At 39.9% G+C, this 72,089-nt stretch overlaps 1 protein-coding gene across 1 annotated transcript; it reads right to left on the reverse strand.

Annotated features, from left to right (window-relative positions):
- Positions 1 to 8,268: 8,268 nt before the first annotated feature.
- Positions 8,269 to 58,073, reverse strand: LOC133633975 (AMP deaminase 3-like). The gene is made up of 17 exons (XM_062026836.1): positions 57,973 to 58,073; positions 53,602 to 53,669; positions 49,390 to 49,453; positions 29,434 to 29,656; positions 28,922 to 29,096; positions 25,058 to 25,223; positions 24,741 to 24,960; positions 24,537 to 24,666; positions 24,211 to 24,405; positions 24,009 to 24,140; positions 20,102 to 20,265; positions 16,878 to 17,004; positions 16,583 to 16,746; positions 15,409 to 15,529; positions 13,626 to 13,799; positions 13,432 to 13,542; positions 8,269 to 8,663 (listed from the first exon to the last, which is right to left on the reverse strand). The coding sequence occupies exons 3-17, from the start codon at positions 49,445 to 49,447 to the stop codon at positions 8,490 to 8,492; spliced, it is 2,334 nt and encodes a 777-aa protein (XP_061882820.1). The 5' UTR covers positions 49,448 to 49,453; positions 53,602 to 53,669; positions 57,973 to 58,073; the 3' UTR covers positions 8,269 to 8,489.
- Positions 58,074 to 72,089: the final 14,016 nt, after the last annotated feature.

Below are 72,089 nucleotides of genomic sequence, written 5' to 3' on the forward strand. Positions count from 1 at the left end.
TGATAGCATCGGGCTTAAATGCAGATAGAAACAAAAAAAATAAGCCCTTGACTGGAAAGATAGACAGAAGATCAACAATACTATTAAACCCTGGACATGTAACCACTCGGTTAATAATGTCCAACCTGGCGAAGCCTAGCAATGCTGTTGCTAACAACGCCATTGAAGCTAACTTAGCTACGGGACCTCGACAGAGCTATGCTAAAAACATTAGCTATCCACCTACGCCAGCCCTCATCTGCTCATCAACACCCGTGCTCACCTGCGTTCCAGCGATAGACGGCGCGACGAAGGACTTCACCCGATCATCGATGCGGTCGGCGGCTAGCGTCGGATAGCACGTCTGCTATCCAACTCAAAGTCCTTCTGGTTGTGTTGCTGCAGCCAGCCGCTAATACACCGATCCCACCTACAGCTTTCTTATTTGCAGTCTTCATTGTTCATTAAACAAATTGCAAAAGATTCACCAACACAGATGTCCAGAATACTGTGGAATTTTGCGATGAAAACAGAGCTGTTTGTATTGGGATACAATGTGTCCGAATACTTCCGTTTCAACGATTGACATCACGCGCAAACGTCATCATACATAGACGTTTTCAACCGGAAGTTTCCCGGGAAATTTAAAACTGCACTTTATAAGTTAACCCGGCCGTATTGGCATGTGTTGCAATGTTAAGATTTCATCATTGATATATAAACTATCAGACTGCGTGGTCGGTAGTAGTGGGTTTCAGTAGTCCTTTAAAGTACCAATGATTGTCACACACACACTAGGTGTGGTGAAATTTGTCCTCTGCATTTGACCCATCCCCTTGTTCACCCCCTGGGAGGTGAGGGGAGCAGTGGGCAGCAGCGGTGGCCACGCCCGGGAATCATTTTTGGTGATTTAACCCCCAATTCCAACCCTTGATGCTGAGTGCCAAGCAGGGAGGTAATGGGTCCCATTTTTATAGTCTTTGGTATGACTCGGCCGGGGTTGGAACTCACGACCCACCGACACTCTAACTCAGGGGTCGGGAACCTTTTTGGCTGAGAGAGCCATGAAAGCCAAATATTTTAAAATGTATTTTCATGAGAGCCATATAATATTTTTTAACACTGAATACAACTAAATGCGTGCATTTTTTAAGTAAGACCAACATTTTATGATATGATATGAGTACGATAAGTCTCTTATTCTTTTTTAATAACATTGATATTCTGAAGCTTACCAATAATAATTAAAATACTTCATACCATTAATGCAACTTCTTGAACAGGTGTGGTAGAAAACAGATGGATGGATTAAAATGCATGAGAATATTTTATATTTTGAACTTTATTTTTAAGACTGTGATTACCAGCGGAATTATTCATTACTTATCGTGTTAAGCAATGTCAGCTAAGATTTATCTGAGAGCCAGATGCAGTCATCAAAAGAGCCACATCTGGCTCCAGAGCCATAGGTTCCCTACCCCTGCTCTAACCACTAGGCCACTAGCACAAAAACTAAGACATTTTCTTTATAACTTTTCTAAATGAAAAAAAAGACCCCAAAAGGGACAAGCGGTAGAAAATGGATGGATGGATTAATGTTTTTATAAAAAAAATACAAAAAATATTTTTTTATTTAGACATTTTGGAGCTTAATGCAGCTGAGATAGGCTCCAGCACTCCCCGCGACCCCAAAAGGGACAAGCGGTAGAAAATGGATAAATTGATGAATTTATTTATTTATTTATTTTTTATTTATTTATTTTTTAATCAGACATTTTGGAGCTCCGCGGATAAGCGGTTGAAGATGGATGGATGGATTTTGGAGCTCCTGGAAATCTCTGGACCCCCAGACCTGTGTTTGCCTAATGGCAAGTCTGCCCCTGGCTGTAATTCACATTTTCTTTCAATGAACCACAGCTGCCCAGTGCCGACAGCACTCATGCACCCTCAAAGCATGACGCTACTGTACCACCACCGTGCTTGACTGTATGCAAGACACCAAAATATGTGGCTATTGACTTGTCTTGCCAGCTATTTAGACAATAATAATATGCTTGCAAAAATGTTCTTACTTATGAGAGACACTGTAGCTGATAGATATTCTACATGTCACGAGTCGACACTTTCATCCCATCCCTCCTCCTCCATCTTCAACCACACACACACATTTTGACAAAGGCGTCTGCTGTGACCAAGTGACTAACACTCTAAGAATGTGTGTGTGTGTGTGTGTGTGTGTGTGTGTGTGTGTGTGTGTGTGTGTGTGTGTGTGTGTGTGTGTGTGTCTCCGGGTACTGTCACAGGCTGCCGGGCTGCAGCGATGACAGCGCCACTGTATTTCACTTGCCCCTTTGTGGCCACACAGAAGTCGCGACCCTTGGCGTGACTGTCAAGAAAAGAAAAAAATGGAGATGAGAGGAAAAGATGCAAAGACGGCATATTTGTCAGAGGAAATACATCAAACACTAGTTTGCGACTTGGATTTGTGCGGTACTGTAGCTTCCAGCGACTTTCTCTACCTCTACATATACTGATATCATCTATTTATATATTGTGTATATACATTATAGCGTTTTCTTGTTTATTTGTATTTTACAATGTCCCTCAGGCCAAAATGCACCTGAAAGACTCTCAGACCATGAGAAATAAAATTCTCTGGTATGATGAGACAAATATTGAACTCTTTGGAGTGAATACCATCCCGTAAAGCGTGGTGGTGGTGGCAGCATCATGATGTGGGGATGTTTTTCAGTGGGAGGAACCTAAAGGGAAAGATGAAGGCAGTAATTTGCAGAGATATCCTGGATGAAAACCAACGCTTCCCATCCAACCTGATGGCGCTTATGAGTTTCTGCAAAGAGGAATGGGCAAAACTGCCCAAATATACAGTAGGTGTGCCAAGCTTGTGGCATCATATTCAAAAACTATAAAAATGGGACCCATTACCTCCCTGCTTGGCACTCAGCATCAAGGGTTGGAATTGGGGGTTAAATCACCAAAAATGATTCCCGGGCGCGCCTACGCTGCTGCCCACTGCTCCCCTCACCTCCCAGGGGGTGATCAAGGGAATGGGTCAAATGCAGAGGACAAATTTCACCACACCTAGTGTGTGTGTGACAATCATTGGTACTTTAACTTTAACTTAACTTTAAAAAGACTTGAGGCTGTAATTTCTGTCAAAGGTGCATCAACAAAGTATTGAGCAAAAGGCTGTGTACATGTGATTTTTTTATTTTTTTATTTAAAAAATAAAAATAAAAATTCTACCTTTTTACATTGTAATTAAGACAGCACGGTGGGACAGGGGTTAGTGCATGTGCCTCACAATACGAAGGTCCTGGGTTTCAATCCTGGCCTCGGGGTCTTTCTGTATGGAGTTTGCATGTTCTCCCCGTGACTGCGTGGGTTTCCTCCGGGTACTCCGGCTTCCTCCCACCTCCAAAAACATGCACCTGGGGATAGGTTGATTGGCAACACTAAATTGGCCCTAGTGTGTGAATGTGAGTGTGAATGTTGTCTGTCTATCTGTGTTGACCCTGTGATGAGGTGGCGACTTGTCCAGGGTGTACCCCGCCTTCCGCCCGAATGCAGCTGAGATAGGCTCCAGCACCCCCCGCATCCCTAAAAGGTTAGGTAGAAAATGGATGGATGGACATTGTAATTATGGGGTATTATTATCTCTAGAATTTTGAGGACAAAAATGAACTTATTCCTTTTCGGAATAAGGCTGTAACATAACAAAATGTGTAAAAAGTGAAGCGCTGTGATTTTTTTTCCAAATGCACTGTATAATCCACAGTCTATTTGTACTATTTGGCGACAAACGTGGCATCTATTAGAGCGGAGGCAGTGTCATGTCTGTGTTCATGTTTTTGTTTGGCCATGTGCTGTTTTGTTTTTTGGACACTTCCTTAGTTCCTGGTTTCACTTCCTGGTTTTGTTTGTCACCATAGCAACCATTAGTTTCACCTGGTTCACATTATCATGTCACGCACCTGTTCACGGTTAGTCACGTACCTGTTTTCACTTATCATGTCACTATATAAGCTTTTCTGTTTCTGTTGTTCGGCCTGGCGACATCACATTCTTCTCCACACATTTATGCTCGGCACCTGTTTACCATAGTTCTTGTTTCATCTCATGCCAAGTAAGTTTTGTTTATTGTTCATAGTTTTGTGCCCACGTGCATGTCTTTTGTTTCATAGTCTAGTTTTCTACTTCCGCATTTGTGCGCGCCTTTTGTTTGTACCTTTTTGTTTGAGTTAAAAGATTAAACATGTCCTCACCTGCACGCCACGTATGGTCCAATTCATTTGCACCACGGGAGAGCAAACCACGCCACAGACCCAGTCATGACAGAGTCCGACCGGCAAACTGGTGCCGATCAGCTCCGTTTGGCCCGGGGACGTTGGCACGTCATCCCTGTCCCGGAAGCGGCGCTCCAGACCGAGGACGTCAGGGAAGGTGAGCGGACAGCACGCTGCGCTCCTGCAAGCTCCTCCCCCTCCGGGCGGAAATGGGCAACAGCCTGCCCGGCTTAGCCAGGATGACATCATTGACCAAGATTTTTTTTTCCTGAATTCTTTTTCTTTTGATCACCCGCCCCCCAGGACTCAAGTCACGCCCATGTCACAAAAAAAAAAATGTCTCACTCACAAAGTCCCAGGTAGAAAAAGAGAGACTTTTTGGACAGTTTGGAGGGGAGGATTCTACCCTCCTCCCGACCTCCCTCCACCCACCCCAAAAGACGGTTCCAGACCGCGGGGAGCGCGTCTGGGATCCGCTCCTTGAGGGGGGGGCTAGGGCTGGGAATTGTTCAGGTGGGGCGGGTCAGCTTCGTCACGCCAAGCCACAGCCACCAGCACGACCCCCACCACCTGTCTTTCGACCTGCCAAGCCACAGCCACCAGCACGACCCCCACCACCAGTCTTTCGTCACGCCAAGCCACAGCCTCCAGCACGACCCCCACCACCTGTCTTTCGACCTGCCAAGCCACAGCCACCAGCACGGCCGCCACCACCAGTTTTTCGACCATACCAAGATCCACCTGCTCCACGCCCAGCTCCACGCCAAGCGCCACCAGTACATGCTCCACGCCAAGCGCCACCAGTACCTGCTCCACGCCAAGCGCCACCAGTACCTGCTCCACGCCAAGCGCCACCAGTACCTGCTCCACGCCAAGCGCCACCAGTACCTGCTCCACGCCAAGCGCCGCCAGTACCTGCTCCACGCCAAGCGCCGCCAGTCGCAGCTTCACGACGCCAAGCGCCGCCAGTCGCAGCTTCACGACGCCAAGCGCCGCCAGTCGCAGCTTCACGACGCCAAGCGCCGCCAGTCGCAGCTTCACGACGCCAAGCGCCGCCAGTCGCAGCTTCACGACGCCAAGCGCCGCCAGTCGCAGCTTCACGACGCCAAGTGCCGCCAGTCGCAGCTTCACGACGCCAAGTGCCGCCAGTCGCAGCTCCACGACGCCAAGTGCCGCCAGTCGCAGCTCCACGACGCCAAGTGCCGCCAGTCGCAGCTCCACGACGCCCAGTGCCGCCAGTCGCAGCTCCACGACGCCCAGTGCCGCCAGTCGCAGCTCCACGACGCCCAGTGCCGCCAGTCGCAGCTCCACGATGCCCAGTGCCGCCAGTCGCAGCTCCACGACAAAACCAAGCACCGCCACACCAAGACCAAGTCCAAGCACCGCCACGCCAAGACCAACCACGCCAAGACCAACCACGCCAAGACCAAGACCAACCACGCCAAGACCAAGACCAACCACGCCAAGTCCAAGACCAACCACGCCAAGTCCAAGACCAAGACCCCCGCCAAGACCAAGACCAAGACCCCCGCCAAGACCAAGACCAAGACCCCCGCCAAGACCAAGACCAAGACCCCCGCCAAGACCAAGACCCACGCCAAGACCAAGATCCACGCCAAGACCAAGATCCACGCCAAAACCAAGCACCCCCAAACCAAGACCAAGTCCAAGCACCGCCACACCAAGACCAAGTCCAAGACCAACCACGCCAAGTCCAAGTCCAAGACCAACCATGCCAAGACCAAGACCAAGACCCACGCTGCCAAGACCATGACCCACGCTGCCAAGACCAAGACCGCCAAGGCCAAGACCACCCATGCCAAGACAAAGACTCCCCACGCCAAGCTTCGCCGCCTGACGCACCACGCCAAGCTTCGCCGCCTGCCACGACAACGCGCCCACCTCCTCGTCGGCCAAGGATGTGGCCATTCCATGGGCGTCTGCCACGCCAGGTGCGCCGACCTCCTCGTCTGCCACGAATGTGGCCATTCCCAGGTCGCCCACCTCGTCAGGTTCAGCGGCGGTCTACGCGTCGCCGCCACCTGATCCTGCCCCGGTGGATTCGGGGACACCTGGTCTGGCGACCCACCGCCATGTCCCCCCCCCCCCCTCCCATGACTCTTGATCCTGTTTTTTGTTTTTGGACATCTGGGATCTGTCCGTAAGGGGGGGGTTTCTGTCATGTCTGTGTTCATGTTTTTGTTTGGCCATGTGCTGTTTTGTTTTTTGGACACTTCCTTAGTTCCTGGTTTCACTTCCTGGTTTTGTTTGTCACCATAGCAACCATTAGTTTCACCTGGTTCACATTATCATGTCACGCACCTGTTCACGGTTAGTCACGCACCTGTTTTCACTTATCATGTCACTATATAAGCTTTTCTGTTTCTGTTGTTCGGCCTGGCGACATCACATTCTTCTCCACACATTTATGCTCGGCACCTGTTTACCATAGTTCTTGTTTCATCTCATGCCAAGTAAGTTTTGTTTATTGTTCATAGTTTTGTGCCCACGTGCATGTCTTTTGTTTCATAGTCTAGTTTTCTACTTCCGCATTTGTGCGCGCCTTTTGTTTGTACCTTTTTGTTTGAGTTAAAAGATTAAACATGTCCTCACCTGCACGCCACGTATGGTCCAATTCATTTGCACCACGGGAGAGCAAACCACGCCACAGACCCAGTCATGACAGGCAGTAGTTATAGGAGTAAATACAGGAATGATTAAAGTGGTTACAGTGTCTTATTATCACACATCTTTAAAACAAATAATTTCTTGTAAAATATTTTCACCAATTTTTCATTTACAAAACCAGTCAAAAGTTTAGACACCAGTGTTAGGAAAATCACTTTAATAGAGTAATTAATTACAGTTGCTCGTTACTTTCCCCAAAAAGTCATTGATTTACTCACGGAATTATTCCTTAATAGCTATGATTATTTACTAAGGACAGTAATTAATGTGCTATTTTTTTTGTTACTTTCATGTATCTGGTGTATGCGGTTGAGAGATGTTTCATGAAAGAAGAGTGCATGAGTGTGTGCCTTTAAAAGGCAGTGTCTGTTGCCAAGTGAAATGTGACTTCACCAAGGGTGCCCTCATTGGCTGTTTTAGCTTAGTATTGGTAGTGTGCAGACTGGAAGGAGATTTTTGATAGCAGCACCTGTGGAATATGTTATTAATATCGTTATTAAAGGGATTGAACATTTGTCTTTGGCTGTGTCTTTCCTTGTCCACAAACAGGGTATCGTAGGATTTTTATTGTTGATGATTGTCACTTTCATGAAGGTTCATTAATCCCCCGTAGTAGTCGTAGTAGCGTGTGTGTGTGTGTGTTCTTGTATTTCTACCCTTCTTGAGACACCAACAAGGAAAAGTACCTTCCATATGAGGACCGGTGAACAAGGTAGGACATAAATCAGGGTCCCAATACGGAAAACCATTGCATCTAATAGAGAATGTCTCATTTGCACCCCCGGTGGTGAAATCTATCAAAATTAGGGTGGTCCCAGAGGGATTGTTCAAATTGACTGTGTGTCTGCTATCGGGTGCCAGAACGTAATCTTCTATTGGCACCCAAATCCCCGTTCCTTCGTGGCGAACTGTGCGTCTCGTCTTCCTCGTTGGTCCTCTCTGGTTCTCTGGCTGCCCCCTTGGGTCTCGACCTCTCGCATGGACACGGACCTTGACGCTTCTCTCTCTAGCCCCCGGACCACTCGCACGTATCACGGATCTCCGAGCTCTGCCTTGTCCCTCCTCTCGTTCAACATTACGGTAACACACTACAGCTAATCACACACATAGCCTCACACACACACTTTTGGATCTAGTACACACGCACTTTTGGATCTAGTTCACACACGCAATTCCCTTGTTTGATATTATTGTTTGATTATTATATATATTGGTTATATATATAATAAATCTAGAAAAATATCTTACATCTGAAATTGTAAAAATAAACATCAATTTTGTGTAAAAAGTGTGTGAAAGCTTCGTGTTTATTTGAACACTCGTAAATACAATCCAGATGGACACATTGTGCTGACATTCGTGCTCAAGTATAAAATAGAAAATCCATGTCCACTTCATTGAAAGGTAGTGCCAACAATTCCATTCACGGGATATGCAACCCACCCCAGACGAGAAGGAACAAGATCCGTAAGAAAATATGAAAAGAACTAGAAAACAATGTGTTGCTGAATCCTGTCACTCTGCTGGACTGATGGCGTCCGCTTTAACGGCGTCCACTAAAAAACTGAGCTCGTTGCACAGCGTCTCGTGCCGATAGGCCAAGCGGATTTGTGCCACGTTTGTGCGTCGAATGTCGTTGCCCTCGGGGCCGTCCTGCAGGTAGTTGGAGCCCAGGAAGTGTTGCTTCTCCTAAAAGTGGGACAGGAACACATATGAACAGAACTGATATATAATATTATCATATTCCTCCCATGTTAAGCGTTCATTCGTTGTGTACGGTCCAGTGGCAGTTAGTAACGGAATCGTACGAAACCGAGGCAATTATTAAAAAATAATATAAATTCAATTAATCTGTTCTAGACACCCAAAAATATGAACACAAATCACATTTTATAAAGAATAATTATAGTTTGCATTGGGATTGTACGGTATACCGGTATTTGTATAGTACCGCTATACTAATGAATCATATTCTGTACTATACCCCCTCTAAAAAGTACCGGTCCACACCACCCCCCCGCTCCCCAGTCGTGTCATTGCTAGTTTACGAGCAGACGAGCATGTTCGGCAGCGCACAATCACGGAGTACTTACAAGCAGACACAGTGGTAGACAGAAAAGGGAGAATGGACGCATTCTGGCTTAAAAACTAACAATAAAGTCCGTCCGCAGTCTGCAGTGTTTTAACTACTTCTAAATCACTAATCCTCGCCTCCATGGCGACAAATAAAGTAAGTTTCTTACAAGTATCATCCCTGCAGGACGAGGAATAGCTAAATATGCTTCACTACACACCGTAGCTCACCGGCGTCAAAATGTAAACAAACGCCATTGGTGGATCTACACCTGACATCCACTGTAATGATACCAATTACAGAAGTGTATCTGGTCGATACTACTATGATTACATTGATATTTTCTAGCATTACAAAATCTTTTTTTGTTTATTTAAAATGTATATTTTGTTTATAAACTCAGGAAATGCATCCTTGTACACATGAGGACTTTGAATATGACCAATGTATGATCCTGTAACTACTTGGTATCTGATCGATACCTAAATGTGTGGTATCATCCAAAACTAATGTTACGCATCCAAACAACAGAAGAATAAGTGATTATTACATTTTAGCAGAACTGTAGATGGAACATGTTAGAAGAGAAAGTAAGCAGATATTAACAGTAAATGAACAAGTAGATTAATAGTTAATTTTTACCACTAATTTTGACAAGATAATAGAAAGGAAAATGACACAATATGTTACTGCATATGTCAGCAGCTAAATTAGGAGCCTTTGTTTGTTTACTTACTAATAAAAGACAAGTTGTCTCGTATGTTCACTATTTTATTTAAGGACTAAATTGCAATAAGAAATATATGTTTAATGTACCCTAAGATCTTTTGTTAAAATAAAGCCAATAATGCCATTTTGTGTGGTCCCCTTTATTTAGAAAAGTACTGAAAAGTATCAAAATACATTTTGGTACCGGTACCAAAACATTAATATAGAGACAACACTAGTTTGCAAGAATGAAACAGTGTAAAATACATATACTGTACATGATGAATAAAAGTCACTTTAAGTGTATTTGATGACTTTCTCCAATTAAATAGTGCTTTTCACCCTCTGTATCAAAGTGATGGGATTATTTCTTTGGTGCCATGATGTCTTTTTTGTAGTCATACTTAATACAAAGTAGATCTACGGTATTTTTCGGACTATAAGTCGCAGTTTTTTTCATAGTTTGGCCGGTGGTGCGACTTATACTCGGGAGCGACTTATGTGTGAAATTATTAACACATTACCGTAAAATATCAAATAATATTATTTAGCTCATTCACATAAGAGACTAGACGTATAAGATTTCCTCGGATTTAGCAATTAGGAGTGACAGATTGTTTGGTAAACGTATAGCATGTTCTATATGTTATAGTTATTTGAATGACTCTTACCATAATATGTTACGTTAACATACCAGGCACGTTCTCAGTTGGTTATTTATGCGTCATATAACGTACACTTATTCAGCCTGTTGTTCACTATTCTTTATTTATTTTAAATTGCCTTTCAAATGTCTATTCTTGGTGTTGGGTTTTAACAAATAAATTTACCCCAAAAATGCGACTTATACTCCAGTGCGACCTACAGTATATATGTTTTTTCCCTTCTTTATTATGCATTTTCGGCCGGTGCGACTTATACTCCAGAGCGACTTATACTCTGAAAAATACGGTACTTGTGGTGTAACTGTGTTCGTTAGCAAAGAACTACAGTGACCACTAATGATGACATCATAGAGGGGAGAGAATGACTCCTGAGTGGAGAGTTTACTGTAGAGCAGACTAACACAGGCACGTTTTGTGATAAAGACACATTATGCATAGGGATGGGTACCAATTCCATGTATGTGCAAATCGATACTCAACGATACCAATTTTTGGTACTTTTGTGTGTTCATTTTTATGTGGTAATAAATGTCAATTTGTTTAATATTCTTTTTTTTTGTTTTTGTTTTTACCAGTCAGCAATATGATAATTGTGTTGTCTAGTTTCTATATTTAGTTTCCTTACAATTCTGAGTTACATTTGCAATTCATTTCAGTTTGTCCTAAGTGTGTTGCCATAGTCAGAAAATGGTCTTTGCCATTAAGTTAACTGTTTACACTTGACCTGTGCAATTCATTGACAAGAAATGTCATTATGTATCCTATCAGATTTACTTGACAACACCACCCTCTACTGGACATGTATAATGCATTACCAAGAATGTGTATTGTATTGGCCATATATATTTTTAATTGTCTATAGATTTGTGTTTTTAGCATGTTTAGCTTTCTTGACGGTCTTGCTGCTATCTATTTGCCCATGATATTCGCTTGCGTTTTTGCACCGTTTGTATCTATGGCACACCAAGTTTTCTTTACCAAATTTGGAAGTTTTGAAATCGCCATGTAAAATCGCTAATGCTAATCCGTAACATGTATATGGCATGTCCAATGTAAATTAGTATAGAGCCAGCACTTTTTGAAAAGTGGAGCCATACTATTGGTTGTTTTCTCCCCTGTTTGTTTACATGGAAAATTGCCCATTCCCTAGTGGCAGTCTGCTAGGAATACACCGTTTAGCTTAGCAAATGTTTTAGCCGTTGCCGAGTCTGCAACCGGATGTAAAGTCACGTGCAGCAAAGGTATCCAAAAATATTGTTTGATTTCACGTAACTTGGACTTTGATCAGTACCTATAAAAGTACCAAATTCAGTACCAGGACCAGATTGTAAGGGGCACTGCCAATGAATGGTCTATTTTCTATATTTTTTCATATAAAAGGCGCACGGTAATATAGGATTCATATTATTTTTATTTTTTTTTCTAAATGTGAAACACTTCCTTGTGGTCTACATAACATGTAATGGTGGTTCTTTGATCAAAATGTTGCATAGATTATGTTTTACAGATCATCTTCAAGCCGCTTTCTGACAGTCGCTTCCGGGCGCGCCGTTTTGTGGGCGGTCTTATTTACGTGGCTCACCTTCAGCAGCGTCTTCTCCCCGTCATCTTTGTTGTAGCGGTGTAGCGTGCAAGGACGGGAGTCCAAAAATGGAGCTAACTGTTTTAATGACATGCAGACTTTACTTAAATCAATAACGGAGCAGCATCTCCTCACAACAGCACAGGAAATGTGTCCCGCGAAAAACCGTCCGACTGGAACTCTCTAATAACTAAAGTTCCTTGGGTGAATAATGTAGACTCACTATACCGGTATGTTTTAGCACTTTCATGGGGAGTTTACTGACAGATTTAAGTAAGAACTTTACACTACTTTATATTAGAAATGGCAACAGCGGAGGATGAATGTCACATAACAAGAAGATAGAGAAAAAAAATAAGCTTATCGACTACGGCGTCGTCACGGACTACGAAGGTGGACACATGTTTTTTTTCAGGATTTATGAGATCCCAAATACAGATCAGCAGGTATCAGAAGGTAAGTAAAGTTGCTGCTGCATAATATTGCGAAACAAAATGCCAGATTATATGTTTTACCTTATACACACACCATCATAATTCTCGTACGTTTAATGCACCGACAATCCTTCAAGCGGTGCGGCTTCATAGCTTACCAATGTCATACTAAAACATTTTGATAGATTTTGTGTAATGTTCTATATTTTCAATGGAACACATAACATGTTGAGTGTTGTTTACTTGAGTCATATTGCAGTCTACACGTATCTGTTATGTGTGACTGCCATCTACTGGTCACATTTATCATTACATCATGTACCAAATAAAATTACTTTGAGGTCGGTTAGAAAAAACAGAATTATTCCGTACATTAGGCGCACCGGGTTATAAGGCGCACTTGTCGAGTTTTGAGCGCCTTATAGTCCGGAAAATGCGGTACAAACAGAGTTACACTCACACAATGTATAATTATTAACACATTTCGTTTGGGCACTCCATTCTGTGGAATTATACGCCGACAAACGTATTAGTTTGTTTCGCGCAATAGTAGGCTGAATGATACTTGAGATGTTGCGCGAGCGAAGTATATTTATATAGCGCTTTTCTCTAGTGACTCAAAGCGCTTTTACATAGTGAAACCCAATATCTAAGTTACATTTAAACCAATGTGGGTGGCACTGGGAGGAGGTGGGTAAAGTGTCTTGCCCAAGGACACAACGGCAGTGACTAGGATGGCGAAAGCGAGGATCGAATCTGGAACCCTCAAGTTGCTGGCATGGCCACTCTTCCAACCGAGCTATAACGTCACACGTTGCACGAAGCTCTTGGCAAAAATTTGGATCAAATGATGAATTCTGCAAAAATTACGGCATACAATACCTGAAGTAATGTTTTGTTACGTTGTGCACTATGTTTGCTGTGCTTTTTATTTGAATCCATTCTTGCCCGAAATGTTAAGCGTGAATAATAGTCTACGACGGCCGTGGCTCACCTGGTGGGACAGGCCGCTCTGCAGCACGCTGTTTCTGGCGATCTCACACAAATCACAGGTGCTGAGTTTCCACAGCTGAGCTGCGATGGCGTACTCCTCCATCAAGGCTTCCTGTTGAGGTTTGATAACAACTTCAATTTGTCTTTGAAGTTTTTATTTCAGGCTGCGGTGTTTTGTTGGTCCGGGGGTCTGACCTTGGTGTAGTGGAACTGCATGGGGTCGTCAGTGGACAGCGACACACACAGACCTTTCTGAAGGAACTCCCTCAGTGGGTTTTTGGAATACTGCAGGAACAGGCTGTTGTTGCTCAGTGGCGACATGGCGATAGGGACCTGGGCCAGGTAGTAGAGGTACTGCAGCACTGGACTCTGATGGATTTAGTAGCAAAGTAATAAGGGGCAACAACAGAGAACAAATTGATGCCAAAGTGGATCCCATGTGTCAAGGCAGGTTTCTATGAGGTGTGTAACATCACAGTTATTTTTTTTTTTGGGTATGGTGGGAATGGTAATTGTTTGTGTCGGACATGATTTAACATGTTAAATTAAGGAATTTCACATGTTTACATTTGATTTCTGCAGAGTTTATTTAGTCCTCCCTTTTGTCAAGACAGTATGGGTGGAAAAGGGTTCTCAAGCCCTGACTTTTCACTGGCACTTTTGTTGAGTTGAGTTGAGTTGAGTTTGAGTTTATTTCGAACATGCAAGCATACAACATGATACATCATAATTTCCAGTTTCTCTTCTCAAGATGTTCGAAAGGAGTAGGAAGAAGCAGAGCTTATTTAATCCTACCCCTTTTATTTACATAACAGTTGCTAAAACTTTTTGTTCACTTCCTGTTCACAATTTATTCACAATAAACTCCGTAAGTAATCACAATAAAAATAAATAAATAAATAATAGTAATAATTTAATAATAATAATTGGGGAAGTAAGTCATATTTCATATGATGAGATAAGTAAGATTACTTTAAGAATGAATGGATGAAATAAATTGAGAATGTTTGTCATGGTTCTTCTTCTTTGTACTTTGTAAACACTTTAAGTTTGAAGAGTTTCTTGATGTGGATCATTTTAGTACATTGTTTGATTGCTTTGCTTAATCCAGTCCATAATTTAATTCCACATACTGATATACTGAAGGTCTTAAGTGTTGTACGTGCATACAAATGTTTAAAATTACGTTTTTCTCTAAGATTATATTTCTCCTCTTTTTTTGAGAAAAATTGTTGTATATTCTTGGGTAGCAGGTTATAGTTTGCTTTGTGCATAATTTTAGCTGTTTGCAAATTCACTATGTCGTGGAATTTCAGTATTTTTGATTCAATAAATAAAGGGTTTGTATGTTCTCTATATCCGACATTATGTATTATTCTAACTGATCTTTTTTTGTAACACCGTTAGTGAATGAAGTGTACTTTTGTAGTTATTTCCCCATATTTCTACACAGTCTGCGATGAGGTGGCGACTTGTCCAGGGTGTACCCTGCCTACCGCCCGAATGCAGCTGAGATAGGCTCCAGCGACCCCCCGCAACCCCAAAAGGGACAAGCGGTAGAAAATGGATGGATGGATTTCTACACAGTAACTCAGATATGGTAACACTAGCGAGCAGTAGAGAATATGATATTGTTAGCTATGACTCCTGCGCTGTACGATAGGAAGGGAATTCATATGGCCCCATTCATCGTGGTTTACCTGACACATGAAATGTGACAAATTTAGCCGCCAGATGCTAGTAGAGGGTCGAATATCTTAAAATGTGTTTTGTGGCAATTCCAGCTTTGACCACAGCTTCATTTGCTAGGTAAAGTGGCACTTTCCATAATTTCCAGCAGACTGCATTTCAAAATGATTAACCGCCCCTCTTGTTCTCATGCAGCATCCACCCATGTAGGAATCTTAACACCAATGTATGAGACTCAATCTTCGGGACAAGAAAATGTTATTGCGTTGCATTTTAGATGCAGCTTCACCTTTTTGAGGTTGAGGCCGTGGGAGATGTTGTCTGCTGTTAGGAAGGCAGAGACCAGGTGAGTGATGGAGCCGGCCTCGCCACAGTGAGGGCGGAACTGGAAGGTGTTCAGTCCACGCTCTCTGGGATGGGAAAGAGACCCGCGGAAAATATTCTAAAGCAGGGGTGTCAAATCGGCGGCCACATGGAGAAAAATCTATTCCCAAGTGGGCCGGACTGGTAAAATCACGGCACGATAACTTAAAAATAAAGACAACTTCATGATTGTTTTTTTAGTTTAAAAATAGAACAAGCACATTCTGAAAAAGTACAAATCATAATGTTGTTGTTTTACACTTACAAGGGTTAACAGTATTCTATCTTTATTGGTCGTTATTTATACTGTCTGAACCAAACGCAGACCAAGCAACTTTTTGTGTCTTTCTCGGCATTTCTGGGTCTAAACTGGATGCCAACTTTGACCAACTCGTCGAATTATGTCCTCAGCCTTCTGATATCCAGGTGAGAGGCGTGACTTATGATATGGAACAGGGGTGTCAAACTCATTTTAGATCAGGGGCCACATGGAGAAAAATCTACTTCCAAGTGGGCCGGACTGGTAAAATCACGGCACGATAACTTAAAAATACAGACAACTTCATGATTGTTTTCTTTGTTTAAAAATAGAACAATCACATTCTGAAAATGTAAAAAAAAAGAATGTTGTTGGGGTTTTTTTACACTTACATGTTGCGGTTAATAGTATTCTATCTATATTTGTCGTTATTGATATTTTCTGAATAAATTCTGTAATAATGTTCATCAATCAACTCATTGATGTTAATTTTCAATCTATTAAGATAAAAAAAAGTATATCAAAATCAAATTACAGGATGTTATTTATGTAGTTTGTGTTTTCCTTGACTTGTGCACTAACATCATGTGGTCTATGTTTTTTTTTTACATATGTAGCATCATCTACAAAGATACAAAGAATTGCTATTGCGACATCTAGTGGACACATTCAGAACAGCAGTTTCTGTCATTTAAAAATGTTGTCTCATTTTTATACTTAGAAAACTCTGATCCGGCCCGCAGGCCGTACGTTTGACACCCCTGTTCTAAAGGATTCTCATGCTTGGACACCTTTCCTGGTGGTTCTTGTTCATGCAGATAGATTTCACAAAAGGACTTACTTGCGCAGGTTGTTGAGCACCATGATGTTGGCGTACATGTAGAACAAGTAGTAGGTGTACGGAGGGTTGTCGTCTGCGGTCCATGACTCAGGCTTTGGACTCTTGTAAGAGAATAAGTGGTCGCTGTGTTTGGACTCGTCATCCACGCTGTCAAATCCTGTCACCTGGGGAGCCAGATAAAGACAAACTTAATTCCTACTAATTAGGGTGTGAGACGCTGCCACATCTTTCCCGCAAAGAACTGAATACCACTGATTGGTTGGACGGGCCACCCAGCTTGTTGCAGCGAACTTACGTATTTTAAAAAAACATGAAGTGCGGGGTGTTTCTGTGGGTTGACTGTGGCCTCAAAAATTGGTAGGAAAATGTTCTGCAGCATCTTGGCAAAGTGTGGTATCAACTTCTTTGACTTGAAAATGTCACTGCAAGACAAAAGAATAGCTCATCTTGGTGCTCAACCACAAATGTGTAATGTTAATATCCTGCAATTGAAGACTGTAAAATATACCGTATTTTTCGGATTATAAATCGCTCCGGAGTATAAATCGCTCCGGAGTATAAATCGCACCGACCGAAAATGCATAATAAAGAAGGAAAAAAACATGTATGAGCAGTGGTTCTTAACCTTGTTGGAGGTACCGAACCCCACCCGTTTCATATGCGCATTCACCGAACCCTTCTTTAGTGAAAAATCTAATGTTTTTTATTTCAAATTCAAGACAAAGTTATATGTTTTTTTTACTGGTGCACAAAATGAACCGTGCATGAACATCCCCTTTTTCAAAGAACAAAACCAACACAGAGCATGAACTCACAACAAATGACACACCTGCAAATCAGTGTGACTTCTGTGGTTGCCGTATACATAATACGCCGATAGGGAGAAGTTTTTATTTACACGATGAGTCGGGTGTGTTTTGACCTCCGCCGAACCCCTGAGGCCAACTCACCGAACCCCTAGGGTTCGATCGAACCCAGGTTAAGAACCACTGCACTAGAGTATAAGTTGCATTTTTGGGGGAAATTTTTCGCCAGTCCCTTACAAGTTTCTCGCTTACTCCAAACTTTCTTTCTGCTTCATATTTCACTACTTCTAGCTTGTAACCTGCAGTATATGATTTCCTTTTCGGTGCCATTTTTGTTCAGCTCTTCTCAGTTTTTATAAGTTACCGCCAATGTTGAAATGATCAATTTTCATAGGTACGGAAGTAGTAGCAGGTAGCATCTTTTTTTTCACAATGCACTTCTGCCATGGCCCGCCCCTGCCAAATTTTTATTGGTTGACGTGTGTGTGTGTGATGATCGCTGATATACGCCTAGTCTCTTACGTGAATGAGATAAATAATATTATTTGATATTTTACGGTAATGTGTTAATAATTTCACACATAAATCGCTCTAGAGTATAAGTCGCACCCCCGGCCAAACTATGAAAAAAAACTGCGATTTCTAATCCGAAAAATATGGTACTGCTGCATGGGGCTGCACAAAAATATCAAATTTTGATCTCGATTCACACTAACGATCAATTTCATTTCTAAAGAAAGCAATTATTTGATTTTGCTTAACGAGCTGCATCACGTTGCCATTTTAACCGACGCTGCACTGTAGCGAGCGTGATGGCTGACACTTCCTCCTTGCTCTCCCCAACCCCCATCGAGCCTCGTCAGCCAGGGCAAGTTGGCTCTGCTGCCCTGGTTCTAAAGTACCTACTGACCAGCTCACAGGAGGAGTGAATATCAGGTTCAGCCCACGCCATTATCAAACCTAAGGATGGGTACCTTTCACATTTAAACCAGTATGGGACCAATTCCTGGGTAATCAACAGTACAAATGTTGTATTTATTTTATTTGTGTGTTTTCATGTGGTAACCAATGTTAATTTGTTTAATAGTATAAGAAAGTTATATATATGTATTATATAACATTTAACAGTGAGCCGATGATGATAACTGTGCTGTTGAGTTGTTATATTTTGTTTTCTTACACTTCTGAGTATCACTTGCAAGAATGCATTAATTTCAGTTTGTCCTAGATGTGTAGTCAGAAAGTAGTCTTTGCCATTAAGTTGAATGTGCCAGTCTTGTCTTTTGTTGAGCCCTACAAAGTGTTTTTTTTAAATTGTAAGTATTGTACTTATCACACGCCAGCTGTTTGATTGTAACGTGTATCCTAGTTGTAGTTTTGATGGCCAGATATGGAGGCTTTGAAATCACAATCAGTAGCATGTACAAAACCCAAAACCAGTGAAGTTGGGACGTTGTGTAAATCGGAAATAAAAACAGAATACAATGATTTGCAAATCATTTTTTAACCTAAATTCAATTAAATACACTGCAAAGACAAGATTTCCTAATGTTCAAACTGGTAAACTTTGTTATTTTTTGCAAATATTAGTTTATTTGCAATCTGATGCCTGCAACATGTTTCAAAAAAGTGGGCACAAGTGGCAAAAAATACTGATAAAGTTGAAGAATGCTCATCAAACACTTATTTGGAACATCCCAAAGGTGAACAGGCTAATTGGGAACAGGTGGGTGCCATGATTGGGTATAAAAGTAGCCTCAATGAAATGCTCAGTCATTCACAAACAAGGATGGGGCGAGGGTCACCACTTTGTGAACAAATGCGTGAGCAAATTGTCAAACAGTTTGAGAACAACATTTCTCAATAAGCTATTGCAAGAAATTTAGGGATTTCACCATCTACGGTCCAATCTAAATTAGAATAAGCGAGCACATTTTGAAAAGTGGAGCCTTACTTTAGATGGCTTTGTATCAGGTATGCTTGCGTTGTGGACATGAATAACTGCAATATTACCTATAGGCAGTCTGCTACGAATACGTCTGTTTGCCCGCCAAGTGTTTGACTCGGTGCCAAATCTGAAACAGAACGTGACGACACGGGGAACAAAGATATCGAAAGACATCGGTACAGAATTCAGTAACCATCCTTACTCAGAGCTGAATAGAAAACACGCCCCCTTTAACAGGTTAAGCGCTAATGGTTATCAGCAAACAGTAAAAAAAGATTTGGATATTGGATATTAGTGTGAGTCTAGCTGTCTGTGAAGTGGCGAGAGAGAAAGCAAAAAAAAACTTCCTGATGCTTCCAATTCTTACAATCTGAAGATTTGGCTGCCATTTTTGATAAAAAGCTGCCAGTGATACTGAGCAGGAGCGGCTGATTCCTACCGGACAATCGGCAAGTTGCCACACGTTGACTTTCTAAGGTGTGACAAAATATCTCCAAGAAATCTTGTAAAGTTTTTTTTACCCAAAATTTAGGGGGTTCAATATAAATGATGGCAGGGGTAAGTTCAAAACACACCAACCTCATAATGCGGCACGACCACATCAGGTAGAACGTTTCAAACATAAACATGAGTTGGATAAGTTGACTTATAGGACCACTTTTAAGGAAATCGTAAAACTAATTTTCCTGTCCAGAATCGAACAGCCCTCCTACTGTGCTAGAATTTTGTCACAAAGCGATTGATCTTTCTTCCCCGAGCGCTCACTAGATTCGTGGGATCTGGATCATCCATCTCATGTTGGGGGAGTGAACTTTGTGCTGGATGAACCAGCTGGCGAGTCTTTCCCACTCGCTGGTGGAGCGTCCGTAAATTGACAGCCGAGGCTCAGCGTGTTGGTACTTGCTCTCCTCCAGGTCTTTGGCTACTTCCTAAAGAACATAAATGACATAAATTCACATGAACTTTTCAAATGACCATCTAAGTACTGGTGTCCCGATACAACTTCCGATACAATACTAATATTGTAGCCGTGAGTATTGGCCGATACACTATCAGCACAATCCATACATACAGTCACGATCAAAAGTTTACATACACTTGTAAAGAAAATAATGTCATGGCTGTATTTAGGTTCCAATACTTTCTACAACTCTTATTGTTAATTAAACAAAACTTGAGCTGTTTGGCCACAATACCCAGCAATATGTTTGGAGGAGAAAAGGTGAGGCCTTTAATCCCAGGAACACCATTCCCACCGTCAAGCATGGTGGTGGTAGTATTATGCTCTGGGCCTGTTTTGCTGCCATTGGAACTGGTGCTTTAAATGGGACAATAAAAAAGGAGGATTACCTCCAAATTCTTCAGGACAACCTAAAATCATCACCCCGGAGGTTGGGTCTTGGGCGCAGTTGGATGTTCCAACAGGACAATGACCCCAAACACACGTCAAAAGTGGTAAAGGAATGGCTAAATCAGGCTATAATGAATGTTCTAGAATGGCCTTCCCAAAGTCCTGACTTAAACATGTGGACAATGCTGAAGAAACAAGTCCATGTCAGAAAACCAACACATTTAGCTTAACTGCACCAATTTTGTCAAAAGGAGTGGTCAAAAATTCAAGCAGAAGCTTGCCAGAAGCTTGTGGATGGCTACTAAAAGCATCTTATTGCAGTGAAACTTGCCAAGGGACATGTAACCAAATATTAACATTGCTGTATGTATACTTTTGACTCAGCAGATTTGGTCACATTTTCAGTAGACCCATAATAAATTCATAAAAGAACCAAACTTCATGAATGTTTTTTGTGACCAAGTATGTGCTCCAATCACTCTATCACAAAAAAATAAGAGTTGTTTTGTACATTCAAAAACAAACAGTAAAGACAATAAAACAAACAATAAACACCAAAGCTATCCATCTAACTTCCTCTAAAAGAAACATTTTGTTATGATGTGCACACAGGTGTATTATTGATTAACTCCTGGCATTTTTAGCAGTCTAATAGACTCGATTTATTTTGAACATTTTAGCTATCTAACAGATTGTGTATTTATTCTTGTATGATATCGGCACCATGGTGCCTAATGTTCGCCTATGTATGTGATTGAGGTGTCTATGTCTCCACACAAACACATACTGTCATGCACATTTTGTCCAATCAGAAGCCTGAAAAAAGCACCAATAGCTGACTTGGCGGCATTACACCTCCTATTATGTTTATTTTGATCGACTTTAGACGTACAATGACATGTACATTATCTTTAAAACCTGCCTGCACGTACACAAATCCCTGGGAACATTATTAAAGAGTGAATGCCAACACTTATAGAATTATAACGTGTTCAGTAATATGGTGATGTATTACATCATGTGCAGTAAAGTGTACATTATTTGTAAAATCAGCACGCACTAACGAGCGAAGGAAACCATTTTGCATGTTTAAGGGAATTATAAAGCATTTAATCATGGATATAGTGATATAGTACATGTGTAATGAAGTGTATATTGCCTTTAACATCAGTACACACTACAAGGAGGACGCTACTGTGGAGGGAGATGTGGCCAGCGCTGCCTGTCCATGGTGCTGAGGACAGAGGACCATCAGACGGGGGCGTGGCAGTGCTGACGGCGAGACACAGCTGGCAGGTGATTAGATTTCACAGGTGGTAAATCTAATCATCTGTTGTCTTTAACAGTAAGCGGCTGGGAGCAGGAGGAGAGAGAGGATACAGACGTGACTGAAATGTCATGTTCTGCTGGAGAGAGAACTTTGTGAAAACATGATTATTAAAACTTTGTTAAAACCTGCACTCTGGGCTCCTGTGTCTGACAGTGGGACCGCTAGGAAGCGACTTCAACAGCTACATTATATTTTTTTTAGTTTCTTGGTCTCTTTTTACGCGTGAGCAAGGTGGCGCCCGGCTCCATCTACAAAAATGCAAAGCAAGTTAACTTCATCATTTGTCGTTAAACAAGGACTAAAAACATAAGATAATCTTGCATCTTTCTCATGACACAGAGCACAAAGTCTTCCTTGTCAAAGTTGTTCCATCAGGTGGAGGTTCCACAGCGATCGTATCCAAAACAGCTGACTGTCATTAGTGCCGACGGGAGTGTCGCAAAGTCCATTTTGATGTGTCTTTTTTTATTACGACGGCGTGGCGAAGTTGGTAGAGTGGCCGTGCCAGCAATCGGAGGGTTGCTGGTTACTGGGGTTCAATCCCCACCTTCTACCATCCTAGTCACGTCCGTTGTGTCCTTGGGCAAGACACTTCACCCTTGCCCCTGATGGGTGCTGGTAGCGCCTTGCATGGCAGCTCCCTCCATCAGTGTGTGAATGTGTGTGTGAATGGGTGAATGTGGAAATACTGTCAAAGCGCTTTGAGTACCTTGAAGGTAGAAAAGCGCTATACAAGTATAACCCATTTACCATTATTTATCATTTATTAATGTTGAGTGAAAATAGCAGCATGTTCACGTTCAAACATACATTAAGTCCTCTTATAGTGTGTTTTAAGGCGGCAAGGCAGTGTTGTTGAGCTTGGAAATGACAGCGCACTACCGTGACGTTATCACAAGTCTCCGTTTGTGCCATGAACACGCATACGGAGCGGAGAATTTTGGATCTCTACACTTTGGCCAGCGTTTGTAAAAGTCTGCATTTTGAAACACAAAAGTATGCGTCTACATGTGGACAAGAGGCCTAAACGCAGAGATAAGTATGCGTTTAGTAAGTATCTGTGTTCGTGTGGACATGACCTTAGACAAAGTTTAGTTGGCGGACGTTTGGCTAAAATGATAATTACATTTACTCTTCACACAACTTCGTCTCGCACTAGCTAGCTATCAAGTTAAAGTTAAAAAGTTAAAGTACCAATGATTGTCACACACACACTAGGTGTGGTGAAATTTGTCCTCTGCATTCTCCCCTTGTTCACCCCCTGGGAGGTGAGCGGAGCAGTGAGCAGCAGCGGTGGCCGCGCCCGGGAATCATTTTTGGTGATTTAACCCCCAATTCCAACCCTTGATGCTGAGTGCCAAGCAGGGAGGTAATGGGTCCCATTTTTATAGTCTTTGGTATGACTCGGCCGGGGTTGGAACTCACAACCTACCGATCTCAGGGCGGACACTCTAACCACTAGGCCACTGATAACAAGGTAACAGTTTTACCCAGTTGAGATCGCATCCTCCCGACTTCATGCCTTCGCTTTGAATGCCCCCATATCACAGATGTACTGCCATTAAAAACAAAGTCCGCTTTGCAAAATGGGCAAGGTATTCATGTCCTTAACAAGATTAGTGTGAAATGGTCCCAATCCGTTCATGTTTTCACCTAACATGTCGTTGCGAGTGGCCGTGCTGACTCGTTTTCCATTTGGAAAAAACATGAGTGATGACGTCTCCGATTATTGTCGACAAATTAATTTGTTGGTCACAAATTTTATCCGATTCCGATACTGATATTGGAACCGTGAGTATTGACTGTCACAAATTGTATTGTTGGTCGACAAATTGTTGCACTCTTACATGAAAGCCCATATAATCCCATAACTTGTTCTTTGCTGATATCGGACCGATATCAGTATCAATTTAGGACACCCGTACATGTAAGGTCATAAATGTAATTGTCGTGTTTCGGGCTGAGGTCGAGCCTGCTAAAAGTGGACACACCTTGATGAGCCGAGCAAAGTAGTCTCCTCCGATGTAGTTGTCGGATTTCAGGTAAATCTCCCGCAGTTCGCTTGCTCCTACAGGGTTGTACTTGGAGTTGAACTTGTCAAAGCGGTGAAACGTTTGCCTGCCCTGCAAGGGTCAAAGGTAAGTGAGTGTCACCCTGATTATACAGTTGCTTTGAAAATGTTTACACTCTCACAGCGTGCACGTCCAGCGAGTCCACTGTGAGGTCATAGGGGTCCATGTGGAGGTGGTTGAAGACTTGCTTCAGTGTCATCTTCTGGCCGCCCTTCTCCAGGACCACTCGGTCCTTCTCAGTCTGGGAAGTGGTCTTGATGAACTTCAACAAGTGCTTCTGGTTCATGCAGGCGGCAGCGTGTATGTGTGTGTCCACCTTTTGTTTGATAGAAACTGGTTTTGAATTGGTTTTAGCAACACTAAGGGCTCAAATATTGCAAATAACCTATGATTTGGTGACAAGACCTTTTAGCTCCACAGCTCAGCTTCAGTGAAACACCAACCAACCTTTCTGACATTGTAGAAGTCTCTGTGTGGAACACGCTTCAGCTCCTTCAGCTCGGCCATTTCATTTAACATTTCATGAAGGTAGAACTTGGAGGCCAAGAAGTTCAAACGTCTATGACAGTAGGTCTTCCTGCAAAGGATTAATGCACAGACCTTTACAGACGTTTTAACTGGTGTGCTTCATGGCTCAGTTGGTGTATTTACGTTGGGCCATCAGCAATCATGGCCAAGACATGGCTCAGGTCGATGGCAAAGGTCTCCAAGTCCGGGTAAGGGAGTCTGTGAGGCTGCTGTTGTTTAAGGTCCTCTGCATTGTCGTAAACATGAACAATGCCATCCTTCATCTGCAGCTCATAGTTGAGGTTCTCGGGAAGGCCTTCCATTGAATATGGGTCTTCGCCCTCATGAGGGAAAGGCCAGATGTCTACAGAACAAGAAATGGAAGGAGATGAAAACAATCAGTCATAGGACAGAAACCTTGTCCAGTAATACTTAACCCTGTTGGTTAACAATGCTCCCACCTGGAAGGACCTCATCCTCTTCTCGCCACTTGGCCCCCTCAGTGTTGCGGAGGAAGCAGGCAATGGTCCTGGGAAAGCGGTGGTAGGCCAGCCGCGAGTACTTCTCTCTGATGAAAAGAGCTTTTAGGAGGCTCTTGGCTGCTTGTTCATAATCCTCAACTGTGATCTGCAACCATCAAAAAAAAAGTCACGCCATATCTGGGAGAGAAGGGTTCCAAATATTGACAGCATCAATGCCATGGTTAGTGTCAGTATCAGAAATATACAAGCGTTTTAGACCTTATTACGCTGAAACGATTGTATTCAATTTAGGTAACTATTTAAATATTATGTTGATATTGTTACATCGCTTGTTCGTTTATTGTGTATTAACTTTAATTGCAGTGTTCTCTTGCCAGTTTGCTCTTCACTTACTACGGTCTAAGGGGTGTCCAAATTTTTTGACTGGGGGGCCTTTAAAAATACACTCTATACATTGCTAATGTGGTAAATGACTATTCTAGCTGCAAATGTCTGGTTTTTGGTGCAATATCTACATAGGTGTATAGAGGCCCATTTCCAGCAACTATCACTCCAGTGTTCTAATGGTACAATGTGTTTGCTCATTGCCTCAGAAGGCTAATTGATGATTAGAAAACCCTTGTGCAATCATGTTCACACATCGGAAAACAGTTTAGCTCGTTACAGAAGCTACAAAACTGACCTTCCTTTGAGCATATTGAGTTTCTGGAGCATCACATTTGTGGGGTCAGTTTAACGCTCAAAATGACCAGAAAAAGAGAACTTCCATCTGAAACTCGACAGTCTATTCTTGTTCTTAGAAATGAAGGCTATTCCACAAAATTGTTTGGGTGGCCCCAAACTTTTGAACGGTAGTGTATATATATATATATATATATATATATATATATATATATATATATATATATATATATATATACATATATATATATACATATATATATATATATATATATATATATATATATATATATATATATATATATATATATATATATATATACATATATATATATACACAGTCGCGATCAAAAGTTTACATACACTTGTAAAGAGCATAATGTTATAGCTGTCTTGAGTTTCCAATAATTTCTACAACTCTTATTTTTTTGTGAGAGTGATTGGAGCACATACTTGTCGGTCACAAAAAACATTCATGAAGTTTGGTTCTTTTATGAATTTATTATGGGTCTACTGAAAATGTGACCAAATCTGCTGGGTCAAAAGTATACATACAGCAATGTTAATATTTGGTTACATGTCCCTTGGCAAGTTTCACTGCAATAAGGCACTTTTGGTAGCCATCCACAAGCTTCTGGCAAGCTTCTGGTCGAATTTTTGACCTCTCCTCTTGACAAAATTGGTGCAGTTCAGCTAAATTTGTTGGTTTTCTAACATGGACTTGTTTCTTTAGCATTGTCCACACGTTTAAGTCAGGACTTTGGGAAGGCCATTCTAAAACCTTAATTTTAGCGGGATTTAGCCATTCCTTAACCACTTTTGACGTGTGTTTGGGGTCATTGTCCTGTTGGAACACCCAAGTAAATGCTGTACTTCAAAATTTTGATAGAACAATATAATGGCAGATCCAGATGACGACAAAATAGCACCCATCAAACCACAGGATATATATATTTGATATGGATACACGGCTCCCTGTCAAATTATTTACTGAAATTGTGCTATATCGCGGTCCAAATTGATGACACTGGCAGGCCGCATTTGGCTAGACATCCCTGCATTGCGGATTTTAAAATTGTCAATAGGGATTCTTGTATACATATATTATAACATCTATATGATATTACTTGCCGTCCTACCGCATGCATCAATGAAGTCTTTGCCCACATGACATTGTACACAGCACCCCATTGGCTGTTGGCAAACTAATCACAGAACACTGTGTTCTCTGTCTTGGCAGCTGAGTGGGTCAGCCACATTGAGCCTTCTCATTGCTTGGGCTCTGTGTACTGTAGCTGGATCTGCTTGTGTTTTCTATGCATATTCTTGAATCTATTTGTACAGAACCCAAACCCCAGAGGAAGCTGCTTACCAATGGAGAAAAGGTAAAAGAAAGTAGCTTAGTGACGAGCCACTGTCTTACGAGCTGCCATTGCAAGATCCATTAATCTTCGGTTCACTACATCAATGAGGAGTAAAAGAATATAAGGATGAAGGCAACATTGTGTATGTAAAAAACTGTGCCAACAACTCTCGTTAACTTTGTTCCTCACTCGGAAAGAAAAAATGAGTGGCGCCATCATGGTCGTCATTATTATCATTTAGCTAATTCTTTAGCGTCCTCATTCATGAGTACCATGTTATAATTGCAAAGGGCATATAAAATGTTTAAGGGCGTTGTGTCAATGATTGCGTTTGAAAGGTTAATAACAGTATGTGGAGGGTTTATAAAGACCCAAAATACACACAATATTCAGAAAAATGACAAAATAAATAGCGTCCCTACAGTACTTTGCAGAAATTAAACCACCACATGGGGGTTTGGAACGTAACTCTGCCGATTATCATGAGGACACTGTAGACCGTAAATGTGATCAACATATTAAAGGTAACATTATTTAATGAACGTGAAATCTTTCAAGTATAAAATGTCGATATTGGCAACACTATACCTTTATTTACTTGGTATCAGAACCAAAAATTTGTTTCCCACCACTATTGGGAACCTAAGAAGACCTTGATTTTGCTGATGACCTGGCTCTGATCTCAGGAACACACACACACATTCAACGCAAGACCACCAGATTGCATGAACACAGTAAACAGATAGGCCTCAGGATAAACACTGGGAAGACCAAGGTAATGAGGATCAATACCAAATCCTATCAACCTATCACATCGGAGGAGCACCCCCTGGAAGATGTGGTCAAGTTTGTCTACTTGGGAAGCAACATCAGCACAGATGGAGGAGCTGATAAAGATGTCGAGCTGCGCATCAGCAAAGCAAGACATGCCTTTAGAACTCTCCGACCTGTATGGCTCTCTTCCCAGCTCTCCAGAAACACCAAAATCAGAATATTCAATACAAAAGTAAAATCTGTCCTTCTTTATGGCTGTGAAACCTAGAAAACCACCAAATCAATCATCAATAAACTACAAGTGTTTATTAACAACTGTCTCAGGTGTATACTGAGGATTTGATGGCCCAACAAGATATCAAATGTAGACCTGTGGAGACGCATGAACCAAGAGCAAATTCAAAATAAAATCAAAGGCAGAAATTGGGGATGGATTGGCCATACACTTAGGAAGGATCAGAGAAACATAGCAAGACAAGCCCTGGACTATAACCCTCAAGGCAAGAGGAAGCCAGGGAGACGAAAAATTCAACTGGAGGCGGTCCACTCTTGATGAACTGACCAAAATGGGGATCTCCTGGCAAGAAACGAAGACCATCGTGCAGAAGAGATTGAGGTGGAGATCCATGGTAGACGCCCTATGCTCCCAAGGGGGCCAAGAGGATTAAAGAAAGAAATTGGGAACCTAAATAAATAGATCGCATGGCTTTGGGTGTCGGCTGTGATGTTTTCAATGGGAAGTTAGTACCCACCTTGGACTGAAGAGTTCAACGATTTTACGTACGGGTGAAAAGCTTAATATGTGGAGCATAAAAATGATTGTATGGTTTATGACTCACTTTATAATATGCATTACCGTCACCTACAATGCTTGTCATGTAGTCATTTTTCTCTACAACTGTTAAGACTAGATGATAAATGGAAACATTTGGTAATAGACAGACTTTTTGATGCAGCTTTTGTCATTTATTGTGCGGATAAACCTAACGATAGTCTGTGGACCGTACGTGTTAGTGGTGTTTACCCCTGCACAGTAGTCTCCACTGATGGTAACTCTCTGGAAGTCGGGAAAGCTCTCTGAAAAAACAGGCTCAGGTGTGGTCGGGGAGAGCAAGGGTGAATAGGCTGGAAGGCTCCTGTCGCTGGTGGGAATCTGCAAGCACAGCGACTGGGAACGCTTCATCATAAAATTCTTCTTCCTGATCACACAAAGGACAAAACAGGGGTCTTGCAAGTATTTCACAGCACCGACAACCTTGTACAGAATAATCAAAATAATGACTACACTGGAAATTATCTCCAAAGTCTAATTTGGAGTAATACAGCAGAATAGAATCTCATTCAATTAATGCACTTAATGCTCCTACAAGTAAGTGATGATGGTGGTAACCTAGTAGAAAATTAATTATCAGACCAACTGAAAATAAAAATGGAAATAATCCACAAAGTCGGATAATTGCAGAATCGAAGTCAAGCTGAGTATGAATGGTTTTGCCGGTTCCAACACCTTGTAGCCAAAACAATTTGCAATCGTACCTTTTCACCGTCTCCTTGGATTGCTGCTCGGCCAGCTCTTTCTGCAGGGCGCGCTCCCTGTCCTCTAGTAGGCCGATGGGACAGTCTTCGGGCACGGTGAACAAAGCCATCGCATCTTTGGTATCCTCCTCCTTCAGGGCAGAGGCGTAGACCTTCTCTGCCAACAGACGGACCTTCTCGTCCATCTCGCTCATTGACATTCTTGGGAAGAGCCGTGGTATCTCTGCATCAAGTTTTGGGGGGGACATACTTTTTTTTTTTTTTGTTGTAGTTGCGACCGAGTTGAACTATGACAGCCATTGGAATAGATATAGCATGATGCTCGTGGTGACAGTGTTAAGTCTTCAGTTGGAGGTTGAGGTAATTCTGTAAGCCCACACCAGTAAACATGTCTTGAGTTTCACTGGTGTTTTCATGTTCTGCCAACTTGTGCGATACATTACAGTCAACAAAAACAGTGCAGTGCAGCACGACCTTGCTACCCCTCACTGGGGAATGGTCACCCTACCTTGGACCACACAGTAAGGTATGCAAACAGACATGCTTCCTATTTTAGTCTAAGTACTGATTCCCCTTATTTGTTGCAACAGCCTTCACGCATGTCTTCCTCTTCACAGCTCCAACTTTGCTGTTCATGTGGGAGAAAATATTTGTGCTTAACGTCTTAGAAGAGAATCCAGCTTATTGGCAGGAAATTCTTTGTTTGGCTGAGTTGTGTAGCCATTTCATACTTGTTGTGTCAGTGCATGAAAATATTTCGTAGGGGATTAGGAAATGGTACGTTGGGTTAGTAAATCCTGCATCTGATGACCCCACTGAGACACTTGCTGTTTCAAGCGCTCGGTCTGCGGCTGTCAATCAAATGTAGCTTGTACACTTTTCCCATTTGACAGGAATTCAGAGACCAAAACAAATCAGGAGACTCCCTGTTTGACTTAATGACAAGCATTCTATAGTTCAGGTTCTCAAGGCCTTTTGGCATAACTGTGGTTATTAGAAAAAACCCTTGAGATAGATTTCAACTGTGTTTTTTTAAACTAAACTTAGTATGAGACACACAAGGGACAGCCGATGTTTGATTTAAGTAGCTCAACTTTTATAAGATCTTAGATCATGGTCGGCAACTTGCGGCTCTTCAGCCTCCTGAGCAAAGAGTTTCATCATGTTTGACTATCTTTGAGGCCGTGAATGTGTACAGGCTGAGTGCTGACTGGTAATTAGATGAGTGCAAGGAAGGTTTTTGACGTCGGCACGAGAGGGAGGTTGGCTTTTCTTTTTTCTTTTTTTTTTGCTGCAGCTGTTACATATACTGTAATATTGTACATAGTAATTGGGATTAATTATATATTGTATATATAATATAAAAATATAATATATCAGTATAATATACTGATATATATATATATATATATATATTCCTCGAAAAAATTGTTGCACAGCAGCTAAATGAACACTTAGCGTCTAACAATCTATGTGAACCCTTTCAATCCGGTTTCAGGGCAAATCACTCTACAGAGACAGCCCTCGCAAAAATGACTAATGATCTATTGCTAATGATGGATTCTGATGCGTCATCTATGTTGCTGCTTCTTGATCTTAGCGCTGCTTTCGATTCCTGTCGATCATAATATTTTATTAGAGCGTATCAAAACACGTATTGGTATGTCAGACTTAGCCTTGTCTTGGTTTAACTTCTATCTTACTGACAGGATGCAGTGTGTCTCCCATAACAATGTGACCTCGGACTATGTTAAGGTAACGTGTGGAGTTCCCCAGGGTTCGGTTCTTGGCCCTGCACTCTTCAGCATCTACATGCTGACGCTAGGTGACATCGTACGCAAATACGATGTTAGCTTTCACTGATATGCTGATGACACCCAACTCTACATGCCCCTAAAGCTGACCAACACGGCGGATTGTAGTCAGCTGGAGGCGTGTCTTAAAGAAATTAAACAATGGATGTCCGCTAACTTTTTGCAACTCAACGCTAAAAAAACGGAAATGCTGATTATCGGTCCTGCTAGACACCGACATCTATTTAATAATACCATCTTAACATTTGACAACCAAACAATTACACAAGGCAACTCAGTAAAGAATCTGGGTATTATCTTTGACCCAACTCTCTCGTTTGAGTCACACATTAAAAGTGTTACTAAAACGGCCTTCTTTCATCTCCGTAATATCGCTAAAATTCGTTCCATTTTGTCCACTAGCGACGCTGAGACCATTATTCATACTTTCGTTACGTCTCGTCTCGATTACTGTAACGTATTATTTTCGGGTCTCCCTATGTCTATGCCCTGATGGGGGATCTGAGCCGAGGATGTTGTTGTGGCTTGTGCAGCCCTTTGAGACACTCGTGATTTAGGGCTATTAAAAGTAAACATTGATTGATTGATTGAGTATATATTATATACTGTATGTATATATATATATATATATATATATATATAATATGTAAATATTACATATATGTTATATTTTATATTGCTACTACGGTACATTTTTAGTCTACTTAATTCCGACATTATCCTTTCCATGTATATATAATATGTAAATATTACATTTATGCTATGTTTTATATTGCTACTATGGTACATGTTTAGTCTACTTAATACCGGCATTATCCTTTCCAGCCTTACCCTTTCCATCCTTTGAAACTGAGCTACTGTGTGGAACAACTTTCCTTGTAGATCAACAAAGTTTGTCTAAGTCTAAGTCTAAGTCTACTTGAGTGTGTGACTTGAGTAATCTAACCATGAAAAAACTCATCTTTGAAGGAAACAGTGAGTTTATGGACATATTCATTTTGCCTTCACCGCCAACGTCGCTGGCTTAAATGTGTGCTTGGAATATGGCGAGAAACTAGCAAACAGCAAAAATATATTTAAATACATTTTTACAGCATTTTCTGAAATGTAGAAAGGTTAATAGTAAGGGTTGCCTAAGGTAGAGGTGTCAAAAGTGTGGCCATTTTTCTGCCCACAGCTTGTGTTTTATTGGGCCTTAGCATATTGTAAAACATAAAATAAATTCATTATTAGTGACACATCTTATCAGATATTACACTAAGTTGTAGGAATGTCACGATCATGATATTTGGCCTCCGATCCAATCAAATTTTAAGTCCTGATCCGATACATTGACAATGTTATTATACTTTATAAAACTGCAAACGTTTTTAACCGTAAACAATTGCACATTTTCAAAAAGCGTATTTCATTACATTTTGAATTTGCTAACATTTTTGTAAATTCCATAAAATAAAATTAAGAGGATTAAGGGTCAGCTTCACTTTAATATTTTAGAAAACTGGTCAAACCACCCATCTATATCACATCATGCTACAAGACGGGCTCAGCGGAGTCAGACAAAATGTAACAAAGAGCGTTTTTATTGTGAAAGCCGGAATCTTGTTTTGTTTTTTTGAGCACTTGACGACAATGCCGTTTAAACGAAGACGAAGATAAAAGCAAAAATAGCTTAGTCACGGCCGCATTCTTCATAATGAGATTGCACCAAGTATGCGGTCAACTTACAAAACTTTCAAGTAAAAATATAGAAACACTTACAGTCCGATGTTTATGTTGCATGATCATCATCACCTCAGAGAATATCCAGAAGCCACTAAAGTCTCTCATTAAGAGAACACTAAACATTCTAGACAAAAAGCCTCTAAAGTATCATTATCGTAACATTTGACGTATAATATTTTGGATTTACCGTATTTTTCGGACTATAAGTCACAGTTTTTTTCATAGTTTGGCCGGGGGTGCGATTTATACTCAGGAGCGACTTATGTGTGAAATTATTAACACATTACCGTAAAATATCAAATAATATTATTTAGCTCATTCACGTAAGAGACTAGACGTATAAGATTTCATTGGATTTAGCGATTAGGAGTGACAGATTGTTTGGTAAACGTATAGCATGTTCTACATGTTATAGTTATTTGAATGACTCTTACCATAATATGTTACGTTAACATACCAGGCACGTTCTCAGTTGGTTATTTATGCGTCATATAACGTACACTTATTCAGTTCACTATTCTTTATTTATTTTAAATTGCCTTTCAAATGTCTATTCTTGGTGTTGGGTTTTATCAAATAAATTTCCCCCAAAAATGCGACTTATACTCCAGTGCGACTTATATATGTTTTTTTCCTTCATTATGCATTTTCGGCCGGTGCGACTTATACTCCGGAGCGACTTATACTCCGAAAAATATAAATAAATGATAAATGGGTTATACTTGTATAGCGCTTTTCTACCTTCAAGGTACTCAAAGCGCTTTGACAGTATTTCCACATTCACCCATTCACACACACATTCACACACTGATGGACGGAGCTGCCATGCAAGGCGCTACCAGCACCCATCAGGAGCAAGGGTGAAGTGTCTTGCCCAAGGACACAACGGACGTGACTAGGATGGTAGAAGGTGGGTATTGAACCCCAGTAACCAGCAACCGTCCGATTGCTGGCACGGCCACTCTACCAACTTCGCCACGCCGTCCCCATACGGTAGATAATTATCAGATATTCATGGATGCTTGCCTCATCTTTAGAGTTGTAAATAAACCTGCTCCCCCTCCCTTGATAGATGGTATTAATAAGAAAAAAATAGCAGTCAAGTAAACACCAGAGCAGGGACCAGAGGGGACTGCAATGTACAAAGGCGCAGGACTAAATTTGGCCGAATGGTGGGGTCTATCAGAGGCATACAGTCATGGAACAGGCTGCCAGCCCGTGCCAGAAACTGTGACACCTATTTAACATTTAAAACTGCACTAAAACAGTGGTTGAAAACTAATCAGACATGCACGTATTTTTGTTGTTTGTTGTTTGTTAGATTTTTTTGTCCATGGTCTGTGTTTATGGTATGCTTGTAATGTGTAATGTCTTGTGATTTATGTATTATTTTGTATCATGACCTGTTGAATGTTTACTGTATTAACCTGCCTTAGGACAACGGATGAAAATTAGCTATTGTGCTAACTCCGGCATATTTACATTGTTGCTCTATTTTAATGAATATGCATTGTCCTAATTCAAATAAATAAATGGTAACACTTTAGTATGGGGAACATATTGTAAGTAACACAGACTTAATTAAGTGTTATTTGGACACTAGGGGAACATATTGTAAGTAACAAAGACTTAATGTAGTTATTTGTTCAGGGTTAGGGTTAGAGGGTTAGGGTTAGGGCCATGCAGAATAAGGCAGTAATAAGTACTTAATAATGACTAATTAAGAGCCAATATATTACTAATTTGCATGTCAATAAGCAAATAATTAATGGTGAATATGTTCCCCGTACTAAAGTGTTACCAAATAAATAAATAAATCTTAACATAAAGTGGTTCAAGCACCTCATTGAGACGCTTTAATCCAGCGAGTGCAGGCATACATTTTATACAGACAAACGTTGCGACAGCCTCTACTACAGTGTTCTAAAGTGGCTTGCGGAGAATCAAATGGTAATGCTAGCAACACCCTCAGTTTCTTTTGTTTTTGACATCCTGTTGTTGGAAGCTAACGTCAGCATCATGCTGACCGGGCGCAACAGCCGATCTCCAATCAGTAGGGTTGGGTGTATAGTCTAAATATCGATAGTTTACATAGACAAGTGTCTATTGGTATCTTATCAATACCAACATGATGGGATCAATATTTTGTGGCATCTTCTCGTCTGTTCGTCCAGAAAAGTGGCTCAGATGGTAGAGCGGGTTGAGGGTTTCTTGTACAAATCCAGCTTCCGCCATACTAGTCACTGCCATTGTGTCCTTGGGCAAGACACTTCACCCACCTTGCTCCAAGTGCCGCTGACACTGGGGTATGAATGTTCTCAGTTCTCACTATAAAGTGCTTTGAGTGTCTAGAAAAGCGTTATAAAAATCTTACCCATTATTATTATTATTATCATTAAATTACTCGCTTTTCCTCAAAGTTTACTCGAGCGTCTCTACTAGTCTCAGTGCAAAACAGCACTTTTCCCTGTCTTTACTGCTCACTCAGGCACACTCGGGGTTAGAGCGGGTTGTCAAGTAACGAGTAAGTTCCCGGTTTGAAACCTACTTCCTCCATCCTAACCGCTGGACACGACGCCCACTTTGCCCTCAAACTTGCCCACACAGGGAAGCTTCACAGTCTGGTTTGCGGGCACTACACGAACGCCGCTCACAGCTACTCAAGAGAGGATGGGTCAAATGCACTAATTGACTAAATTTGACTGTTCTTCATCACCTCTCTGCTTCACTGATAGACTTAAATTTTTTTCTACGAATATCTGCCTGTAATGGAAGTTATGTTGTTTTGATGACATTTTGGTATTTACATTTTTTGTTACATTTGTTATTTGGCACTAGTAACTTTTAAGGATTATTTTAATCAATTGTATAATAATGCATTGTTTTGTATAGCTGCATTTAGTTATACAATTATTTTTAATTGAATAAAATAGTTTCCCCCTGTTATCATAATAACTATCAACTAAGTACAGTAGAGGCAAATTCATAAACTTATTCAATGATTATGACATTTCAAGTCAAAGTATCGGTATCAACATGGGCGATACTGTAATCCCTGTTTTTACATGGAATCAGATTGGTACCAAAGTTTGCAGTATCACCCACCCCTACATATAGTCAAAAAAGCTACAATCAGCCCGAATCAATTCTATAGACAATTTATTGGGCTTCAGTCTTGGTTGGTGCTCTGCCATGTCCTGTCAATTGTGGGACATGGACAAGTGTGTGCCTTTCCGAATCATGTCCAACCGACTGAATTTACCACAGGTGGATTCCAAATACGCCAACATCTCAAGGATAATCAGTTTTCATAATACATGCAAACAGTATATACACATATATATATATATATATATATATATATATATATATATATATATATATATATATATATATATATATATATATATATATACACATATATATATATCAGTGGCGTGCAGTCACTAGAGGCAGGGGAGGCGGGGCCTCACCTGCCATCATGGAAAGAAAAAAAATTTAAAAAGAAAAAAAAATTAATTAAATTGTTATATGTATCCAGTGATTATACTAAAGTAATTTTCCATTTAACTTCACCAGTTTTAGATTGTTTTCATTTTTATTTTCACATTTGCCGTTCAAATACTGAGAAGAGACGATGCGGTGATCAGCAGCCAGTTGAGGCAAGTCACTGATTTGTGCCTCAACATGAATTGTGCACAATGACTCGGCTAACTGCTGAGCTGCTGTGCAGTGAGACCGTATTGCTATATTAATTATATCAGCTAACTAAACTATGGCATAGTCTAGTTAGCTGAGGTATATAATGTACAGTGTATTTTGTCAAAAACTGTATTTGTGTAACGTATTTCTTGTGCTGAGCATTCATAAATCTGCTGCAAAAGACGTACTGGTTGAGACTCGCAGTAATCCGGCCTCCTGGTGGTAGAGGGCGGTAGTGATCCCAGAGATCATTCCTCGGCCGCAGAAGAAAAAAAAAAAAAAGTTTGCAGCGATTGTTTATTTCCTCTCGCCTGGACTTTTATTAAAAACATTGAGGATTACATATGTAAAATAAAACAGTTTTCTAAACTGGACTTTCAATCGAAGCAGAAGGTAATAATTAAAGGTAGACCAACGCCGGAGCTAAAAGGTTTGCTTTTGACTTCGGGACAGAAGACCCGTTCTTTTCAAACGGCGTGGTACACATGCAAAGGCTGGCTGTGTGGATGTCCAGCAAGAAAGGTAAGACCATAATAATGTTTTTTTTATTAAATGTGCTTTTTTGTGTGCTACAGTTGTGTAAAGAATGCTGGTATGAGCTTTTAAACATAACCCGTTAACTGCTGCCAATCACATGGTGAATAAGATACTATTTAGGGTTCATATGTTTGTAAATCTGACTGTGATGACGCAGTGCCTCACCAGACATTAACCTCACCGCACGCCACTGATATATATATGTATATATATATATATATATATATATATATATATATATATATATATATATATATATATATATATATATATATATATATATATATATATATATATATATATATATATATATACACACACAGTACAGACCAAAAGTTTGGACACACCTCATTCAATGTGTTTTCTTTATATTTATGACTATTTACATTGTAGATTGTCACTGAAGGCATCAAAACTATGAATGAACACATGTGGAGTTATGTACTTAACAAAAAAGGTGAAATAACTGAAAAAATGTGTTTTATTCTAGTTTCTTCAGAAAAGCCACCCTTTGCTCTGATTACTGCTTTGCACACTCTTGGCATTCTCTCGATGAGCTTGAAGAGGTAGTCACCTCAAATGGTTTTTACTTCACAGGTGTCAAAGTTTTTGATGCCTTCAGTGACAATCTACAATGTAAATAGTCATTAAAATCAAGAAAACACATTGAAATGAGAAGGTGTCTTAACCTTTGGCCTGTACTGTATATATATATATACATATACGCATTTTATATATATATATATATATATATATATATATATATATATATATATATATATATATATATATATATATATATATATATATATATATATACACACATTATATATACACACACATATATACACATCATATATATACATTACATATACAAATTTATATACATATATACACATGCATATATACTAGCGTTTAAGTATATATGTATATGTATATGTATTACATATACACATTTATATACATATATACACATGCATATACACTACCGTTCAAAAATTTGGGGTCACATTGAAATGTCCTTATTTTTGAAGGAAAAGCACTGTACTTTTCAATGAAGATAACTTTAAACTGGTCTTAACTTTAAAGAAATATGCTCTATACATTGCTAATGTGGTAAATAACTATTCTAGCTGCAAATGTCTGGTTTTTGGTGCAATATCTACATAGGTGTATAGCGGCCCATTTCCAGCAACTATCACTCCAGTGTTCTAATGGTACAATGTGTTTGCTCATTGGCTCAGAAGGCTAATTGATGATTAGAAAACCCTTGTGCAATCATGTTCACACATCTGAAAACAGTTTAGCTCATTACAAAAGCTACAAAACTGACCTTCCTTTGAGCAGATTGAGTTTCTGGAGCATCACATTTTTGGGGTCAATTAAACGCTCAAAATGGCCAGAAAAAGAGAACTTTCATCTGAAACTCGACAGTCTATTCTTGTTCTTAGAAATGAAGGCTATTCCACAAAATTGTTTGGGTGACCCCAAACTTTTGAACGGTAGTGTATACACATATATATATACATATATACTTAAACGCTCACACACACACGTTTTTTATTTTACTTTGGGACGGCCAGACACTGGTGGGCTCGTTCCACCGTAAATTGGGGTCCCCTGGCTAAGCATATCCTAACAGAGCTATTTTTCTCCTTCGGAAATATTAAACTGTGACAAAAGAAATACTACATGTCTATTGCAGATTACGCTGGTTCTCAGTCAAGAGTGTATATTGACCACATTGGATTAGTTTTAGCATATTCATTGGACAAAATGTATTACTATTGTGGGTATTCTCTATGTGTTTGGATTCCGCTGGTTCGTCTCAGCAGTCTACTCTCCCTGTGTCAGTAACGTGTTCTAGCATGTTTGTTTCCCCAATGTGTGCATACACCTAGTGGTAACATGTAACTCTATCCATCCGAGACGTGTATGCACGTGGCCCCAAGTTGGCAGGCTGTCATAACCTACGTGCCACGGGGGGCGGCACATGGACGTTTGTCCCCATGCAGCAGCTGAGCGTCGCCTTGCTTAACCTTGACCTACTTCCCTAAATGTCAGAAATCAGACCTACACAATGTATAGTACTGTTGCCTGGTCAGCGGGGAGCATTCGCTCATACAGGATAGACAAAGTCAATAAAGCCTAATTAAGGGTCACAAAATAGTTTGTTTTGGCTTTATGATTATTTGTTTTGTCAGTCTTGTAGAATAATATTTACCAGTATCTAACAATTACGCCAACGAGGTGATTTTGTTTAGTCTTGAAGAACAATGGGTTTTACTACTTGGCACTACTTAGTAGAGAGCACAGTTATTTCTGGCCAATATAAATTCCTGCCTAAATGGTCTTTTTGGTACAGAATAAACTTGACGAAAATATTTCAAAATGAATGCTAAGAGGTTTAAAGTGAATGGAGTCATGAAGTTACACACACGTTAGCTGTTACTACACCTGACCTGGCTTCTGTATATGGTCATGTTTGAGTTCATTTGGAACATGCTCAACAAAGTTACATTCATCACATCTTGACACGTAGCACAATTTATTCAACATGTCCGAAAAGAAGTAGAACGAAGCAGACCTTATTTAAACCTAACCCAGCAGGCACAAGACATTGATACAACGTTGGTTATGCGTTCATGTCCTTTAAAACAGACTTTGAATCAGCATTGCAAAGTAGTTGTATATGAAAATTGAGACAACGATGTCTAACGTTGTCGGTTGGGTAATGACCAAATTTCAATGGTCAAGTCAACGTCACAACCTGACATTGGATAAACGTCGTCTAAAAGCGCGTCTTTTTATGTTGCATTTGTGTCATGGAATATTGGTAGGAAAATGACCAAATTTCAATGGTCAAATCAACGTCAGAACCAGACATTGATTAAACGTGGTCAAAAAGTGTGTCGTTCCAACGTTAGGTTTGAGTTGTTCAACGTCAGGACCTAATTCAACAAGTTCCCAGTATTGTTTCAATGTCTTGTTCCTACTGGAAAATCTTCTCCGTGTCTCAGCAATTACTGATAGGTTGTTCACTTCCTGTGTTTAACATGTATCAGGTTAACTTTAAAGATGTCTAATTGTGAAGTTAATAGCGAACTTATTCAACCATAAGGAACACATAGCCCCCTCGATTCCGAAAGGCACAAGCGGTAGCAAAAGGATAGATGGATGGATGGAATATATAGCTAAATAAATTAGAATTTGGAAGATTTGATCTTTAAAGACTGCCACGGAAACAGAACAGAATAGAATACATAGTACAGGGGTGTCAAACGTACGGCCCGCGGGCCGGGTCAGGCCCGCGAACAGGTTTTATCCGGCCCGCGGGATGAGTTTGCTAAGTATTAAAATTAACCTGAAATTTTTGAATGAAAGAAACAGCTGTTCTAAATGTCTCCACTGGATGTCGCAATAGCAATTCCTTGTATCTTTGTAGATAATGCTACATATGTACATAATAAACCACATGATGTTAGTACACTAGTCGAGGAAAATTATAAAACTACATAAATAACATCCTGTAACTTGATTTTGATATAATTATTTTATCTTGATAGATTGAAAATTAACACACTAATGAGTTGACTGATGAACATGATCACATAATTTATTCAGAAAATATAAATAACAAATAAAGATAGAATACTATTAACCGCAACATGTAGGTGTAAAAAAACCAACAATTTTTACAATTTCAGAATGTGCTTGTTCTATTTTTAAACAAAGAAAATAATCTGAAGTTGTCTTTATTTTTAAGTTATCGTGCCGTGATTGTTACGAGTCCTGCCCACTTGGGAGTATATTTTTCTCCACGTGGCCCCCGATCTAAAATGAGTTGGACATGCTGAACATAGTATAAATCTTTATTGTCCACCAAGGTGGAAAATTGTGGTGTGGCTCACCAACACAGACGACAAACACGATAAGAACAGACGTTAGGTAAAAAGAGGAATGAAAGTATCTATAAGTTATAGGATCTAAAAGACTATCAAGCAGTTGAGGTCAGACATGTATTTGTTCACTTTGTCACTTTAAGAATGGCAATTGGGATAAGATACTTTTGAAAAGGATCTTTAGCCAGTGGAGCTCGAGAGTGTTTAAATGCAAGTAACATTTCATCGTTTTACCCTCAGTTCCATAGAGACCGCCTTGTGTCTCTTACCTTCTGTGGTGATGTGGGCCATGTCAGCCTGCTTCTGCTCGTGCCCTCGTCTAAGCTCAACACTCACGTAGTTTGCTTCCGCCTCTCCTGGGTGCTCCGCTCTCACGCCCCACTCTTCAAATTCTAAGAGCTCCTGATGCTGTGCCGCACTGATTGGAGTCCAGCCGGCTGTGGTTTGGTGATCTGCTCGCTGCCAGCTAGCTGTTGTCATTCGGAGTGTCCATCCTCCATCTCTATTTTAGGCTGTTGAGAGCGTCATGGCAACAGGGCTGCTAATTCAGGCCGCCGTGTCACAACTGGCTGCTGATAGGCAAGGTTCTGCAGGTCATGTTGAAAGCGTGGGAAAATACTTCCAAGCATTGAGTGGTGAACCAAGCATTGAGCGGTGTTTATCGATAATCGACTTTGAATTGCATTCAACCTTTTAAAATGATGATGCATGCAAGATATATGTTAGTAAAATACATTCTTTGTGGAAAAAAGAACGCCATTTAAAGGCCTACTGCAACCCACTACTACCGACCACGCAGTCTGATAGTTTATATATCTATGATGAAATCTTAACATTGCAACACATGCCAATACGGCCGGGTTAGATTACTAAAGTGCAATTTTAAATTTCCCGTGAAATATCCTGCTGAAAACGTCTCGGTATGATGACGTTTGCGCGTGACGTAACAGATTGTAGCGGACATTTTGGGACACCATTGTGGCCAGCTATTAAGTCGTCTGTTTTCATCGCAAAATTCCACAGTATTCTGGACATCTGTGTTGGTGAATCTTTTGCAATTTGTTTAATGAACAATGGAGATAGCAAAGAAGAAAGCTGTAGGTGGGAAGCGGTGTATTAGCGGCCGGCTGCAGCAACACAAACACGTTGTGTTTCATTGTTTACATTCCCGAACAATGACAGTCAAGCTTTACCATTGGCCTGGGACAAGCTTTACCATTGGCCTGGGACAACAGAGACTCTTACCAGGAGGACTTTGAGTTGGCTACGCGGTTCCGTGAGTACGCAGCTGCGGCTTCCAAACATTTGATCGCTTGCCCGTACCGCTATGTGCCTGTCACGTACGTAACTTTGGGGAAATATATGTGCTGTATGAACTTTGCGGAGGTGAACGGTACTTTGGGCTGTGGGATTGAGTGTGTTGTGCGGGTGTTTGATTTGTATTGGTGGGTTATATGGACGGGAGGGGGGAGGTGTTTGTTATGCGGGATTAATTTGTGGCATATTAAATATAAGCCTGGTTGTGTTGTGGCTAATAGAGTATATATATGTCTTGTGTTTATTTACTGTTTTAGTCATTCCCAGCTGAATATCAGGTCCCACCCGCCTCTCACAGCATCTTCCCTATCTGAATCGCTTCCACTGCCCTCTAATCCTTCACTCTCACTTTCCTCATCCATGAATCTTTCATCCTTGCCCAAATTAATGGGGAAATCGTCGCTTTCTCGGTCCGAATCGCTCTCGCTGCTGGTGGCCATGATTGTAAACAATGTGCAGATGTGAGGAGCTCCACAACCTATGACTTCACGCTACTTCCGGTACAGGCAAGGCTTTTTTATCAGCGACCAAAAGTTGCAAACTTTATCGTCGATGTTCTCTACTAAATCCTTTCAGCAAAAATATGGCAATATCGTGAAATGATCAAGTATGACACATAGAATGGATCTGCTATCCCCGTTTAAATAAGAAAATTTCATTTCAGTAGACCTTTAAAAAATATTAAATGACACCAAAACACATCAATTAAATGTGTTTTAGGCCATGTCTACACTAAGCCGGATAACCCCTTAAACAAATAATTATTTAGCCGTTTCAGCCACACTAAACCATCGTTTAAGGTTCTCCTCCTTGGATAATTTTTTACACGGGTAAGTGCGCCGTCTATTTCTTGAATCTCCGGCTCTTAGCTTTGTATGGACTCTTTGATCGTTTACAAACTGAGTTCGGAGAGGAAGTGACGCCAGAAAGACTGCGCCCCACACAGGAAGTGACGTCAGAAAGAATGCGCCACAGCCAGCTTCATAACGAAGCGGTTTCGTAACTCAGAGCTAACCACTGGAAATATGGAGGCAAGTCATCCAGACATGCCGTGTTTCTCCTTCCGTCTGTACAGACGCTGGTGGAAATCACACATGAATACCTCAAGAGAAAGCGATTGCAGCTATTTCGGATACAACACTTCTCAGACGGCAAGAGAACTTTCCAATGTCCAGGTCAGCTGTGATTCTACTTACCAAAAAACTTTGTCCATTTGTCGAAGGAGAGACAACGAGAATGCGGGCTCCCGTGGATGTGATAAAAAAAAGGTAGCGTGTGCTTTGTATTACCTGGACGTGAAGGGAAGACTACGGAAAACATCGAATGCTTTTGGACTGGCAAAGCAGACTGTATCAGTTATTGTCCGCCATGTATGTCGCGGACTCAACGACTAGGTCCAGAGTATATAAAGTCACCAAAAACGAATGGACAATGAAGGCGAAAGAGTGAGGAGTGTCCTGACCAGATATCTAGATCCCTAGATTGATTGATGTAAAATGTTCTTTATCACATTGTTTACTTTCACGTCTATTAAAGATTTGATTTATGATGGCTCAGGTGTGATTCACTACAATAGGCCCCCACAGCACACTGGATTCCAGTTAATTGAAATACCACAACACTGGATATTGTTCAGATAAGTTAAATTTAATACCTTGCACACAAAGCAACACTGGAGGTGACTATGACGTGCGCATTTACCGTGCATGCGTACTAGGTCGTGTTGCGCCGGCGGATGGAGGGGGCTAGGGGGTCTAAAACGACCATTGTGTGTGTGTGGACAAGGATAAGGTTAGGTGGGATTTACCATGGATAACCTTAGCTGGCTTATTGTAGAAGGGGCCTTAAGCAGCCTCTTAAGTCATCTAGCAGCTATGATATTATAAAAGGATGTTGCTGAATAGGCGATGTCTAATATTTTTTATTTCTGACCGTCTAAACATGTTGAAACGTACACGTACGACAGAAAGATTTCTGTGTCCATGGTGTGTCTTTGCAGCGCGAGCACTCCTCTCACAGCCATGTGTGGAACTGTGTCAGTTTGCACTTCCTTTTGAAATGTGTTAAACAAAACAGAAAAGTGTGCACTATTGTGCGCCCAAAAACCCTGATGAGCGTTAATGAGGCATACATTTCAGTCTCGCTATGTAATGTATTCATAAGTACAAAACAGAACTAATGCACATGTGCAGCCCAGCCAAAACTTATCCAACAGAACCAGCTAGTGGGCCAAGCGCACACCTCAAAATGTACAGTACTTTTTTGACAGTATGGATGTGAAATGTATATATATACATACATATATGATCGCTCAGCACAAGAGATACTTACACACATACAGTTGTTGTCAAAATAATCTGTACATTATATACCTCAGCTAACTAAACTATGGAAATGTATAATATAGTTCATATAGCAATACGGTCTCACTGCACAGCAGGCCAGCAGTAAGCTGAGTCCACAATCCATGTTGAGGCACAACTGAGTGACGTGCCTCAACTGGCTGCTGATCACCGCACCGTCTCTTCTCAGTATTTGAACGGCAAATGTGAAAATTCTGTGATTTTGAATACAAATAATTTAAAACTGGTGAAGTTAAATGGAAAATAACTTTATAGTATAATCACTGAATACAAATAACAATTTAATTTTTTTTTTCTTTCCATGATGGCACGTGAGGCCCCGCCTCACCTGCCTCCAGAGACTGTACGTCACTGACATATATACATATATACATACTGTATATATATATATATATATATATATATATATATATATATATATATATATATATATATATATATATATATATATATATATATATATATATATATATATATATATACATATATATATTAGGGGTGTGGGAAAAAATCGATTCAAATTCGAATCGCGATTCTCACGTTGTGCGTTCCAGAATCGATTCTCATTTTTTTTAAATAGATTTTTATTTATTTATTTTTTAATTATTTATTTATTTTTTATTTTATTTTTTTAAATGAATCAATCCAACAAAACAATACACAGCAATACCATAACAATGCAATCCAATTCCAAAACCAAACCCGACCCAGCAACACTCAGAACTGCAATAAACAGAGCAATTGAGAGGAGACACAAACACGACACAGAACAAACCAAAAGTAGTGAAACAAAAATGAATATTATCAACAACAGTATCAATATTAGTTACAATTTCAACATAGCAGTGATTAAAAATCCCTCATTGACATTATCATTAGACATTTATAAAAATTTAAAAAAAAGAATAGTGTCACAGTGGCTTACACTTGCATCGCATCTCATAAGCTTGACAACACACTGTGTCCAATATTTTCACAAAGATAAAATAAGTCATATTTTTGGTTTATTTAATAGTTAAAACAAATTTACATTGTTGCAATCAGTTGATAAAACATTGTCCTTTACAATCATATAAGCTTTTTACAAAAATCTACTACTCTGCTTGCGTGTCAGCAGACTGGGGTAGATCCTGCTGAAATCCTATGTATTGAATGAATAGAGAATTGTTTTGAATCAGGAAAAATATCGTTTTTGAATCGAGAATCGTGTTGAATTGAAAAAAAAAGAAAAGATTTTGAATCGAATCGTGACCCCCAAGAATCGATATTGAATCGAATCGTTGGACACCCAAAGATTCACAGCCCTAATATATATATATATATATATATATATATATATATATATATATATACATACATACATACATACACACACACACACACACACACACATATACACACATATATACTGTATATACATATATATACACATATACACAGATATATACACACACATATGTATATATATACATATATAAACACATATACATATATATATACACATATATATATATATATATATATACATATATATACATAAATATATACACATATATATATATACATATATAAACATATATATATATATATATATATATATATATATATATATATATATATATATATATATATATATATATATATATATACACACATTAATGCACATGCATTCACATACATATACATATATACACATACATATACATATATACACATACCTGTATATATATATATATATATATATATATATATATATATATATATACACACACAGGTATGTGTGTATATATATATATATATATATATATATATATATATATACACAGGTATGTGTATATATATATATATATATATATATATATATATATATATATATATATATATATATATATATATATATATATACATACAGGTATTTGTATATATGTATATGTATGTGTATATATGTATATGTATGTGAATGCATGTGCATTAATGTGTGTATATATATATATATATACACACATTATATATTATATATATATACACACATTAATGCACATGCATTCACATACATATACATATATACACATACATATACATATATACACATACCTGTATATATATATATATATATATATATATATATATATATATATATATATATATATATATATATACACACACATACCTGTATATATATATATATATATATATATATATATATATATATATATATATATATATATATATATATATATATATATATATATATATATATATATATATATATATATATATCAGTGACGTGCGGTGAGGTTCATGACTGGTGAGGCTCGGACTTCATCACAGTCAGATTTACAAACATATGAACCCTAAAGAGTATCTTATTCACCATTTGATTGGCAGCAGTTAACGGGTTATGTTTAAAAGCTCATACCAGCATTCTTCCCTGCTTGGCACTCAGCATCAAGGGTTGGAATTGGGGGTTAAATCACCAAAAATGATTCCCAGGCACAGCGCAGCTGCTGCCCACTGCTCCCCTCACCTCCCAGGGGGTGAGCAAGGGGATGGGTCGAATGCAGAGGACAAATTTCACCACACCGAGTGTGTGTGACAATCATTGGTATTTTAACTTAACTTTAACTTTACACATTCAAACTGTAGCACACAAAAAAGCACATTTAATTAAAAAAACGTTATTATGGTCTTACCTTTACTTATAAGTGCGGGAACAGTGGTGTTCGTGTTGGAGGAGTTGTAAATGAATGAAATATGAAACCCGTGCTGCAGTCTGCAGGTGTACCTAATGTTGTGTCCCTGCGGTCGTTAACGGCTCCTCCAGCGCGAGCATTGTTGTTTTTGCACTTTTTGGCTTCTTGTTAAGTGACTTTTTTTGGTTGGATTCGGTCTTGCACGTGGAGGGTTTGGGTGTGGGCTTTGGTTGGTGTGGCGCTCCCGTCGGGCGGTGCATTCTGCAGCGGAGGTGCTTAGCACCAGGAGGCGGGGTTATGAGGCGAGCCTCTCACAGTGCGTCTTCGCAGCAGTTTTATGATCGCTCAGCACAAGAAATACTTTACACACATACAGTTGTTGACAAAATACACTGTACATTATATACCTCAGCTAACTAAACTATGGAAATGTATAATATAATTCATATAGCAATACGGTGTCACTGCACAGCAGGCCAGCAGTTAGCAGAGTCATTGTGCACAATCCATGTTGAGGCACAACTCAGTGACGTGCCTCAACTGGCTGCTGATCACCGCACCGTCTCTTCTCAGTATTTGATGGTAAATGTGAAAATAGAAATAAAAATAATCTAAAACTGGTGAAGTTAAATGGAAAATAACTTTATTATAATCACTGGATACATATAAAAATTTAATATATATTTTTTTCTTTTTACATTTTTTTTCTTTCCATGATGGCAGGTGAGGCCGTGCCTCCCCTGCCTCTAGTGACTGCACGTCACTGATATATATATATATATATATATATATATATATATATATATATATATATATATATATATATATATATATATATATATACAGTATATATACACATTACTGCACATGCATACACATACATATCCATATATACACATACATATACATATATGACCCCAGTATGACATACTTTAAACTACAGTTACCCATTTAATGGCATTTATAAGCCTTTTCTTAGGCCCACCCTTATGTTATTTATGTTTACTGCCTACAATAAAAACAAAAATAGATATATATATATTGACAACAAAACCAATGACTTGTGTGTTTGGGAACAGTTGGTAATGGTTATGTGCAGTAAAACTTCTTCATGAACTCAACTCACCTTAATGTGTGTTCTTAAATTTATGTTGGACGTCTTCGATGAAGAGCATTTGTGATTTTGATTTACAGAGTAAACAACTAAAAACTAAGGTTTTGGGCATTGCTTTCTCTACATTTGCCTAAATATTGCCAACAACACGCAATATTGTGGATTTCCTGCACGTCATCTTCATTACTAAAGAAAAAAGTTACTCTGCAGGAGTAAATTCCTCTGCCATTTTTAAGTATGTTTCTTTTTTTTTTTTCCTGAGTTGTCAGCTTGAAGCGTCCCTCTGTCTCGGACTTCCTCGTCGTCATGTGACATGAGTGTGTGACTGTTACGATTTTGCTTCTTAGTTTCGATGACCAGCTTTATCTCGCCTCTGATTGGCCAGTCCGTAATATTTTGCCCTAACATTAGGCCAATTGTGACTCATCATACGAACACCAACCAATCATCATGGGTTTTCTCCGTATGTATGGATGTTCTCATTCATCCAGGTCATTGTATTTTCTCCATTTTTTTTCACGCCTGGATTTGTGGTCCATTTTCTCTCTTCGTAGCTTGTAGCTTTCATGTAAGCTACCTGGCTACATGGGTCTAAAAGTAGCTAAGCTACAGGTTCAAAAAGGAGTGAAACTACCAGCGAGCTATTGGAAAATGTAGATAAGCTACGTACAGTCAGCCATAGGAAAATAATTTGGGATGGACAGTTTACTCTGCTCCAGCGTTATAACTACTATCAACAGTCTGCAGGAGATGTGTCAGTCAAGATGAAAGCATGAACCCGCTACTCACCTCTTCCCAGGCAAGGTGTGGACTGCTGCTTGCAAAGGGCTGCTTCTCGTCGCTTCATTCTGGCCTGTGATGGCATGGAAGGAAGACATGAATGTGCTATATATTTCAAATGTGCTTTGTATTTACTGTAAGTCAGTGCATTTTAATTATTTTCTGTTAGAAAATCTCCGTCAGGACTATAGATGGTATAATTCGTCTATAAAATTTTTATAAGTACACCGGTGCATAAAATTGTATCCTTATTAATATTAAAGAAAAAATATATAGATTAATTAACAACAAAGAATAATTAACATTGTTTTTAGTCTGTAACAGAGAAGATTTTGCATCAATTTGCCTGAAATAAAAAATAAAAAAAAGGCATCCATATATAAATCCTTATCTAAACTAACATTTTTTGACCGACTTGAACCATTTGATACTGAAAAATAAAATGTAATAAACTCAACTCACAATAAATTCAAATTGATCAGCAACAATAACTCAGGAGCACAATATATAAACATAAAATACAAAACAAAAATGATCAAAACCATTGTTGCTGATTTTATTTTATTTCTTTATCGAAATGAAGTCAGGATTAATGGTGACCATGAACATGTTCTTGCAGTTTTTCGAAGCGGGGTTTGAAGTAGGGTTGTCCCATTACCAATATTTTGGTAAAAAATAAAGTGGATCATGAAATAATTTAATTTTTGGCTTCATTTTAACAAAAAAAAACTTACAATACATTAAACATATGGTTCTAATTGAACTCAAAGAAGAATTTTAGAAAATGAAAATGAAAAGGGACCTTGGGGTTTTCTTGTTGCACTCAAAGAAGAACTTACAATTGTATTTATTGAATATTGTCTGCCATAATCTAGGATTAGGTTGGAAAAGAATAAAAAGCTTTACTGATATTGTATTAAATGCTTCATGATCTATGTTTGCCACTCTTGGGCTGTGCTTTAAGACCAACAAATTCATTAGTAAATACTAAATACCATACCATGGCTAAAAGTACACATGTAGCAGGTGAAACACACAGTTAAAGGTAAAACACAAATTGTAGCAATTGGTTACAAAATTACACGTGCATTAGTTTGCGCAATGTGGGTGGTTTTGACTCCGCTAATATTTGGCATTATGCCAAGCGCCACAGATTTTCAAATGGGAGACAGGACTGGACAACAGGCAGGCCAGTCTAGTACCCGCACTCTTTTACTACAAAGCCACGCTGTTGTAACATGTGCAGAATGTGGCTTGGCATTGTCTTGCTGAAATAAGCAGGGGCGTCCATGATAACGTTGCTTGGATGCAACATATGTTGCTCCAAAACCTGTATGTACCTTTTAGCATTAATGGTGCTGTCACAGATGTGTAAGTTACCCATGCCTTGGGCACTGATACATCCTCATACCATCACAGATGCTGGCTTTTGAACTTTGCGCCTGTAACAATCCGGATGGTTATTTTCCTCTTTGGTCCGGACGACACGACGTCCACAGTTTCCAAAAACAATATGAAATGTGGACTCGTCAGACACTTTTCCATTTTGCATCAGTCCATCTTAGATGAGCTCGGGCCCAGCGAAGCCGGCGGCGTTTCTGGGTGTTGTTGATAAATGGCTTTGGCTTTGCATAGTACAGTTTTAACTTGCACTTACAGATGTAGCGACGAACTATAGTTACTGACAGTGGATTTCTGAAGTGTTCCTGAGCCCATGTGGTGATGTCCTTTATTCATTCAATGGGCATTCAATGTTGTTTTAGGCCTTGCCGCTTAAGTGCAGTGATTTCTCGAGATTCTCTGAACCTTTTGATGATATTACGAACCGTAGAGGGTGAAATCCCAAAAGTCTTGCAGTAGCTCGTTGAGAAATGTTTTAAACTGTTCGACATTTTGCTTACGCATTTGTTGACAAAGTGGTGACCCTCGCCCCATCCTTGTTTGTGAATGACCGAGCATTTCATGGAAGCTGCTTTTATACCCAATCATGGCACCCACCTGTTCCCAATTAGCTTGTTCACCTGTGGGATGGCCCAAATAAGTGTTTGATGAGCATTCCTCAACTTTCTCAGTGTTTTGTGCCACTTGTGCCAGCTTTTTTGAAACTTGTTTCAGGCATCAAATTCCAAATGGCTAAAAAGCTAATATTTGCAAAAAGTAAAGTGTCTTGTCTTTGCAGTCTATTCAATTGATTATAGGTACAAAAGGATTTACAAACTATTGCATTCTGTTTTTATTTACAATTTACACAACGTGCCAACTTCACTGGTTTTGGGTTTTGGAGACTTTGTCAAAAGCAAACAAGTCTCAGAAATATGTTTCATCATGACAATCCGAGTCATGTTCTCGCAAGTGGGGCTATCTTTAGAAGGCCACTCTTTGGTGGACATTCCTTTAAAAGGCAATTCTCAACTTGCTGAATCTCTGAGGAAATGTCTGCAGTTCTCTTCCCTTGCTGATAGTAGTTATGTCCTCTATTTTAAACACACGTCTAGTCGGCACATGCATTGGTTAGTTCACTGTTGTTTCCACATACAGTCGTGGTCAAAAGTTTACATACACTTGTAAAGAACATAATGACATGGCTGTCTTGGGATTCCAATAATTTCTACAACTCTTATTTTTTTGTGATAGAGTGATTGGAGCACATACTTGTTGGTCACAAAAAACATTCATGAAATTTGGTTCTTTTATGAATTTATTATGGGTCTACTGAAAATGTGACCAAATCTGCTTGGTCGAAAGTATACATACAGCAATGTTAATATTTGGTTAGATGTCACTGCAATAAGGCGCTTTTGGTAGCCATCCACAAGCTTCTGCTTGAATTTTTGACCACTCCTCTTGACAAAATTGGTGCAGTTCAGCTAAATTTGTTGGTTTTCTGACATGGATTTGTTTCTTCAGCATTGTCCACACGTTTAAGTCAGGACTTTGGGAAGGCCATTCTAAAACCTTAATTCTAGCCTGATTTAGCCATTCTTTTACCACTTTTGATTTTTGTTTGGGGTCATTGTCCTGTTGGAACACCCAACTGCACCCAAGACCCAACCTACTCTGTAAAGCACCAGTTCCATTGGCAGCAAAACAGGCCCAGAGCATAATACTACCACCACCATGCTTGACGGTAGGGTTGGTGTTCCTCGAATTAAAGGCCTCACCTTTTCTCCTCCAAACATATTGCTGGGTATTGTGGCCAAACAGCTCAATTCTTGTTTCATCTGACCACTTCACTGATTATCAGTGCAGGCAGCGTTCAAGCGACAGTTGGAATCTATTTCATCCTTAACGGCATCAGAGTAGATACTGTTATCAAGGCCTTGTTTCTTGGAAAGAAAAGTGAAGTTGTGGTTTGCAGTTGTGTGCACACCACAGTGGGGGTGTCTAGAGTGCAGTACGTGGCCGCGCAGTTTTTTTTTTTTTTCATTTTGATCCAAAATTAAAATAACTTCATTATCTATGCATCCATTTTTCTACCGCTTGCATTTGGATCCTGCACCAGAGCCTCGGACTATAGAGCTGTCCTATTTAAGAACTGATGAAGCCTGCTCGGATTCCTTCAGATATTACGGCTGCATAAAATATTTGGAAAAATAACAATTATTCACATGAGCATGCAATATAATTTCGACAAGTCTTATTTTACTTGGCAAGCTGTATTTCAAACAAAAACTGCGGGCACTCATGAGTTCACAGGAGGAGCAATCGCAATATATTAACTGACATGTCCTTTATTTAGTGTGTGAATGTATTGTGCAGTAAACGATGGATTATTGTTTTATTAATTTCCATTAAGAAAGCCCTTCATCATTTGTCCATCCCATAAACACCTTTCTTTAAAGCAGAACAAGAGAATGAGTTTAATAATGATAAAAAATAAAAACTGTGACTTTTCATCTGATTACAATCTTCTTTGAAGTCTTTAAAATGTAAGAGTAGTAGTAAATGTAAAATAGAAAAATATATCTTACTGTATATACTACATTATATGTTCAGTAATATTTCTGAAAAAACATTATGATTTTATTATGCAGACAATAACTTATCACCTCTTAATAATAATAAAAACAATTTATATTACTTTGGTAGCGATTTTAAAAGACACCCAGAGACGACATGAACCTATCAGATCAAATGCCACAGCCATGTATTACAAGCAGTGGAGGTGGGTTCCTCACAGTTTGACAGTTGACTGACACACGCGTACAACGCTGTACTTACGTTTTGCAGAGCGGTGTTCAAACGTGGTGGGCCCGCAGGCCACCCTCACTAATGAGAGCAAGGTGTTCCTGTGTACACACACATACATACACAAACACACACACACACACACACACACACAAACACTTGAGTGCTGGCTGTTTTAGAGGAAGTTCAGCAGGAAGCTTTTATTTGCACCATTACCTCTAGGGTATGAAGGCCACGCCCCCTGAGACCCCTCCCCTTCAGTTTGTCAAGGATGTCATGCCATCAAGTCATTGTTGCAGCCACGCCTGCGTGTTGCTTCATGAGGCGTGCCGATGCAACAGTCGACATACGTTTACACCATAGGACGTGACTTTGTAGACGCACTATTGATGCTCGTCTTTCCCGTTTATTGTATTCTTTATATGGGGCCACACGTTTTCCAAGTATCCCATTGATGTAGAACAGAGGTCTCAAACTCAATTCACCTGGGGACCGCAATGAGTATTTACTTCAGAATCAGGTTTTAACCACATGACTAAATTTGCTAACTCATTTTACCAGCATCCTGTACTATGGTAGGCCTTCAGTCATTTATGAATTTGAAATGTATTGTAAAAATGTCATATTTTGACACCGTTGAGGTCCCCGGGACACTTTAGCTTGCTTACAGTGTTTGGAAAATTAATAAATATAGTCATTTATTACTTTACCAAAATAATAATTGAATTACTAATGTACTTATTCTTTAGTAAATGTAATTACAACTACAGATGTCCAATAATATCGGGCTGCTGATATTATCGGCCGATAAATGCTTTAAAATGTAATATTGGAAATTATTGGTATTGGTTTCAAAAAGTAAAATTGATGACTTTTTAAAACGCCGCTGTACGGAGTGGTACACGGATGTAGGGAGAAGTACAGAGCGCCAATAAACCTTTGCATGCTAGCCCAGTCACATAATACCTACGGCTTTTCACACACACAAGTGAATGCAATGCATACTTGGTCAACAGCCATACAGGTCACACTGAGGGTAGCTGTATAAACAACTTTAACACTGTTACAAATATGCGCCACACTGTGAACCCACACCAAACAAGAATGACAAACACATTTCGGGAGAACATCCGCACCGTAACACAACATAAACACAACAGAACAAATACCCGGAACCCCTTTGAGCACTAACTCTTCCGGGACGCTACAATAAACACCCCCCGCTACCCCCTACCCCATCCACCTCAACCCCACCCCCCCAACCCCGCCCACCTCAACCTCCTCATGCTCTCTCAGGGAGAGCATGTCCCAAATTCCAAGCTGCTGTTTTGAGGCATGTTTAAAAAAAATAATGCACTTTGTGACTTCAATAATAAATATGTCAGTGCCATGTTGGCATTTTTTTCCATAACTTGAGTTGATTTATTTTGGAAAACCTTGTTACATTGTTTAATGCATCCAGCAGGGCATCGCAACAAAATTAGGCATAATAATGTGTTAATTCCACGACTGTATATATCGGTATCGGTTGGTATCAGAATCAGTAATTAAGAGTTGGACAATATCGGAATATCGGCAAAAAAGCCATTATCGGACATCTCTACCGCAAATGGCCCGCGTGTTTGTGACCCCTGATGTAAAACATGCCTTTATGTTCTTTTTGTATGAAATACATATCTTATAGCTCTTATTTACATGGTAGCACGTCATTTATCTCTACATGACTTAAATCCGTGTATTTGTCAGATTACTTGGGAGTTTTTTAATGCTCTCAATTATTAATTAGCACTGGGGATCGTAAAAAATATCGATATGGCCATATCGATATTTTGTATCGGGATATTATATTGAAATATAAAAACCTTAGAAAAACAATACAATGTTGATTTTCAATGTCTTATGAGTTATGATAGATTTTTTTCTCTTAAAGGGTCCCTAATATGCAAAGGCAACTTTTCTTACCCATTGATACCTGCTGTCAAATCAAACCTTTGAGACTTTACAGAAACATTAATTGTATAATCTTGCCTTCTTTCATACTGCTGCCAAACAAGCTGTTTGGAATTTGCAAAACCTGTGGTATTTTTTGTACGGATTATCCATATATGGCAGGGGTGTCAAACGTACGGCCCGAGGGCCGGATCAGGCCCTTAAACAGGTTTTATCCGGCCCGCGGGCTGAGTTTAAGTATAAAAATGAACCTGCAATTTTTATATGAAAAGAACTGCTGTTCTAAATGTGTGTACGGGATGTCGCAATAGCAATTCTTTGTATCTTTGTAGATCAGGGGTCTCAAACTCAATTTACCTGGGGGCCACTGGATGCAGAAACTGGGTGAGGCTGGGCCGCAAGAAAATATATATTTTTTTAAATCTAACTTTTTAATGAATTCACCTTCTTTGAATGGCTTTCCCGCCCTAGCAACCATCTCACTCACCATGTAGCTAGCTTTGACTGCTGCATCGTTCTTTTCGGTTGCTTTCTTGAAGAAATCTTGTTGCCTCAGTAGAATAAATTTGGAACCCGGTTCAGTCTCTCATCTCCCTGGTATTTTGCATACTCCTCAGCATGTCTAGTTGTATAATGACGTTTCAAATTGTATTCCTTGTGCACCGCAACTTTCTCTGTGCAAATAAGACACGTCGGGGTGCCCCTGTGCTCAACAAAGAAATATTGCATCTCCCACTTTTCCTGGAATTGTCTTTGCTCATCACTAACCTATCTCTTCACTGCAGGCTTTTAAAAAAACATGTTTGGGGTTGTGGAATATATTTGTATTTAGCCGACGCACGGAGAAAAATTTTCGGGAGGGGCACTGAAATTCGGGAGTCTCCCGGAAAAAACGGGAGGGTTGGCAAGTATGCTCGCGGGCCGCACTAACATTGAACTTTCATATTAAGGTGAGGGCCGAAAAATAACGTCTCACGGGCCGCAATTGGCCCCCGAGCCGCGTGTTTCAGATCCCTGTTGTAGATGATGCTACATATGTACAAAATAAACCACCTGATGTTAGTACATCAGTCAAGGAAAATGAGCAAACTACATAAATAATACACTGTAATTTGATTTTAATATTTTGTATCTTGATAGATTGAAAATTAAAACCAATGAGTTGACTGATGAACATTATCACATCATTTATTAGGAAAATATAAATAACGACAAATAAAGATAGAATACTATTAACCACAACATGTAAGTGTAAAAAAAACAACGATTTGTACAATTTCATAATGTGCTTGGTCTATTTTTAAACAAAGGAAACAATTTGAAGTTGTCTTTATTTTTAAGTTATCGTGCCGTGATTTTACCAGTCAGGCCCACTTGGGAATAGATTTTTCTCCATGTGGCCCCCCATCTAAAATGAGTTTGACGCACCTGATATATGGTATAAATTTACCCAAAGTACTTTTGCGAAAGTTTGGCATTTTATTCTGACGCTGTAGTCAAAAGCGTCTACTGCCTAGTTTCTCTTGTTATATTCTTATTTTTAATGTTATATTTGTATTCTTATTGTTGTTTTTTATTTTTATTCTTATTGTTGTATGTTCTATTTTATTTCCATTTATACCCCAATTATTTACTTTTTAAATGTGTTCACAATTCTGTACACTGCTGCTGGAATTTAAAGTTTCCTGAGGGAACTCTCCTGAAGGAATCAATAAAGTAATATCTACTTTTTCTCGATCCTCTTGCTGTGCGGCAGACTGGCTCGTACATGCACGTGCATCCTCCACTGTTTCCTTCAATAAAGTAGGGTATAGTTCGAACTCAATCTGTCAGTAGACTCACGATGGAAGTGTTAAAAATTACAAGTAGATGGTAGGGAGAAGATGTTGTCAGAGTGGAGGCACGTAAGTAGGACATGCTCACAAAATGGCTTATTATGAAGCGACTTAAAGATGGTCTGTAAAACATGATCTATGCAACTTTTTGACTAAACAAACACAGGGAAATGTTTTAAAAGTAGAAAAACATGATAATATGACCCCTTTAAGTCATATTTTGAGCCAATGGTATACCAAGTACGATTTCGGGCTTAGTGATGAGCAAGGCAGTGCAAGAAGTGGACAGTAACAAATATTTGACATTTAGGTTTACCTGATCTAGTGTACATATATACAACTTTCATGTTAAGCTGCATTTTACATTCACCACTGAACTATGTAGAATATCGCTATATCACAATATCCCAATACTGTATTGCACTGTGACTCAAGTATTGGGATATGTGTTTTATTGTGAAGTCCTTGTTGATACCCAGCCCGAGTCTGTGTGTGTGCAAGTGTGCGCGCTTTTGGGTCTGTAATTGTGACCTTTTGACCTTAAACTGTCACTATTTGTGCTAATAGTAGAAAGTAATGATGACAGATTCAAATATTCACTCATGCATTCTTGTCTCACCGTGTTTACGGGCTGGTACTCAAAAGAGGGAGGCCAATTGTTTTAGGCCCTCTTTGTATGCCACCAACAAGGCACACCTGGAAGAAATGACTGGACTGAACCACCTCATGATTGAGAACAGGGGTTGAATTTGTCAAATAGGCACAAATCCACTCATAGGGGAACTGCGCTTTTTTGGAATTCTTATGTAAGACAAGAATACATATGTTTTTCTTTTTTTTATGCATGCTAATTTATAATATAAGGCAAGTGCAAGGTGGCTAAGAATGTAGCTAATTGGGGTAATCTATTGCACCCATAAAGGCCTCTAAAAAAACAACTTCCACCAACAATACTCCATTTACATGTCATGACCTGAATAATTACCCTATATTAGCGATATTGTTATCATAAGCGCTAACGCTGAGGAACTAGTTTAAGTGGTGCCGTGATCACAAAGAAGTAACTAGCTTATGCAGCTATTGACATACTACTAATAATAATAATGGATTAGATTTACATAGCGCTTTTCTAGACACTCAAAGCGCTTCACAGAGAAGTGAGAACCCATCATTCATTTTTACAACTCATTCATTCATCATTCATTGTGTGAGCGGCACCGGGGGCGAGGGTGAAGTGTCCTGCCCAAGGACACAACGGCAGCGATTTTGGATGGTAAGAGGCGGGGAGCGAGCCTGCAACCCTCAGGTTTCTGGCACGGCCGCTCTACCTACTACGCCATGCCGCCCCATACTGAGCCGGTGAGCTGCTGCATCGCCTCTGAGTTGGTAAAATTTGATTCTGCATTATAAATCATGCCTCTCATTTGTGTAGTAGACGTTTGTGGCCAGAAACTGAGAAGTTGGTCTACTTTGATTTTCAACTTAGACCCGAAGATTACAAGAAACTAAATACATGAAAAGACTCTTGTTTTTTTTTTTTTTTATACCTTCGTTGAGGATTATGATTAAATCTTCACCTAAACGGAAAAATATGAACATTCTAGTGTTCTGAGTCGGCATCCCAATAAGTGTTAATGTGTATGTACTTCATATTTCTTGTTTAGCGCTTAGCAATACTGCTTCTTGCTGAATCTGTTTATCACTCAACTTCTAAAACTTGTAGCTCATCCAGGACCTCAGCCTCTGCTCATTGCATATGTATGCGATGCATATGTGTATATATGTATGTATGTGTATGTGTATGTGTATGTGTATGTGTATATATATATATATATATATATATATATATATATATATATATATATATATATATATATATATATATATATTTAATCAAAGTTTATTTATATAGCCCTAAATCCCGAGTGTCTCAAAGGGCTGCACAAGACACAACGACATCCTCGGCTCAGATCCCACATCAGGGCAAGGAAAAACTCAACCCAATGGGATACAATGAGAAACCTTGTAGGGGACCGCAGATGTGGTATAGTTACCATAAACTGCAACCTTGCCCCCTTCTGCATATCAGACCCGCTTTCTATACAGAAAGAAAGGTTGTTTCCTAACCAGCAACTCATTATTTCCAAGTAGTTCACTATCAAATTGCTCAATATGCAATATCAAGTTGTTGTTTTTTTAGGAACATTTTGTAATTATATGTTCTACAACAGAGCTTTACCAACCAGTGCATCCATTTAATCTTTACAGCAGGGGTGTCAAACATTTTTATTGAGGGCCACATGGCAATTATGGCTCATGTACTGAAGGAGTTTGTTTTTCATTAGAAACCAGCATGAGTCCTGTGCAGGCTTACTGTACTTCCCATCCTAGTTGGGTCAAGATGCTCCACATTACGTTTCTTCTGTTGCACAATGTCAGGAACACGTTGACCTTACATTTTCATGACTTCACATTTATGAAATATTTTAGAACAGAATGTTGCATCTTTGCTGTAGGTTTCATTAGCCGAAATGGTTTTGTCAGTATGGACAAACAAGTTTAACAGGGAAAGCTAACGCCATATTTGCGTATGGTGTCGCCTATCAGGAGCATATAGACCAGAGGGGTCAAAGTCGTTTTCACTGAGGGCCACATCGCAGTTATGTTTGGCCCCAGAGGGCCGTTTCTAACAGTGAATGCTACTATTACATGATTTTTTTATGTATTTTACTAGAAGATTTTTTTTAAAACTGAAATCTAAAAAGAATATGGTAAGTTGCAATAATTCATACTTGCCAACCTTGAGACCTCCGATATCGGGAGGTGGGGTGTGGGAGGGGGGCGGGGGGCGTGGTTAAGGGCGTGGTTAAGAGGAGAGTATATTTACAGCTAGAATTCACCAACTCAAGTATATCATACACATATATATATATATATATATGTATGAAATACTTGACTTTCAGTGAATTCTAGCTATATATATATATATATATATATATATATATATATATATATATATATATATATATATATATATATATATATATATATATATATATTTTATTATACATATAAATAAAATAAATACTTGAATTTCAGTGTCCTGGAGGCTATCCAGTAGATGGCAGCATTGTCCTGTTTAACTTGTCCGTTCATGACTGAGTATATCATTTCGGCCACCGTGTTCAATGGAGAAGTCTGTTCTACAAAATGTACAGGCAACATACATACCCCTTCCCCTTCGAACTGGGGCGGCGTGGCGAAGTTGGTAGAGTGGCCGTGCCAGAAATCGGAAGGTTGCTGGTTACTGGGGTTCAATCCCCACCTTCTACCATCCTAGTCATGTCCGTTGTGTCCTTGGGCAAGACACTTCACCCTTGCTCCTGATGGCTGCTGGTTAGCGCCTTGCATGGCAGCTCCCGCCATCAGTGTGTGAATGTGTGTGTGAATGGATGAATGTGGAAATACTGTCAAAGCGCTTTGAGTACCTTGAAGGTAGAAAAGCGCTATACAAGTATAACCCATTTATCATTTATCATTAACTGTCCTGGATAAACTGAAATTCTTGTTTCCATTAGTTTTGGAACTTGCAAGCGTATTTCTTCATCTTGCTCGCCGACGGCGTCGCCATGTCTGTAACTTCCTCGTTCTTCTGCTTCGTCTCCTTGTTGTGTGCGCAGTTGTGCACTCTACTCTCTAAAAGCCGTAGATGTTATGACGTCATTGGGCAGGCAAGCTGTTTATATTGTGGGAAAGCGGACGTGAGAACAGGCTGTCCCCACTCAGGTCCGCATTGAGCTGGAGGGGGCGTGGCCTCCAGCTCCGGCTGAATACCGGAAGTTTGTCGGGAGAAAATTTCTGCCGGGAGGTTATCGGGAGAGGCGCTGAATACCGGGAGTCTCCCGGTAAAAACGGGAGGGTTGGCAAGTATGCAATAATTTCACCTCAAAATGTAGTGTATTTTACTGTAAATGGAAAAACAGTACTGCTGTCTTTATGGTAAAAAAAAAATAAGGCAGCTCAGTTGCCAGAATTTTTGAATTTCAGAACTTTTTTTTTACTGTAAATAAAAAAAAAAATTTTTTACAGTAACATTTTGGCACCTGAGCTGCCAGTTGTTGTTTTTTTGTTTTTTTTACCACAAATCAACAAGTGTAGATTTTCCGGTGTATTACTGTAAATGCCAAAACGGCACCACAGTTTATTACAGTAAAAAAAGTACTGTTTTTTTTTCATTTAGAGAAAAATGCTGTAAAAATTTCACAATTTGACCATTAAATCTCTTGCTACTTTTACATTGCACAATTTGATGGATAACTTGCTTTGAAATCATTATTATTAGTATTTATTTATATTTTAAAAAATGGTTTGAATGTTTGATAATATATTTTTGCATAATTACACAATATTTAAGTTAACATCTTTTGCGATTACATGGAGTACATTTTTTTTTTTCTCCCAAAATGGAAAGAAAGAATACATTTAGTAAGAAAAGTTACAGTACTTTATTGATACATATTATTTCCAGGCTTTCGAGGGCCAAATAAAATGAAGTGGCGGGCCACATCTGGCTCCCGGACCTTGAGTTTGACACCTGTGATATAGACGCTGATGAGTATAGGGCCAAAAACCGAACTCATGAACATACTCCGAGGTCACGTTTTTATGGTTTACACAGTGCATCTTTTCCAATGTGATAGGAGTTAAATTCAGAAAAAGTCAAGTCTGATATACCGACACGTGATTTGATGCGCTCAAATAGAATGTTATGATCAACGGTATCGAAAACAGCGCTGAGATCAAATAGCAGCAACACATCAGCATCCATAGTTAACAACAAATCTACTGTCTCAGTATAGTGATTTGCCTGGAAACTTGACTGAAAGGGTTCATAAAGATTGTTAGTAAGTATGTATTTAGCTGCTGTGCAACCATTTTTAGAGGACTTTAGAGATAAACAGGAGGTGCGACACCAGCCGGTAGTTTAGCAAGGGGTCAAAACCGAGGTTAGGTCTTTTAAGCATAGGATGAATAACCTCTGTTTTGAATGCTAGGGGAACAGTACCGGAGGAGAGTGATAAGTTATTAATATTTAGAACTAATGGGCCTAATATTACAAACAGCTCCTTGATGAGTTTCCCAGGAAGCGGGTCAAGTAGACACAATGTTTGTTTTGTCCCATTAAAGAGTTGCGGGAGTTCCTCTGATGTTACTTCTTCAAAGTGAGAGAGATTATTTTTAAAAAGTATTTACCGTAACGCATATATTCATTTCTGTGTTTATAGAATCCAGTTGGAGCTTGGACGTATTATTTTTAATCTCCTTTCTAATAAACGTAATCTTTTTACTAAAGTCGAGTGGGTGGAGCTACCGGGAGAAGTCCCTAGTTGGGTTAGCGATGCTACTTTGATAAACAGATATTTAGGGTCGTTTGCATTAAGGCGGATGAGATTAGAGTAATAAATAGTTTTAGCCAAGACAAGAGCGTATTCATAAGTTATTAAACGGGAACGTGTTATGTGAGACGATGAAGTTTGTTGTGATTTCCAAAATGCAGAGTAAAAAGGTATTTAATCCAGTGACAAAAAATAAGTGCTCTGAAGCATAGGGATGTCTATGCAAAACAAAAACCGGACTAAAAAGGCTAGAACGTAAACAAAAACAGAATGCTGGACGACAGCAAAAACTTACGGTGTGTGGAGCAGAAACGCCTCGATTGCCTCATTGACAACTGACAATGAATAATGTCCCTTAAAACGAATGGTGGCCAAAACGGAACTTAAATAGTCAAAATTGAAAACACAAATCTCAAAGGCAGGCGTGAATGTGCACTGGTGCAGCAGGAAACAAGAAAACGGGAAGTGAAAACTATAAAATAAGAGCGCAGGACAGGAACTAAGCATTAAACCCCCGTAAACCAGGGGGTACGGCTCTTATGAGCCTTTTTAAGTTTTAACAGAGCTACCCCCGAAAGGGACAAGCGGTAGAAAATGGATGGATGGATGGATATACTATCAATGGCGTTGCACACGACTTCATTAAAGTTGTTAGTGAGGCTGGAGTCCACATCATTTGGGAATGGTGCTACGAGTGAGGAATCGTAAAAATCTTGCCAATTCCCATCCCGAGGACTGAGTGACAAACTTTCTAATTCCAAAACATGAGCAAGCATCTACTTATTTTTTGAACAATAACGAAAATAGTTGAAGTGTGCTGCATTATGTTATTCAGTTTACTGTCAAATGATAATAACCATAATAAACAAACATACATGAGCAAAATCAGCAAGCATTGTGTGTGTGTTTGTTTGGCCATTTGTGTGTTTTGTGCTCTTGTGTGTTTTGCAGCCTGTAAGACAGGAAGTGCTACTTTTGCGATGTGAAAGAAAACACAGGAAGTGCTTCAAATTCCACATTTAAACGTACATGAGTGACGAAGGAAGAGTCCCGGGAGTGGGAACAATGAGCACACACACACACACACACACACACAGAAACAGAAAACACACACATTGTCCAAGGCTAAACAATACAGTAACATACTTCCTTACTAATTAATTACTATTATTAGTCAAATAATTAAAGCGTGCTGCCGTCCCATTAACTACTCATTTTGGTTTCAACTTGGCTTTCTTCCTGTGCTGTCATCAACTACATGTTCACGCGTCATTGGACCAAATAGAAACCACAGACAGGTCAAACAAATTGTCTTTGTTTATTTGCTTTGTACTCATTATTCTATGTCTCGGTTTTGTAGGTGTGGAACCCCAGGATGCAGAGACAGCAGGCGTAGTGCATGTAAAAAGGTAATTCATGCCAATTAGTAATTAGTGCCTGGTACTAAGCATCCTGATTGGCAACGAGAGACGGGTGAGGGAGCCAGAGCTCAGACCAGAGGAGTGCTGGTAAATGGAGGAAGACAGAAAGTGGAATGACGATGAGGGAGCGCTGGACAGGGAATAATATACGAAACACAAGAAACTAATCATTAGACAAATAGTCAATGTCAACACATGTGCTTGTCGTCGTCACGTCGTGTCATTGCTGGTTTACGGGCAGGGGAGCATGTTCGGCAGCGCACAGTCACAGAGTACTTACAAACAGACACAGTGTGTAGACAGCAAAGGGAGAACGGACACATTTTGGCTTAAAAACTAAGGATAAAGGTGAAGTTATAACACTGAAACGCCCTCAGGAAGAGGTGCTTTAAGACATGGCTAGCTAGCTAGCGGCTAAAGTCCATCTGCAGTCTGCAGTGTTTTAGCTACTTCTAAATCATTAATCCTCGCCTCCATGGCGACAAATAAAGTTACAAAGTAACGCGTTACTGTAACGCTGTTAGTTTCGGTGGTAACTAGTAATCTAACGCATTATTTTTTATATTCAGTAACTCAGTTACCGTTACTACATGATGCGTTATATTACATTATTTTTTATGTAGTATCGGTTAGAAACAGAAAATCTGAGTGTGTTTTATTGGAGCGCTGCAGTGTCGTCCTTCTGATTCTTCTTGTGTCACAAGCCGGAGAAGAGAGACGCGCGCTCTGTGTGTGTCTGGGTGTGGGTGTGGTTGTGGGGAGGGAGGGGAGGGGAGGGGGGGGCGTGTCTGATCATGGCGGAGCTGCAGTCGAGTTTGTTAACATGTAGATATTCTCAATACTTTTCTTTTGTCGAGCACAAAGAAAAGAACATTTTAGTTAAATGTAAATTGTGTCTAGAATCAAAGATCCCATCTACTGCCCAAAACAGCAATTCAAATCTGCTGGAACAGATACAAAAGCAACATGCTTCGACGAAGCTAGTAAAGAGAGACGCAGACTCTGATGCCACTTCCCCTCCAACACCACCACTTAAGGATTAACTGTGCCTCTGCTCATCATTCAGCACTGAAGGTACACACACTTTGTCAATTCTCTTATATACTCTTTCATTCTAGACTTCTAGAGTGTTTGATTATCACATCACTCTAAATGTATAGACTATAACGTTCACAAAGAGGGATGCTAGTGGGCCAGGCCAATCTTTTCTTATCTCTAAATTAAAACTGGGGATATGTGTAGAGTGTTCTGGGCTTCAGACATGATTTTGTTTCAGAAATCCTTGAGAAAAAAATGCCTGGTTAGGCTTTGTGTATGTAGTGTGTGCCTTCCTTGCTTTACAGCTATGTTGTTATTATGCTGTTTGTTACTTATGTATGTTATGTTGCAGCTATTTAAAATAGTTTTGTCCATTTGTTTTGGCCTGAAATAAATTGGCTCTTTGAAACATATCTTTGTCTTTGTGTGTTGTATGTAGAGCACATTGCTTAGCAGAGTTCAGTGATGCAAATGCATGTCAAGTTGATCAACACATTGTATTATTCTCCAGTGCAATAACAGTACTGAAATGAAGGCTAAAAGGGCATTAATGGGAGCTTCAAGAAAACAATAAGTAACTAAATAGTTACTTTTCACAGTAACGCATTACTTTTTGGTGTAAGTAACTGAGTTAGTAACTGAGTTATTTTTTAAATAAAGTAACTAGTAACTGTAACTAGTTACTGGTTTTCAGTAACTAACCCAACACTGTTCACTACACACTGTAGCTCACCGGTGTCAAAATGTAAACAAACGCCATTGGTGGATCTACACTTGACATCCACTGTAATGACACCAACCAAGTACAGGAGCGTATCTAGTCGATACTACTATGATTACAACAATAATTTCTAGCATCACAACATCTTCTTTTGTTTTGTTTTTATTCATATTATGTTTATAAACTCAGGAAATATGTCCCAGGACACATTAGGACTTTGAATATGACCAACGTATGATCCTGTAACTACTTGGTATCGGATTGATACCTAAATTTATGTTATTATCCAAAACTCATGTAAAGTATGAAACAACAGAAGAATAAGTGATTATTACATTTTAACAGAAGTATAGATAGAACACGTTAAAAGAGGAAGTAAGCAGATATTAACAGTAAATGAACAAGTAGATTAATAATTCATTTTCTACCACTTCTCCTTCATAATTTTGACAAAATAATAGAATGATAAATGACACAATATGTTACTGCATACGTCAGCAGCTAAATTAGGAGCCTTTGTTTGCTTACTTACTACTAAAAGACAAGTTGTCTTGTATGTTCACTATTTTATTTAAGGACAAACTTGCAATAAGAAACATATGTTTAATGTACCCTAAGATGTTTTTGTTAAAAAAAGCCAATAATGACATTTTTTGTGGTCCCCTTTATTTAGAAAAGTATCGAAAAGTACCGAAATAATTTTAGTACCGGTACAAAAATAATGGTATCGGGACAACACTAATTGGGTGTATAGTAGAGCGCATTGAGGTGTGCGAGAAATTTCAAGTCATTTGACTAATGCAAGTATGATAACTGCGCCACCATGTGGTTTATTTGCGAGAAGATAATAACACAAGCAACATGGTAGTGTTCATTCTTCCCTGTGCAGCGGTCCGGGAGTAGAGGAGTTAGCTGACACTTAACAAATCCACTTTGGTCCAGGCACTCTACAGTCCTCCTCCATCTACTGCACCCCACTGGTTCCTTCTCCCATAATCCCCCTCTTCCATCTCACAGCCTGACAGTGATGACGCCATCATGGCGGTACAGATTAGAGGGGGATACACACATCTCAAGATTCACTCCCTTTCCCCCGCTCGCCTTAATGTGTACTGCGGCTAAATGTTTTCCTGTGGTGTTCATCAGCGTCAGCCTCCACCACTCCAGGACATTAGCAGCATGATGTTAACATGAAAAGTGTCTCTTCAGGGGGGGCGTCCATTGCACCTGCATGCCTCCCTTCACCCTCCTCCTTCCCCTCTTCTCTACTTCCTCTCTGTTCTGACACTGTGATCCATGAGGGCATTATCTCTCCCATTACTTGTCCATCCCATAATCTTTCACCCTCACCCTGTGTCTTTGGAGAATATTAATTAGCTGCTGTCAGAGTAGCCTAATCACTGCTACTATAACAGGAACTATAGGGATGGGAATTCGAAAACCCAGTGTACAGTCGTGGTCAAAAGTTTACATACACTTGTAAAGAAAATAATGTCATGGCTGTTAATTCTAGCCTGATTTAGCCTTTCCTTTACCACTTTTGACGTGTGTTTGGGGTCATTGTCCTGTTGGAACACCCAACTGCTTTTAGGTTGTCCTGAAGAATTTAGAGGTAATCTCCTTTTTCATTGTCCCATTTACTCTCTGTAAAGCACCAGTTCCATTGGCAGCAAAACAGGCCCAGAGCATAATACTACCACCACCATGCTTGACGGTAGGTGTGGTGTTCCTATGATTACAGGCCTCACCTTTTCTCCTCCAAACATATTGCTGGGTATTGTGGCCAAACAGCTCAATGTTTGTTTCTTCTGGCATCACATGGACAAAGATAAGACCTTCTGGAGAAAAGTTCTGTGGTCAGATGAAACAAAAATTGAGCTTCAGAGCTCCTGGAGAGTCGAAGAATGCACGAGTTTGCAGTGATCACTTTGTTTAAGGTTTGTTTGATATGCTTTTAACGTTTAGTGTTTCCCAACTCGGCGAGTCTAAGTCAAATAAATCAAATGTGAGCAAAACCTACAAGAGTTAAGCTTTAACCAAAATAAATGATTATAAATTAAGCTTATTCAGCACATACACAATGTAAACATTGTGTAAGTGTCGTTTTTTTGGGTAAAGACGGGGAAAAACACGCTTACGGTGCGTACAACAACATCAAGGCAACAAACACTCGAAGTTAAATCATGAAATGCAACCTTCCCCGAGCAAAAACGATGCATATTTATCGTGATATGTTGATACTAATTTCCTTGAGCCAGTCACACACAAATAAGTTGTAGACCTCCATGCTTTTCCACGTTTTTATCTGTTTTGTCATATCAAACAATAGTTTGATATGACAAACAATAGTTTGATATGTCTGGGAACGCAGGCAACGTATAATCCTTGATATCACTCCAAAAATATTTTTTTAATTAAGTATAAGAATCTATTGAATTTGCTTTGATTTTTTGCTTGTATCTGCTTTTTGCAGGAAGATACAAGCCTCTTTTGTACTTAGATAGTTAACCCGCTTCTTGCTGCATGCACAACAGCCATCCTGGCAGGCCTGGCCGAACCAACCTGGCGCCCTAGGCAAGATTTTAGGTGGCGCCCCCCCACATCGGCAGTGAAGTGTATATACTCACAAGAAACCGAATAGCTTTGTCTTTGACCTTTTTTTTTACTTAAAGAAAGCAAATCAACATATTATATGAGAATGTTATGTTATGATTATCTTTAACCGAATCACAGCAGTGCTCAAATTAAAAAACAGCATTCCCTCTCATGTGATATTGCTTAATTAACATTAATGATGTGCACTTTAACAACTGGGCTTACAACTATACCTAATATATAAATCAATCAATCAATCAATGTTTATTTATATAGCCCTAAATCACAAGTGTCTCAAAGGGCTGTACAAGCCACAACGACATCCTCGGTACAGAGCCCACATACGGGCAAGGAAAAACTCACCCCAGTGGGACGTCGGTGAATGACTATGAGAAACCTTGGAGAGGACCGCATATGTGGGTAACCCCCCCCCCTCTAGGGGAGACCGAAAGCAACGGATGTCGAGTGGGTCTGACATAACATTGTGAAAGTCCAGTCCACAGTGGATCCAACACATCAGCGGGAGTCCAGTCCACAGCGGGGCCAACAGGAAACCATCCCGAGCGGAGACGGGTCAGCAGCGCAGAGATGTCCCCAACCGATGCACAGGCTAGTGGTCCACCCGGGGTCCCGGCTCTGGACAGCCAGCACTTCATCCATGGCCACCGGACCTATGCAACTCCCCCTCGCAAGGGACAGGGGAGAAGAGGAGAGAAGAAAAGAAACGGCAGATCAACTGGTCTAAAAAAGGGGGGGTCTATTTAAAGGCTAGATTATACAAATGAGTTTTAAGATGGGACTTAAATGCTTCTACTGAGGTAGCATCTCTAACTGTTACCGGGAGGGCATTCCAGAGTACTGGAGCCCGAATAGAAAACGCTCTATAGCCCGCAGACTTTTTTTTGGCTCTGGGAATCACTAATAAGCCGGAGTTCTTTGAACGCAGATTTCTTGTCGGGACATATGGTACAATACAATCGGCGAGATAGGCTGGAGCTAAACCGTGTAATATTTTATACGTAAGTAGTAAAACCTTAAAGTCGCATCTTAAGTGCACAGGAAGCCAGTGCAAGTGAGCCAGTATAGGCGTAATATGATCAAACTTTCTTGTTTTTGTCAAAAGCCTTGCAGCCGCATTTTGTACCAACTGTAATCTTTTAATGCTAGACATAGGGAGGCCCGAAAATAATACGTTACAGTAATCGAGACGAGACGTAACGAACGCAAAGGGGTGGAAAAGTGACTATTACCTGCAGGGCAAACATTAGCTAACCAGAAGGCAATAACAATGTAAACAAAAAACACCTGCTTAAAAGATATAATACAAATGTCCCTGAGGAATGTAAGGTGGGAGTACTGTAATTACCTAACGTTACATTATTATTTTCCATAACAATTTAGCCCCCTCCACAATATTAACCCGACGTTAAAACAGAACTAGCTATTTATTGATTAGCAATTGCTGAATCATGTAACATTAGCTTAATGCTAAATGCAACAGACAAATAATTTCATGTAGGCTAACGTTACCTACCTGCTACCTCTGTCTTTTTCTCGTTTCTCCTCCTCCTCCTCCTCTTTTCTCTTCCCTGGGCACCTGACAGTTTTGTCCGTTTTGATATCTTGTGTTGAAGGGAGGGAAGGGAGGGGGCGCACCGTGCGAGGGGAGGGGGGGGGGGGGGGCGTAATGTTGTAACAAATAATATTTCTATTAAATAGGCTTTACTTTGCATTTTAATTAACGTGGGATTATTTTTTGTATTTAGAAATAATAGTACCAACTTTTTTTCTTTTTTTTTTTTTTTTCTCCAACATTTGTGGCACTGGCGTGGCGCCCCCTGATGGACGGCGCCCTTAGCATTTGCCTATACGGCCTATGCCACGGGCCGGCCCTGCATCCTGGGTTGGTTGACCACCGCTTTTTTCACTTCCGGTAAGAAGTCACATGACAAAATACCAGCAAAAGACCTTGCTGGGTGCAGTGCGGACAGAAAAAGACGCCTTCCCTAAATTGGAATCATACAACCATCTTGGTAAGACAAAGAGGTCATTCCAAATGTCGTCTTTTTTTTCCGACCGGCCTAATGTTTAAAATGCAGAAATTTTCTAAGAGCATTTTTGAGGAACTTTCCAGAGGGTTACGCAGGTGGCCGACACATTGCATCACCATGCAAAGCAGCTGAGAGGGGTGGAAGGAGGACAAAAAGATGAAAGAATATGAAGGGTTTTTGTTTTTTTTCTTCTTCCTTGCAACCCGAACAGACCTCTTTTCTTCTAAAAAAATGATCTTGATTATGAATGCCTGCCCTGAGGAAGGGGAGGAGGAGGAAAGGACACACACACACACACACACACACACACACACACACACACACACACACACACACACACACACACACACACACACACACACACACACACACACACACACACACACACATTCTTGTTTTTGTCACCTTCTTGAGACCTCTGAAAAATGCCTCCCTCTTTCGGACCAACCTTTCTAGATATATTAAAGATTTGTATTTACAACATTAACAATATATACATGCTATACAAATATAAAAAAGGTAAGCTTTTAGTTAATTATTTTCTTTTTGAATGTTTTTGTTTGTAATTGGTTTTTAATCTTCATTATTTACTTCAAGTTATTACAGTATGTCTCTATATACCAGTCATACCGAAGACTACAAAAATGGGACCCATTACCTGCCTGCTTGGCACTCTGCATCAAGGGTTGGAATTGGGGGTTAAATCACCAAAAATGATTCCCGGGCGTGGCCACCGCTGCTGCTCACTGCTGCTGCTCACTGCTGCTGCTCACTGCTCCTCTCACCTCCCAGGGGGTGATCAAGGGTGATGGGTCAAATGCAGTGAATAATTTCGCCACACCTAGTGTGTGACAATCATGGGTACTTTAACTTGAATTTTAACTTTTAACTATATACATATATTTTTTTTTAAATTAATTTTGGCCAAAGGGGGTGCATTTCCATTTCTTACACACACTTAAAGTACCAATGATTGTCACACACACCAGGTGTGGCGAAATTATTCTCTGCATTGGACCCATCACCCTTGATGACCCCCTGGGAGGTGAGGGGAGCAGTGGGCAGCAGCGGTGGCCACGCCCGGGAATCATTTTTGGTGATTCAACCCCCAATTCCAACCCTTGATGCTGAGTGCCAAGCAGGGAGGTAATGGGTCCCATTTTTATAGTCTTTGGTATGACTCGGCCGGGGTTTGAACTCACGACCTACCGATCTCAGGGCGGACACTCTAACCACTAGGCCACTGTGTAGGTAACTTGTTATTACATATGTTAAAACCGACACACAGTCAATTCGAAAAATTCCCTCACTTTTTCGGACCACCCTAATTTTGATAGATTTTGATAAAATGAGACATTCTCTATTAGATGCAATGGTTTTCTGTATTGGGACCATGATTTATGCTTTAACTTGTTCACCGGTCCTTGTATGGAAGGTACTTTTCCTTGTTGATGTCTCAAGAACGGTGAAATACAAGAACACACACACACACACACACACACACACACACGCAC

Source organism: Entelurus aequoreus, linkage group LG18 (genome assembly GCF_033978785.1).
Source record: "Entelurus aequoreus isolate RoL-2023_Sb linkage group LG18, RoL_Eaeq_v1.1, whole genome shotgun sequence".
Lineage (NCBI taxonomy): Eukaryota > Metazoa > Chordata > Actinopteri > Syngnathiformes > Syngnathidae > Entelurus > Entelurus aequoreus.

Coding starts and splice junctions, on each gene's coding strand:
- LOC133633975 (XM_062026836.1), bottom strand. CDS start 49,447: ATGAAGCGACGAGAAGCAGCCCTTTGCAAGCAGCAGTCCACACCTTGC. Junction 29,657..49,389: donor CACACCTTGCCTGGGAAGAG/GTGAGTAGCGGG, acceptor AACTTGATGCAG/AGATACCACGGCTCTTCCCA. Junction 29,097..29,433: donor TCCAAGGAGACGGTGAAAAG/GTACGATTGCAA, acceptor TTGTGTGATCAG/GAAGAAGAATTTTATGATGA.